Below are 72,089 nucleotides of genomic sequence, written 5' to 3' on the forward strand. Positions count from 1 at the left end.
TAGGTGATGCGCGCCGACTACGTTGGGGTGGTAAGAACAGGTGATTATGAATATGGGCTATGAATGACACTTTGGCAAAGAAGTGATAGCCCTGGGTGCCCCATTACACAGGAATACCAACAAATGGTACCTGCCAACCGGGGAGATAACCCGAGTTAAGTCCCAGGGTGCAGCCTGCCGATTATCGTTTCATGAAATCAATGCAGGCCTGGGAGACTTCACAATGGGGCTGCAACTCAGATTTTAGACGTATAATTGGTTTGTGGCATGGTTATGACAATGGCTGAACTGGCAGTGACCTGGAGTCAGATATGGCAGTACTACCTGTTAAGATGCCTGGACCTGGAGTCAGATACCTGAGGTGGCCCGTTCTCTCGAACAGAAACGGGTGACCCGCACAGGGGCTATGGGAAAGTGACCGACTTGTCAGTTGGGTACCAAAGGCAGCCCATTCTCACTGGAGCAGAAGATTAAGTGATAGGTGTCCGGTCAAAGGTTCGAATCCAAAAGGATCGAATGCCATAGGGTCGAGTCAATAGGACCTAAAACAAAAGGGTCACATTTTTTTTTACAATATATATATTTTTTTGGGTTTCCGTATAGGATAAAAAAAGTGGTTTTTACCACAAAAAAGGGGATTTGGGGGTGGATCCCCCAAAAAAACAAAAACAAAAAAAAAATCAAAACAAAAATCGACCCTTTTGTTTTCGGTCCTTTTGATTCGACCCTATTGTATTTCGATCCTTTTGATTCGATCCTTTGACCTATAACCTAAGTGATCCATATGAAGGTTAGGGGAGCGACTGTTCTGGCAGACAGATGCCAGGGGCTCTCATGGCAGGGAGTTATGTGAACATACCAAAGTTTTTTCCCTGTGAGGGGGTTCACAGCCATAGATGGTGCAGGAGGTGTGTAAACAGACATAGGTATGAGATGTGCATGCAGATAAGGAGCTAAGCTATGGGGGGTATTGGGGCATTGGGTGAGCCACCCCCAAAGTGAGGCAGAGTTGGGGTGCAGTCCTAGCTGGAGAGGAGAACGTTGATGCTGTGGTTGCGGCCACAAGCGGTTCCAGAATGGCCTCACTCGAGCCAAAGCTGGTCGACGGGCACTGACTCCCCTTAGGGACAGCTGAGATATCACCTGAAGTCAGTGATCCTGAGAAAGACTGACTGGCAGTTCTGAAAACCAGAAGCGGATGGCGGCTCTTTAGACTGACTGGCAGTCATGGAAACCAGAAGTGGATGACCACTCTTTAGACTGACTGACAGTCATGGAAACCAGAAGCGGATGCTCATTCTTTGCAAATGGCAAACGGGGAGTGGCACGGGTCACCCCCTGGGTTATAATCTTTACTGATGAGGCTGGGACCACCCCAATTTCTGTGCTCCAATAAACTGCGATCTTGTGTTTCCAAACTTTGGAGCTGTTTCTGTGTGGATTATTATGTGCTGATTAGACCCTGGTCTCAAGGCTTTTAGTATTATGTGCAGGTGGGGGCATAGTAGGGGATCGCCCCGCTATGTACCTGCTTGGTGTAAGAGGGAAGCTTTCTGCTGCTTATGCAGAGCCAGTTGCGTGCATGATGGAAGCTTCCACAGATGATAGTCATAATGAGCCGGGATACGTGCTGTACCATTTTGTCCGCAGAAGGACATTTTGAACTGCTCTCACTAGAGCTGTGCACATCGTGCGCGCGTGTAGGTCCGCGCGTGCACGCCCACACAGACACACACTGCTGGCCCCTTCACTGTATCTTATGAGGGAAGCTAGGCATGCTTTGTTAGTTAGTGTTGTACCTGTCCAGTGTGAGGAAGGAAAGCGGGCACTACTGCTGCCTCTCCAATATATATTCAGTGTATGAGAGATGTTTTCTGATCGGCTGCCTGTGCTGAACCAGTTGTGTGCACCGCAGTGCACATGGACCTCGAACTGCTGCTGGTCATGATGTACATCATCGGTGCGTGAGGGAAGCATGTACTGCTGCGCTGTGTAGCTGTTCTGTGTGGAATTAAATTTCCATTGCTGCACACCTCATGGCTATCTTGCACTGCTGCTGGCCATGTTGTACCTGTGGCTGTCTGAAGCAATCTAGTACCGCTGCGGTCCATCTGTACTATCTTGGCCCTGGCGGAGTAGACGACGGACCGGGGGGCAGAGCTAAATAGGTCAGGGGGTGGGCACAGGAAGGTGCCAGTGGATGCAGGAAGGGGTTCACCCAAAATGCTGCCATGAAGGTCGAGGTCCAAGGCGGACATGGGAGACAGGTAGGGTAACTTCGACGCCTGTTAGGCGCTTGCAGTGAGGGCTGGACAAAATGGGTGTTGGCACCTTTTCACCAGCACAGGGGACACCGGCTCTGCATCCTGCATCGACCCTGGGATGCCGCCAGGACATGCTAATGGCGGATGTCCTCTCAAGACGTTATACGGGTGGGTGGGTAGTGCAGCAACCCTTAGTGATGGGAGATACTCTTTCAAGTGAGGCCGCACTGATAAAAATGTATCAAGGCATTTAACATCCTTCTTGTACAGATAAGGCGGACAACAAGGTTGCAAAATAAATCCGTCTGGCCTTTGGTAGAGCCAAAATCTGCCACCAGAATGGATGTTCTTCAGTTCAGTTTTCAAGCCCCTTTACTTCCACATCAGCCAGTTTCTGCATTTGCCTCCGGCATTTCCCTGTGGAGTTTTTTTTTGCTACATATTGCAAATGAAACATGATAACCCGCTCAGTTACAAGTGTTCTGCAGACCTAGAAAAATCTTTTAGTGGTCCAAAGCGTCCACTTTAAAGCATGAGTGCGCCGAAGTATTTGTTTGATGAAAGTTACGATTTGTTATTCAGGCTACAATACTGCTGCACAATTATATAATTTGCAAGCCATTAGTGATCTAAATGACATATTCCGGGTAATGGATTCTGCTCTCCTATCAATTGTAACCCCAGGGTAATTTGGAGGTGTATGCCGTGACAGTATTTGCCCTGAAGCCATGCCGTGCACTGATAAAAATATACCGAAGTACCAAATAATTAAATAATAACAATAAATGAATACTTATTGTAGCATACCTAAATTCTGTTACCGCGCAGCAGGGCACTTACCGCGCAGTAGGTAAATGACAAGAAGTTGTGGCACCAGGTTTGTACTCAACAACCTGGTCCTTTTTTTTGCAGTCAGGACTAAAATTGACCACTGGCGAAAGCTGGGTGGCAGTGGAAAGCTGAGCGGTTTAGCATTGAATTCGATTCTGCTTCCATCTGTACCTTTCACACCCTAATGCCACTGCTTCCTCATTTTTCCGGGAGAAACCCTCAGCCAAAAACACTTTCTTTTCTCAGGCCTGGCAGAAAGGCCATTCTAAATAAAAGGAGATGGAGGAAAGTGGAAACAAGCACAGAGACTGGGCATTGGGGTAATGGTGATGCTGACATTGTGAAGTTTCCAGGCCAAAAAAAATCCCTCATTTTAAAATACCTTAAACGCACCTTTAGCATTGAGGACAGCACGTTGACTTATTTGGCTTGTGGCCTAGTCAACCAGAGCCGAAAATGTTAAGCTATATGACATTTCATTTTCAACTGCACGACAACTGCTTCTCGGTGGCTTCTCACTGCTAGTATTCAGTTCAATGACATGAGACTAATATTGGGTGGATACATTCTAAGTTGAAAACAGGTGTGTTTTTAATAGTATTTTTCAAAAACAAGATAGTGAGTTATTTTCAAATGTAGCGGAAGATTGTTTCACAGTTGTGTGACGTGTGTGATGAAACTCCTACCGACCTTCCTATATTTATTAAGTCCGAATGAGTATGTATGGCTCATGTTTACAAGCATTTTAATGTTAGGGTGAGTGCTGTGAACCGTGATGTGAGCACCAAGCTATGTGCCTATTATGAATTTAGAGATTCACACATAGAATTCTTTTATCACAGACTTGTTTATCAAATATAGAGATCTCTGATCACTGTTATATTCCTGAAATGCTCTGTGATTTAATGCAAAGCATACAGGAACCCTCATTGGTGCTATTTGTCCCCTTTCCCACTCTCATAAAGGTATTTTGAAAGAGTACAATAAAAGTGAACCAGAATTTCCATCTTGGAATGATAACCTTCTATCAGAAAATAATTCATATGGTTAGTCTAGTATTGACGCTTTCGAAATACAAGTAAGGTGGTACAAACAGAATGCCTGTAACACCCGGCCAGTGGTCAGTGGGCCCTCAAGCCCCAGCAGGTTGGTCACACCGCAGTGTGCCAGTACGGACAGTTTGAAACTGCATTCAGGCAAGGCCTTTCATAAGAGCAGGTGACAGAGAAAATATTTACTTGGTGTCGTTTAGGAGTGACATGTGCTCATCGCGGGCGGGGGAAGCGCATTCTATTGTTTCGCCCTGGGCACAAGTTGGCTAGAAACTGCCCTGGGCACCAAGTTGGCTAGAAACTGCCCTGGCCGTGCTGCTTTGGTTCTGCAAGTCATGGAAGTGTGTGTACCTCAGTTGTGTACCTGTTCAGTGGCTGTGTCTGTGCTGAAGCACTCCAATTTATTTGGGATCGATTGATCTGACGTCCGCGTTTGAATTAGTGAATAGAACCACACTTTGGGGCAAATTGTATGCAATGGGTATGCCTGCGCCGTTGCTATCTATTCTTTACCATCTTCACGAAGAAACTAAAATAAAGGTGCGTTTCAGCAACGATGGATCCTTGTCTGCTGAGGAAATTAAGGCCGGTAATGGCCTGAGACAGGGCTGCATCTTTGCCCCCACTGTTTTTAATCTGTATATTTCAGACGTGGGTCCCTATTTGGAAGGATCTTCCTTCGTAGCACCAAAAGTAGAGGGCATTAAGGTGGTCTGGTCAGCGTATGCAGATGATGTCATTTTGTATGACCACACCCCCCTTGGCTTACAACGTTTATTGTCCTCTTTTAAAAAATATACTCAGTCTAATTCATTAGTAATCACTCGCACTAAAACTGTTATATTACGTTTAAGCTATCGAAAAAGCCCTATTAGGATTTCATGGTTCCTTGATCATGTGAAACTAACAGTGTGTCACGCCTTTAGATATCTGGGTTATCCTATCTTCAAGAACACAAAAAGGGTTAATTTCCGTGATTATTTGGATAAGAAAATCTGCCCTTTGATCTTGCAGCTGCGCCAAATAGATAATACGTATGGGAAATGTTCCCTTTTATCTTGCCTGCAAATGTATAGAAATAAAACTGTTGTTCAGTTTAGCTATGGGCTTGAACTTGCTCCGACTTGGTGCCGGAAGGAAATAGTTAAATGTGAGGCCCGATTCTTAAAATCTATGGTTTGGTGTCTTCCAAAATGTGTACCAGCTCCCGCTATCTGATATGAATTGGGGTTATTTTCCATATCATGTATAATCGAGTGGCGTCGAGCCTCAATATATAGGAAACTGCTAGTGGGCAGTGATACCAATTTGTATGGAATTATGGGTAGGGGTCTTGTTAAAGGTAACGCCACATCAAATGTCTTGCTGGATCTGGAAAAGGAGGTACTGGAATCCCTTGGAAAAGTAGGGGTATCCCGGAAATTATTGATTCTGAATCCAATGAAGGTCAAGAACCTACTGCAGCATTGTGACTGGAACATCACGATCACCGAAGTCTTGAATAAGAAACTTTATTGTCAATTGGTATCCAAAAATAAATACTTGGGCACCGCTGAACCTTATTTACTGAAATTCCCGGGGAAAGCATGGAGGCAGGATTTTTTGAGATTCCGGTTTAATGGATTAGAGACAGGAATGATATTGAATATTAAGTCTGGTGTGTCCGTTACAATTCATCAATGCAGATTTTGTGAAAATACTGGCCAAGTTTAAACATTGGAACATATTTTGACTGAATGTGCGGGTTTAAGGCAAGTTTGTATTAAATGCTTTTCTGAATTTGTACCAAATACTGAATATATTGATCTTAAAGCTCTGGTTGGAAATGCTATATGGGAATCGTGTCAGGCTACAATTAGCAGTTCTTTGATTTCTAAAGATAAATTGTGGTCTGTAATGGTGACATCGATTAGAATCCGACTGGGCAATGAATGAACTGTTTCAATGTTTGGACCTGAATCATGAATTCTATTTTTATATGTATGGTTTTATGCTTTTTCTTTTAAATATGTAGGATTTGTATCCTCCTTGTTCTTAGTTGTATGTGTAAATTTGATGTGTACATACATGCACATGTATTTTCTCGTTTGTGTAATTACTTGCTATTTTTGTTAAGGTTACTGTATAATCAAAACAAAAAAAAGAAAGTAAATCAATATGAGAATTAGTACATCAAATTAAACAGAATTTTCTTTGTTATAATTTCTTATTGCCCAACATACCTGTACCGAAGAAGGGCTTTCCGCCCGAAACGCGTATTAGAAGATAGGTGGACCCTTTTGGTTCCTTTGTAAATAAGACATTTCCTATCAGGATATCTGGAAATTGCCATTTTGAGAATTCTATGTTATTTTTCGAAATTGGACAAAACATGAATGAGTTTGTTTTACACTCTGTTTTCTAATCCATTAAGTCAATACCATATGATGTTTTTCAATCAATGTTAATGAATTATCATAAGTACTAATTACAACTGTATGTTGTGATTAATTTGTAATTGGATGAAGAAGTGCACATAACCTTTTGTTTACTAAACCAATTTTTACAAATTCATTTAAGTGTTTTTTTAATATTCAAGAGTTTTCTGTACAAATGTTTTGTTGTTTATGTGTGCCCTTGTTTGTACCTCGTGCTAATCGAGGTACCAATTTCTTCAGACGGCAAACAAGGACACAGACGTCCCCTAAGGAGGTAGGACATCTCAGCAGGAATGTTCCTTCAGGAACTACACTCCCCAGGAGCCCACGTGAGGTCAACGAGCATTGAGAGACTCCCGGGCCACGTCAATGCGCATGCGCACGCAACAAGAGGCGTCCGTGCTCAAGCTTCCAGAGAGAGCAGACATGTTCTGAGAGCTCCATTCTGGGCAAAACTTCCAGTGGGGTCGCATCCTGCGTGATCCACACTGCTCAGGCCCCGCTCATTAAGAGATAAGTAAAATCGCTTCATCCGCTGAATTTATCCGCTTGATGTGTAAAGTAAACTAATCGCATGGGGACATTAACCCGCTGAGCGCATGGGAAAAACCACAAACTAGCGTGAATGTTTACTGACTCTGAATGCTCTCGCGTAGCAGAGCGTCTTGACTCTGAATGCTCTCACGTATAGGAGAGTGACATAGCACACGTGAGAGCAAGATATGTTACAAGATATGCCTCCTCCACTTCTGCCATGTATATTGTAATATAACACAAATGTAATATAACTATATTGTAACCTGTATATATACTGCGAATGACTATGTAACTATATTGCAACCTGTATATATATTGCTAATGACCATGTAACTAAGTACCTAAGCTTTGTACTGTAACAAGTGCCACGATGTCCTCGGGCTGTTGTGCGCTATATAACTATGAATAAAACAAACGAAAACAAAACAAACTCTTAAGAGCGTTCACACCGCCTAATGTTATTCCTTTCTGCAGTTCTTTACACATCGGTTCGGTGCAAGCAGACCGTACCAGTCCACGCCTTGATCTGGACACGCCCAAGGACACAGACAGCAGACGAAGCTAAGTGTACATTCTAAGCTGTTTTTTAAAGCAAGTGTAATGCAATGCAATGTTGGTGCGCTTAACATCTTATGGTTAGTTTTGTACTATGTTCATGCAAAACCCAGTGAGGCAACTGGGAGTAGAAAGGTTCAGTGAGGAAATTGGGCTCATGTGATGCCTGGTAAGCTACTGGGCTGCAATATGGTGTGAGGGGTGTGCACTACTGGAGCATAGAATGTATGAATGCATGATAGGATATGTATGAGGAACCTCAGGCCACAGCACATGCCATACAATGGAACCAGGTGGAGTAGAGAACCGCTTCCCTATCCATAACCTTTACCTTATCCTCTACATAGTTACCCTGCAACCCCCTACCCATCCAATCCACGCACCTTAACCATTTCCCCATGGGGGTTGCCGCAACTCTGTGTAGCCACTAGCTCAGGTGCCATGAGACTCCTGGGGGGATGTAGGAGTACGTGGTACCTCTGCATGCGACTGGGACCTGACACCCCCGTCATGAGAATCCAGCTGAAGCCTACCTCCAAGTGCAACTCTTGGTGTGACTCCGACCTCACCATCCTTAAAAGCAAGTACAGGGTGGCTGAGAGGAAGTGGAGGGCTTCGGGGCATCCTCAGACAAACTGGCCTGCCACCTGGTACAAAGGCAATACAGGCTCTCTGTCCTGTCCAGGAAGAGAGCACTCATTCAAGCGCATTTCTCTTCGGCTTCTAACAACATGGCTGAACTCTTTAAAATCTGTAAGGAACTGGCCAATCCTGCTGCAGTCTCTACCTCTCCTGTTCCCTCCCAGGCCCTCTGTATGGCTCTGGCCTCTCACTTCACCCCTAAAACTCAGGGCATCCTGTCCTCTTTCTACTCTTCCTCTCTCTCTCCTCCTCTCTTCTCCTCTTTCACTCTGAAAACAACTGACGTGGCTTCTAGACAAGTCTGATCTATGAAAGTGCTGTTCAAACAGGTGCTTCCCTGCTCCTCCAGAATCATGAAGGAAAATATTGACACCCTCACTCCAGCCTTCGCCGATTTCTATAATCACTCTTTTGCCACGGGAACTCTTCCCTTTCTCCTCAAGCACTCCCTTTGTGTACCCCCTCCTCAAAAAGCCATCTGCCGATCCTACCTGTCCGGGAAACTACTGCCCGATTTCTATCACCCCTTTCTTGGCCAAACCCCTGGAAAAGCTGGCCATCTCACAGCTTACTCACCACACTGAATCTGTTAGTTGTCTCCATGACCATCAGTCTGGCTTCAGAGCTGCCAGAGGCACAGAAACTGCTCTCCTGAACACCCGTGGAGATCTGCTCTCTAACCTTGATTTCAGCATTCCTTCTGTCCTCATCCTCCTTGATCTTTCCTCTGCCTTTTTCACGGTCAACCATGCAATCCTGATCAATCGACTACGTGAGAACCTGGTCCCTGGAGTGGTTGACCTCCTTCCTCTTGGACCACCCTTCCCTTGTCCAACTTGGTTCCTTTCTCTCTGCCACCTCTCTCTCCAACTGTGGTATTCCCTAGGGCTTTATGTTATCACCCTGGTTTTTCAACCTCTACGTTGCCCTCTTGGCCCACATGGTCTCTAGCTACTCCTCTAACTTTCAGTGTTATGCGGATGACACTCAGCTCTCCTTCAGGCTCCCCTCAGCCTCCTCCTCTCTCTCGCTCATTCCTGACTGTCTATCCACAATTCAGGATTGGTGCACCTCCAACGATCTCTGCCTTAATGTCAGTAACACAGCAATCCTTCTCATTGGGACTCCTGCTCCTGCTTTCCCTCTCTCACTCTGGCCACCATCCTTGGGCCCTCTTCCTTCGCAGTCCTGTGAGGCAAAAAACATTGGTGTCATCTTTGACTACACTCTCTCTTTCCATAGATAGGAGATGTGCTGAATAGTTTTTTATAATTGCCAATTAGGAGCCCAGTGTTTAATGGTGTATGAAGCAGGACCCCACGTGGAAGAAGGACAGGCGAAGCTGGGACCAATGGCCTGACATCCCCTATGGAGCAGGCCGCCAATGTATAGGGCCGCACAAACCAGCTACGCGGAATTGTAACCTACGTGATGTTTGTCAGTTGTGTCGCTTTATACCTTTATAACCTGATGCTTGTGCTAACTTTGCCAGAGTGCTCGGTGGCAGCAGAGTTCTTTGATATCGTGTACTTGTTTTTTATGAGAATAAACCTGGTTCTGCTGGCAATAGGTGTGTTGGGCTTTTTTCCCTAGTCGGTTGTATTTTTTCTGATGTAAGCATCGACGGGCTTCTCTACAAAGCATACAATGGATTCTGGAAGGGGATTCTGTAAGGGGAAGAGTGTGGAACAACAAACCCGCTGAAAGACTTGCGTCCACAGGACTCCACGAACCACATGTTAACCATAACAAGGCTTATCTATCAGGGAGACACAAGCCTGCCAGCACCATTCATGGGTACTACCACAAGCCCCACTTGCCTCAGATGTGGGACCATAGAAAGAATTAAGCCACAAAACCTAGCAGTCTCGCCGAGTTAACTGGATGGCAGGAGATTCAGGTTTATGCAGGTGTGTTGCTAGGGGAGGGGAGCTCTGGAGGGGCTACAGCCCCGGGTCTTTTGGTTGTAGCCCCAGATAGAAGCTCAGGGGCTACAACCAAAAGGCTAGCTAGCCCCACGTCCCAACAGTCCCCACATTAGTGTAGCCCCAGATCCTTTCCAGACCTCGCAACACCCCTGGGTTTACAAATTGCAAAATGGCAGATGGCTGCTCTCTAACGTCAGCGTGCAGAGTCGAGGGGCAGTCCCAGGCTCAAGTGCCAGCCTGTGGAAATTGAAGTCTCCCGGACTTAACACATTCACAAAACCTGCTTTTGATTTGCACACAGCTGATACAGGTCTCACACCTTCGGGGCCTGGCCCTATCCCCACTAGCACAAGTAACTGGAGCAAAGAAGGAGGGGGCTGGGAGTTAAGAGTTGGACAGTGAGGTAGAGGGTGCAGAGTAGAGTATTGCAGAGTGGTAAGAAGGTTGAGAGGAGAAGGGGGGAGTGGAGAAGGAGAAGACGAGAGGGAGACAGAGTGAGGAGGAGGTGAAGACGAGAAGGAGAAAAAGTAGAGAGGACTGGAGAAGTGGGGTGTGGAGAGGAGGAATACATGAGAAGGAGAGAAAGTAAAGAGAAGGCAAGGATAAAAAGAGAGGTGGAAGAGGATAAACTTGTAAAGTGACAGGAGAGATGTGGTGGAGAAACATCAGAAGAGAGAGGAAGGGGAGGAGGGGGAAAGCCACCATCAGAAAGGAAAGAAAGTCTGTCACCTTAACAGAATCCAAATCTTCTTTATGACATTGGTCCTCAGTCCTGCCCTCTGCCCTTGTGAGTCAAGCCGCCCCGCAACTACTCACAGTTTCTGGGGCATTTAAAATGTTCCCAATGACTTTTTTCTTGGCTCTGTGACTTTCTTGGCTGGCACAGGTCATCAGGTTCTTGTGTTCGTCCTCTGGGACTCAGCTAACAGGTGCTTCCACGGGGCACCGAAGGTCATCAGAGAGGGATTCAGGCATCAGATGCAGCATACAAGAGTATTTCACCTCTTTCACTTCTACGTGGTCTCACAGAACCCACCCATATTAAGATGCTCTAGATGTTTCTAGTCTTAAGCTTGGGTCTAGGGTTTAACTTTGCGCATTGCTGTAGTCCCTCTCCACCAACTTAGGACTTGCTCACTGTTCTTTGAGAGGCTCAGCTTCACCTCACTGATGAGTCCAGACTGTTACGTAGTCATGTATGGGGTGCACATGCGCGAGCCTTGTTCTGGCTCACGCATGCGCACAGTTAATAAACGGAGGACCGAGATTGGCAGTTACTGCCGGGACCCTGTTGCCAGTAGACGTGTGTCAGTGAGTTCCTCCTCTGGTGTTCGTGCGTGCTGTTTGGGGCGGCCTGGGGTACAACACGGCCACAACATTGGCGACGAGGGAGCAAGTGCTGCGCAGGTGTTGCGGATCCGTTCCATGTGTAACTCGGTGGAAGCGGCATCTCCTGACACTGCGTAGCTCCGGCCCCGACGCAACAGTTGGCTGCCATTTTGAATTTCAAGCGTGACAGTTGCGGCCCAAAAGGGTGCTCGTGCGCTGTCCGCGGGATTCCTAAGAATCCATTTTTGGAACGTTCATGGTTTCCTGCAGTGGGAAGCCGTGATCACACGACAGTGAAGGTGTGTGCCCATTGTCAGGAACAGATTAAGCCAGGAGGCTGCAGGAAGTCTACTAAAGCAAGCTCTGTCATCATTTAGAGCTTCATCAATGAGGTCAGTGTACTTCCAGGGCAGCTGTGGTAATAGAGAGGCTAATAAGGGGCAAAGAAAAGCGCTCTAGCGCCACCATAGTCTACATATCCCAGGTTTGCGGCCTCATACCATAAAGTGGGGTGCTTGTGCGACCTGTAGAGATGAGTGACCAGGATGGAGCGCCCATCACCCCAGCACAGACACCACGCCGACAGCAAGGCACGCTGGCGCCAATGCCAGAATTTGACACATCTGGACCTCCGTCCAAGCTTGGGCCTAAATGGTTACAGTGGGTCAAGAAACTTGAAATGTTTTTTAGAGTTACTGGGGAAAATGACGATGATGCAAAAGTAGCAACCCTGTTATATTCTGCTGGGACTGAAGTGCACAGCATTTTTGAGTCATTAAACCTCCAAGTTACTACCTATACAGCAGTTAAATCGGCTCTACAAAATCACTTCCTCCCCATGGCAAACATGGACTACGACAGATTCATAATGTGTGTTGAAAGGCACAAAAGCGAACGGACAGCCCCCCTGTCCATGGCACTCCGCCTTCATGCCAATACTGCGGGTATGATCTGCCACATGTGGGAGAATGCCCCACGAAGACAAGAGTGTACGGGAGGTGCAGCACACCAGGACATTATGCCAGGATGTGCAGGGCAGCAGCGCCGGTAGAACTGCGAGAGTGGGCGGAGGTAACTTCAGGAGGCCTATGAATGTAGTAGCCGTGGAACAAGGCATACAAGAGCTGCACATAGCGGAGGAGGAAGAAGATGCTGAGGAGGTCTTCTTTATCTCCAACATAGCCACAGGAGCCAAGAAGAGGAGACAACCTACGCGCATAGTAGATATTGGTGGCATCCCAACGCCAGTGTTGATCAATACTGGAGCATCAGTATGCGTCTTAGCAACAGAACATTACGAAGCCCTCCCTGATCCGCCTGCGTTTGAAACATCCAGAGCGAAAATCTGCATGTTTGGAGGCAGCACACCGTTACCGATACAAGGAGACTTTGTGGCACCAGTCACCCATGGACATAATGCAATCAAGGCCAGATTCTTTGTGACCGACGTAAGTCCCCACTCTCTGCTCAGTTGCGCGGCGTCAGAAGCCCTAAACATTGTACATTTCACCATGTCGGTGTACCAATCTGATGTTGTACGGCTCCTGGAAAGATACGAGAAACTGTTCCATGGCGTGGGTAAACTGAAGGCAGAACCAATACGTCTTCACATCGATGAAACGGTGAGACCCACTGCTCTAAAACATCGCAGAATACCATTTCACTTAAGAGCCCAAGTGGAAAAGGAACTCCAAACATTGATAGACATGGACATCATCGAGAGGGTGGAAGGCCCTACCCCTTGGGTGTCCTCGATCGTGGTTGCTCCAAAACCTAAGCAGCCTGGAGCAGTGCGCATTTGCGTCAACATGCGCCTACCCAATGCCGCCATAAAAAGGGATCGACACCTCACACCGACACTAGATGATATCATCAGTGAATTGCAGGGTGACAAGGTATTCTCGAAATTAGATTTACGGTGTGGATACCACCAATTAGAACTGCATCCATGGTCTCGAAATATTACGACCTTCACCACCCATGAGTGGTTGTACCAGTTCAAGAGATTGAGCTTTGGAGTATCATCAGCAGCACAGGCGTTCAAAAACACCATGAGAGGAGCTCTCGCTGGATTGAAAGGAGTCACCAACATTAGCGACGACATCCTGGTCTTCGCAGCGTCCGAGGCTGACCACATGAAACGACTGGAGCAAACGCTGGAGAGGTTGAACACCCTAGGTCTCACACTTCATAAAACCAAGTGTGAATTCTTCAAAGACTGCATCGAATTATTTGGCTTTGTCTTCCACGCTGGGGGAATTTCTTCGGATCCCGAAAAAGTCTGTGACATTTGTGAGGCAGCCGCTCCAGAATCGCCAGCAGAGGTTCGAAGCTTCCTAGGTATGGCAAATTACTGCAGCAGATTCATCAGGGGCCTGGCATCGCTGTTGGAGACTTTAAGGGCGCTAACAAAAAATGATGTGGCATGGACATGGACTGAAAAGGAGCAAAAGGCATTCCAAGACATCAAGTCGGCACTATCGGACCAGGAAACCATGGCGTACTTCAACCCAGGGAAGCAGTCCGAAATTGTGGTTGATGCTAGCCCTGTGGGTTTGGGTACAGTTCTATTACAAGCCAATGCACAAGGAAACATGTGGCCCATTGCTTACGCCAGCAAGGCCGTCTCAGAAACTGAAAGATTGAGAGGGAGGGCCTGGCGATATTGTGGGGTTGCTGCCACTTCCGATTGTACATTCTAGGAAAACCAGTGGTGGTCATCACTGACCACAACCCCTCATACCCATCATGGCTGGCACCTCGTCAAAACCACCCACGCGCATAGAAAGATGTATGTTGTCACTGATAGAGTACGGTGTCAAGCTGCAGTACAGACCTGGCTCTCATAATCCCGCAGACCAAGTAGAGGTTGTGGAGACCCTGGAAATGATATGCAACATAGTGGAAGCTGCCATGCCAGTAGCACTAACACATCAGGACATCATTGTGGCGTCGGACAGCGACGAAATGTTCCGGATCATAAGAGCGGCCATTGGAAGTGGGGAATGGAAAGAAGTGCTCGCCCACAATTCCAGGCAGGATACTGGGACTCAAAGAGACATGCAGGCACTATGGAAAGTAAGGCATGAGCTGTCCATGTCTGAGGATGGCCTCATCCTATGGGGCCGACAAAAAGTAATCCCGAGGTCACTGGTGTTCAAAGTGCTGGAGCTAGCACACACAGGACATCAAGGGGCGGCAAAAACAAAAGCTCGCTTAATGCCCAAAGTATGGTTTCCTGACCTGGAGAACAGAGTGGATGGGTTCGTGCATGGGTGTGTCCCATGTCAGGCGACGAGCCCGGCAGAGCGAGCGCCCCCGATCAGGTCAATGGAAAGGAGCGAACAACCCTGGGGTACTGTTCATGCGGACTTTGGGTGCAGAGGAAGAGGCATGTACTTCCTAGAGGTTGTAGATCAATGGTCAAGATATCCAGCGGTAGAACTGGTGGAATTGACGGCCTGCGACCACACCATCTTGGCGCTGGAAAAGATATTTGCCAACCATGGGTTCCCACTAATACTTTGTTCGGACAATGGCCCACCATTTCAAGGTAACCAATTTGCGAAGTACCTGGAAGAAAGAGGAATCAAGCACAGGAAAGTGACACCACTCTGGCCTAGGGCTAACGGAGAAGCAGAGCGGTTCATGCAAACTCTGAACAAGACTTTTCGCATCTCCATTAATGGGGAGGGAAGTTACGACGGAACCTATTTGAGTTTCTGCGGGAATACCAGACAACTCCTCACCAGTCCACAGGCGTCCCACCGGCAGAATCCCTGTTCAAACGCTGTCCTAGAGGGCTGATTCCTGAAGTTGATGGAAGAACATTGGCAGTGATTGATGATGAACGTGTCAGGCAGGAGCGGAAGGACAGAAATGAGAGAGAGAGCGAGCAGAGAAACCTCCAAGAGAAAGACCTTGTGGTGGAAGACACTGTGCTAGTAAGGAACCGACATCCCGAAGGAAAGATGTCTCTCACCTGTGAACCACAACCCTTTGGGGTAACCCATGTGAGGGGATGAATGGTGACAGCCGCCAATGGGCGAGGGACGGTAACCAGAAACAAGTCATTCTTCAAGAAAATTGAAGTGAGCCCGGCAGCTGACCCACCGGAGTTGGCTGAGGAGTCTAATCCAGAGGAAGACCGACAGCCAGGAAGCCCACACGGCAGAGAAGGCCCGCCAATTTAAATACCACTGCCGACCACAGGGAGTAGCAGCAGGTATCCGAGCAGAGTGGGACGACAACCCCCTGTTCGATTCCAAGACTATGTCATGGACTCCGACGGCTAGAGCGGAGGCGAAACAATGTTGGTTAACTCATGTTGAGTTGTTGTTATGTTATATATGCCATGTTTTTCTTGTTTAAAGAAAAGGAGAGATGTTACATAGTAATGTATGGTGTGTGCATGCGCGAGCCTCATTCTGTCTCACGCATGTGCACAGTTCATAAACAGAGGACCGAGACGGCAGTTGCCGCCAGGACCCCATTGCCAGCAGACGTGTGACCGTGAGTTCTTCCTCTGGTGTGCGTGCGTGCTGTGTGGGGCGACCTTGGATACAAAACGGCCACAACACCGACTAGGCCGAAACACGTGTCTGGGGTTGCCATTGGTACTCTTATTCAGAGGAAAATTGCCTAGCATTTCGGTGCTGGACTGTCCACGTGGCTGGGACCAGACTGATATGCAAATTAATAGTTATCTGAGAAAAGTACAGTGAGCTGAAACGTGGTAGTAGACGCTCCCGGGTGGGAACCTACTAAGAACAGGTTATTTGGCCGTGTTTGTTCTCAGTAGTGGGGCTCCCAGACTGTTTGTATATATGTTTAGGTATTTGGGGTTTGTGTTACCACAGACTTTACACAGGAACACATTGGGGCTCATTACAAGTATGTAGGTCCGGAAACAACGGTGCCGGTAAGCTTACCTACACCGTTGTTTCTGGACTGGCATTCTACAGGTCTGGCTGCCAGAGCTTCCGTGCCCGACAGGTCTGATCCTGCCGGGCACAGCAGCCATGGTAGGTAGACCGTCACGGAAGCACCGGCACTGTTAGTAACGGTGCCCGTGCTTCCGTGGTCCCCACTTCCATAGAGTCCTCTAGGACTCTATGGGAATGGGGAACAACATTTTACCGGCGCCCGACTTTCCAGCCCACCAGGGTTGTAATCCCCCAGTGGCACCTGGAAGTCAGGCGACGGTAAATATTCACGAGTCTGGTAGCAACCCGCCGGTAGCACCGGCCCAGTTACCACCGGATCTGTAATGAGCCCCATTGTCTAGCATGACAGAGTACAAAAAACCATTGCTTCGCGTAGACATTTGTGGATAAGTCTAGGGCCTGCATGCAGGTCGAATGAACATATTTTTGAGAGATGTGGGAGATGGGGATGAAAGCAATTGTTCCGCTCATGTCATCTTCATCGTATTTGCAGCTCCCACACGAATGGACTGGATGGCTGCATTGCATGCAGTGCTGGAAATGGGAAACATGTACTGGGAGATCCCTCTTATCCTTGAAGGGGCGGGACTGTGAGGAGGAGAGGCCGGGCCCAATATTCGTGGTCCCAGGCCACCAATACAGACCCAATCTTGGCGATTTGCATGAAAGCAAAGAGCATTATGGGAACATAAGTATATTCAGAAATTTACAATTGAAACATGTCTTATTGTGCTTCAGTAAGAAAACCTTTTGAGCGAATAATGGAAGTTGGGCTCTGCCTGCAGTTTCAATTGGTCATAACACCCCTGCTAAGAAAAACATTTCTCTACATTGCAGGATGTAAATACCAGTCTGGACAGCCACAGCAAGTATGTGAGGCTGTTTCTTTATCCATGTGAGTCTACTGAAAGTGTATGTTAAAAGGTGGGTCGCACGTGCATGTTGATAACTGCTTCACAACAGATCTCGCTGAATGTGTGGGCAAGCCCCTGGGTCTGGGGACAGGGTGGCATGTCTTCGACATGAATATTATATTTCATTTAGTGAGTCTAAATGCACGTTGACGGGCTTGATTTGTCCTGTATTTTCCTTACGTGTAAAGTGACTTTACTTTACTTTAATGCATGTACAAAGCGCACCAAATGACCATGAAGCTTACAGGCGCAAACAAACAACATACAACAAAGACACGAAGAGAAGGGCCAAGGGTACATGGGAAAATACACTCACAGGTAAATTGAGCACTAGCAACTGGGTTCAACCGACAAATGTATCTAAACAGAAAGGCCTGGAGCTTTTTAGAAACATGCCAATGGATAGAATGTCCCTAAGGCCTGGGAGCAACCAGAGAAAAATAATATTTCTTAACTAAAGTCAGTTTACAGGTAGGAGTTTTGAGCTGATTCGTGTTGTTAGATCTCAAACACCTAGTACTGGGTTTGTTAACCAGTACTTCACTGAAATATGAAGGACCTAGTCCCATCAGACACTTGTGAGTGATGAGTAAGAGGCCGAATTCGATTCTTGCCTCTACTGGCAGCCAATGTAAATTGCGTCTTGCCTCAGGCACATGATCTCTCCTCTTGAGACCTAGGATTACTCTAATCACACTATTTTGTTAGGTCTGTAATATGGTGCATTCTGATTTAGATATGCCCCCTAGCAGGCTACTACAGTAGTCCATTCTTGACCCTTTTATAGCTCTTGCTACGGTTTCGCAATTGGCTTGCGATAGATATATAGTGGTGGAGCTGCACCATCAATTTAATATAATGGCCAGTGGAGGAGACTAAACCACTCACACGTGCCTTCATATTCAAACGTTGGTCCAAATAGACCCCTAGGGTTTCAAGCTTTTCTTTAGTCTTGATGTCACAACCTGCTACACAAAAATGAGAGTTGTACGTTCCCAGTTTACGTATTCTGCCTTCAGCACCAATCACCATCAACTCAGTCTTTTCCTTGTTCAACGGCCAGGCCATTACTTACATTCAGTTTTGTATGAGTTCAAAGATCTTGTGGGCTGTTTTTTCATCATGCTGATGATTGCCAGACAAAGGGATGACACATTGTGTGCTATCCGCCTAATTCCTAATTCGTAAGACTGTGACTCTAAGATAACTTAATGAGACAGAGTGGCACCTCGAATGCTGATTAGCCTGTGTAAGAATGCATCTGTTTCTATAGGTAAGATTAGTACACAATACATCTTCATACTAAAGCACAAACATTGGCATGACACGCAACATGAGCTCAGCGAGGCAAACATATATTTACCCATGTTCCATTTGAACCAGCGATAGCTTCACCCTCAAGAAGTACCTCAAGATATTGTATCTCAGCACCACCACTAGGCTAGAGGAAGCATAGCAGGTAAGAGGAAGCATAGCAGGTAAGAGGGGATTATAAAGACAGACATGGAATGGTATGGTATTGTTTATTTGTAAAGTGCCTATAAACAAAGCAAGTGCTTCAAAGTGCTCAAGGAGGGAGGGAACAAGGGGAAAAAGCAACAGTCATTCAGATCCCTTGAATTTCTGAACAATACAAGTCTGCTCAGGCAGATGTGGGTGCATGGAACAAGTGCATATAATACAGTTAACGGTGTAGATAACAGCAAATAGATCTGACAACGATTCTGCAGTTTTTCCAAGTGCATTGAGGCGGCACCATGCAAGGAGGGGAGACGGAAAAACAAATAGATGATCTTCATTGCATGGTGCATTCAGATCATACAAGTGTGCAGACAGGTGCGAGAGAGGGGTGGGGTGGACAAGTGCAGGTGGAGGGTGGTGGGGACCAAGTGCACCTAGTCAGTCAGAAGCTGGGGTAAGTGCTGAGAGATGAACTCTCATGCGTTATTGACCAAGTGTAGTAATGATGAGGCAAGTGCAGTCCCGGAGGCAAGTGTGAGAGGACTGGCGAAAGTACTGGGTCCTTTGAGACTCTGAGGTACACCAGGCAACCAGTCAGCAGGCTGCGCGGAAAAGGAGGGAGAGAGGGATGAGCAGAGAGAAAGGTTAGCAGGCTAGAGGGAGAGAGAAGGAAGAGGAAAGGAGAAATGTCTTAAGGAGTTTCCGAATTTAAGGAGATCAGGCTCAAGACAGAGTGCGGCAGGGAGGCTATACCATAGTGAGGCCCCTGCAGAGGATAAAGTTCTTCCTCCAAATCTCTGCTTGGAGAACCGCCTCACTCGCAGAAGGTTAGAGGTAGATAGCAGAGGGCTCAAGAAGGACAGCATTTAGGTAGGCAAAGCTGCAGATAGGTAGGATCCAGGCCCCAGAAAGCCTTGTGGACAATGCAGAGGGTCTTGAACTTGATCCTTGCAGCCACAGGGAGCCAGTGGAGGGATTTCAGTGCTGGAGAGATGCAGTCCCTGGGATTGAGGCCAAGGATAAGTCTTGCGGTTCTGTTCTGGATGAGTTGCAGAGGGCGCAGAGCGGAGGCTGGGAGGTTGAGAAAGAGGATGTTGCAGTAGTCCAGCCTTGAGAGAACCAGGGCTCTGGAGACAGTGAGCCACTGAGGGAAGGTGAGAAAAGGAGGAATACCTCTGAGGGGGTGTAGCTGGTAGTTGGACTTTTTAGAGATGTCCGAAATGTGAGTGGAGAAGGAGAGAGTGGTGTCGAAGATGACCCCAAGGTTTTTTTGCCTTGTGGGTGGGTCTGGGTGCAGAGTCAAGGGAGCCTGGCCAGAGTGAGAGTGGGAAAGCGGGAGCAGGAGTCCCAATTCGAACGATCTCAGTCTTACTGGCGTTGAGGCAGAGGTCATTTTCAACACACTATGACTGAATTGCAGACAGACAGTCAGATATGAATGAGGTAGAGGAGGTGGCTGAGGGTAGCCTGAAGGAGAGTTGCGTGTCATTCGCATTGCATTGGAAGTTAGAGATGAAAGTGGCAAGGTTATGGTATGTTATGTTAATAGCATTTGTAAAGCGCACGCATGCCGAAGCATCTTGCCGCTGAGGGTAGTCCAGGAATTAGGGCTAGTTGACATCATTTTTAGAAGAAATATATTTTCTACAGGAGACGGAAAGCAAGAAGATCACTAGTTGCACGAAGTGACAAGGGCAAGGAGTTGCACAACTTAGTGGGCACTCCTGAAAAGGAGCAGCCACCAACCCGCTCATATTGATAACGGGGGATCTAAAGAAGACAAGCGTCCTTAGAGCGCAATGCCCGAGAAGGCACATAAGGTTGAAACTTGTCCTGCAGATATCCCGCTCCTAAGCCATGCAATCACATGTGCAAGGGCAGCCATGTAGACATTGAAGAACCAGGGGGATAGGTTAGAACCCTGGGGAACGCCACATGTTGAAAGAGTGATAGTAGAGAGAAAGGACCCAAGTTCCACCTGGGATGGGCGGTCGGAAAGGAAGGAGATTAACCATGCCAGAGCCTGATCTGTGATTCCCATGGTGTCATATAGTAATGCGATCAGAATTTTGAAGAAAAGAGCCCTTTAATAGCAAATTATTTCACATGTGCTCTCTTCCTACTGCAGATGGCGAAGGTAGGATTGGCCTATGGTGTGGGAATGTTAGTTGGCACAAATCAACAATGTTGATATTAGTAGAATGTTTTATGGTAATATATGACTACACTGATTGTCAAACACCTGGAAGCCTGAGTTAATTGCCCCAAGTCAACTGCACGCTAGAGGTTGATTAGCACCGGCAGCAAGGCCGGTGCCAGCACTAGGCAAACTAGGCTACTGTTTGGTGTGCTGGCCAGCAGGGGGTGTCAAATTGTTTTCTTTTTGCTCTGCTTTCATACATTACAAAATAGAATATGTAACTTAATCCGAGTTTAGGTGCTGCTAGTAGACCTCCAGAAGTTCACAGGTACAGGTGCTTATCAACTCCACTGAGCAGAGTAGTGAAAGCAAGCCTACTTCGGTTGTTGTTTCGGGTTGCAGCGTTATACGGTGTAACTGGAAGGCCAATACAGCGCATATGGCCTGGCAGGAAGAAGCTTTGGAATAATACAGTATGGAGTTTGAGCTTCTGGAGCCAGGGCATGGAGCGGTGGAAGCGGTGGAAGCAGTGGAATAACTTTGCTGAAAATGTGGGGGGGGCATGCCATCTAAGGGAAAGGGGGCTCTGGTTAATGATGGGGACAAAATGGTGTGCCACGACAGTTGAGACTGGACAACCTCCCTTGTCTCCCCTTAAAATAACTCCCATGCATAGGTAGGAGAAGGAGGGGGATGGAGAGAGGGGCGAACCTGGTGGATCTGGAGAGTGGGGGAGAAGAGTGGTCTCAGGCAGGTGTAGCAAAAGGCAGACCACAATGACCCTTGACATGCACATGAGCTTAAGCAATGCTGGCAAGGCCTGCCCCTAAAGTACCCATGCCATGATTGGCTTTGTGCAGTATGTGCTCTCAAGATGAAAAACACATACTAAGGCACTTTTAAAACTACTGCATGTTTATAAGAACTTTATTTTGGAAGCTCACACTACCACAGTGGTATTCAAAATGTGTTATGCTGTTCCTCCCCCTTGAGTACAAATATTGCTGTCAAGTCCCCCCCACCCCCTGCGAGTAAAAATAGTTTTTTGAGGCCCCCAGATGCCATATCTGGTTATATTTCCTTTTGAAAGCAGTCATTGTACTCCCTCGTGCCCCCCATGGCTATTGTTTAGGCCATTGCTGAGGGTGGGGGTAAGTCCCACAGTTCCAAGACAACCGCGGACGAGCACGGTGCATAATAAGTGCATGAATTCACAGGTGCATGGCCTCTTGGGCCGAGCATTTCTTGGAACATTAGTAATCAAAAGCTGCCCAATTAAATAGAGTGCCTACATGCGAAGTAACTGGGCGGCTTTCTGTGCAGACCTTTCAAGGAATGCTGAACAGCACTGCTCAGAGGTTTGGGAAGGCCATTTGGGAGATAAGTAATCATTGAATCACTACAAAAAGAGGGTCATGCCCTCCAAATTAGGGGCACCTAAGAGCAGGACCAGGTAAGCGCTGTCAGTCTCATTTTAAAAAAGAAATGCACTTTGCATGTAGGCGACCACTAACGCTCACATTTACGTGCTGTTGGGCCTCCTCATGCCATTATCAACATTCACTAAAAAAAAGAGAGAACAACGTGCTTTTACTCTTCCATTTTTCAATTCAATTTTCAATAAATGCCGCCTACAGACACACTTTGCAGCCAGGAGGAGTTTATCAATGGATTCCTATGGAATCTGCATGGTTTTACATAGGTGCAAAACCAAGACATATTGCAAAGGAGTCCATTAATTTCTCTCCTGCATTAACAAGTCATGCAGGTGAGAAATGAAATGCCGTGAGGAGTCGGTGGAGGAATGCAGGGTGGAGATCTTATCTCCGCTTCTTGCCCCTCCCCTGTCTCGTCACTGCAGGAAAATGGGGCAGAGCGGTACATCAAGGCATGAACGTATTATGCCTTACATCAAGGCATGAACGCATTATGCCTTGCTTGTACTCCCTGATTTACCACTCCGCTCCATCGGAAACTAGACTAGAGGTGATATGGGGGAGACTGAATATGGGGGACACTGGCATGAAGTCTGCTGGTGGCCCCAGGCACTAGTGGTGCTGCTGCTGAGCCTCTTCCCCTTGCAATCTCTAGGCCTCCTCCCTGGACAGCCACCACAAACCAGAGAAGGTCTATGGGCTAGCAGGCAGACTAGAGGACTGAGATTTGCTGCATTGGTAAGTAGCCACGATCTGCAGCACATGGTATCATGCACCAGAGCACCATCTACCCAAACTATGCGATGCATGTACCCAAATGTAAGAGAAATCTGCACCGGCCTTGCCCATGCTGCCCACATATCCATTTGTGAGTAACGAGCGCCTTGGCTCGACAATGCTATACTTATATCCGTGGATGTAAAAAGCTTGTGCTGGGCTTTTCATAATGCGCCTGCCTCAAATGGTTCCATGTGATAATGTCCCTGCAAAAATGTCGCCATTTTTTTGCAGCAACATTATCATATGGAAACTGCGGGGGACACCCCGCAACCGCCACATTTTTTTAAATAGAGCGGGGGACACTCGTGCAACCCCCGCTCCCTTTTACCCCATATATTGTCCCCATAAATAATGTCGCCTGTGTCGTTTCCCGGCGACTATATGTATGGCGACATTATTTATGGGGACAATATTACCTGATACCAGCTAAATATGCTGCATATGTACCCATATGTGAGAAAAGCTTTCACTGGCCTTCCCCGTGTCATTCTGTGTCGTCACCCTCCACCGCCCAATCGCCTTCAGCCTCTGCCCACTCCCAGTACTTGCCTTGGGGCACACCCACTGGCCTGTGCTATTTCGCAGGCCTACATTTACTACTGACAGTTGGCCACTATTCCCAGCGATCTCTGTCAGGCACTTAACAGCTGCTTGCAACTTACCTCCTAGCACTTCCTTCTGTGATACTCCTAGCGCTTAACCCCCACACCCACCCCCCTCATCCCTTATCTCTCTCTCTCTCTCTCTCGCTCTCTCTCTCTGCACTTGCGCGTTCTGAATGCTCACAAGACCTAGTAGGACCGCTTCTATCCTTTATCATTATTTTATTAATTGAATTCCCATGTTCCCTCCCCGTTGCCCTGTGGGCGCTTTGAAACACAATTTACTTGATATATAAGCGCCATAAAAAAAGACTGTTTTTAATTGCCAGTTCGGTACCTGCACCTATTTGTGAGTGAACAGTGCACTGGTTAAGCCCTTTCTATACCATTCTAATGAGAGAAACTTGAACCAGCCCTGCCTGTACTGTGCCTGCACCTATTTGTGAGTGAACGGTGCACTGGTTAAGCCCTTTCTATACCATTCTAATGAGAGAAACTTGAACCAGCCCTGCCTGTACTGTGCCTGCACCTATTTGTGAGTGAACGGTGCACTGGTTAAGCCCTTTCTATACCATTCTAATGAGAGAAACTTGAACCAGCCCTGCCTGTACTGTACCTGCATCTGTTTGTGAGGAAACCCTGCTCTACTCCTCTGTTCATAATGTAGCTGGACCGGTTTGTGAAGAGAGTGTACACTCACCCTGCCCATCATGCACCTCCACCTGTTCGGTAGGGAAGCTTGCAGCCATTATTTCTATATGTGCTGAATTGTAAAAAAGAATTTCACTAGCCCTGCCCATACCTTCCCTGCTTGCGAAGAAAGCTTGAAATGGGGCGGCTAAATTATCTAGGTCAGCAAACATCCTTGTACCAGTCTAGCCTGGCACACCACTGGGCTGATTTATTTTGAGCATCAAAAACTACATTGCAAATTGCATAGAATGTGAGCATGCTTCTAACAGTGAAAATACTTCTCCAAAATGGCTGCCGGGAAAAAGGCAATAGAGTTCCTTTGAAGGAACTCAGAGGAACATCATAGGAACACAAAAGAACGGGGAAATACATTATGGGGTGAAACACTGATGGAGGGGTATACCATGCCACAGCAGAGAATATCTTAGGCCTGATGTTGCCACTAACGTTAGGGTACCTATATGAGATAAATTGCAATCCAGCAAGGGTGTAGAAGCCCTGGCCTTTTTAATTTTATCAATTGTTAAAGGGTGTGAGTAATTCCATCTCAGAAAGGGTGACCTGCTAATTAGAACCCTTTTTAGAACTCTCCATGTCAAAATCATAACATACACCATGCCCTGCCGCATCAGTCTCCTGATCTGCAGTTCCTTCCCTCCAGTGGCACAGAACAGGTTCAGAGACTACAGGTGCCCTCTTTGACAGCTACTGTGACAGCAAAGTCACTGCAGTGCTGAGGTTGCATTTAAATGTACCCCTCTGTTCTGTTCCAAATTCCACTGATTATGATAAACTACCCACAAGGTGGTTGGGTAATTTGAAAATATAAGCTATACCCATGTGGTTTGGTGATGAAGGGTTTACATAATTATTAAATGACACATCTGATTGAATCATACACATGTCAGCACTGTGATCCCAGACCAGCTATGAAAGGGTTTTATGCAGTCTAGTCAAACAACTTGTCCCTCACAGCCAGCAGGACACAAGACTCAAAGAATGTACCGTCCTTTGGTCATTTGTGATGTCGGTAACACTTCTCTCGAGCCCACAAAGCCCTCAGCAGGAGCTGTTCTGTGAAACAAAAATCAAATAGCACACCCTATACAAAAGGATTAGCCTCACACCAGGGTTCTGCATACCAAAGGGCCTTGGATGTTATGGTCACTTCCTTTAACACAAATCACTTTGGGTATGATGCAAGAAGGCGAAGGCCACTTGTCACAAGAACAGTGGTTGGACCACCTGAAGCAGGCATCCTTTTGCCCAATCACCTGTTGACATTTGCTTATAAAAGGGTATCTCTCCCGCTCCTTCTTTGATTCATCTTTGGATTTCAAGAAACCAAGACAAATTCATTTGGACTCTACTAAGAGAGCAGTCATTTCCAAAGCGCTCCAGTTGTGAGGTGTAGGCAGGTGTTCGAAGGTAGAGGCAATCACCCCTCCCTAACCATCCATGTGGCACATTGGGGGTGACCTGCTGCTGTAGCAAGACCTGCTTCCCTGCCATCTACACTGGAACCCAGCACCTCACTCGAGGTGAAGGATCCCTGAAGGTGTTTGCCAGCCTTCTCCGTGTTTGGGAGACTAAGGATTTACCTTGTCCCTGATCTGCTGGATTGCAACTCACAGGATCCTGAGAGCCAGAACAACCGGCACAGGTTCGGACTGGGGCATACAATTGTCTGGGGCACCAATGTAAAAGTGGCCCACAGTTGCGTATAGCAATTCATTCCTTTTGTGACAGACTGTTTCAGTAGTATCCAAGGTGGAGGATGGCAATAAAATGTGATGCAAATAGTGCATTTTAAAGAATATTTATTCAGTAACAATAGTTAAAGCTACTAACCGCATGGTAAAGTAACTTATCAAACTGGCCCACATGGGCCAAAATAGTGGCCCACTTTGACCCAAAAAATGGGCCCACACTAGCATTTTGTGTTATCGTTTTGGGCATTGCCTTATTGCCCTATGGGCCGGTCTGAGCCTGAGCCGGGATCCCTGTGTTTTGCCGTCGAACCACTTCAGGTTATCTTGAAATACCATTAAACCCCATTTGAACCAACAGGACCTACCAGTGCTGCTCTTGGCACTCTCTTCTTCCTCGAAATGCTGTGCTGCCCATCGAACCAGCTTGCTGCCGCATCGCGCCAACTGGACAGAAGTTCATTTCTGCAACCGCAAAATTCAAACACTTTTCGAATCATCAGCACCTTAGTCGCCAATCCAAAGTGATGGTTGAACCGCCCTGATGGCTTCATCGAACCACGACCTTCGAATGGCACACCGACCTCTGCATTATCAAACTGCGCACTCAGTCACCAGCATCTTCGCGGTTGAACACTCTGTTGCCTGCAAACTGACCCTGGTGGCCCTCATGAAGTTAATTCTTCAAAAGCCCCATCAAACCATCTAATCGTGAACTGCACATCCAATCACCAGTATCTTTACCATCAAACCACCCACGACTGCCGAACCAACCCTGGAGACCCTCATGATCTGCATTCTTCGACCATTGATCCAAACCGTAATGAATTTCAGCTCGACACAAGCTCCCCTTTTGGAACACTGTGACCACTGCAGCTGAACAGGGTTTGAACGACTCAAATAGCACCAAGAAGCCTGGTTTGATGCTGTTTCTTTGCCCCCCTCTGTTCTCTCACCCTGTTGCGCCTTGAACACATTGTGGATAGGCACATTATAAATACCAAATAATTAGCGGTCTACTGCTACAATAAGTCCACACAGAACAGCACCGATAATTCAAGTTAGATGGGCAAGTACAAAAATATACAATGATTTTTTTAGGCCTTTATATTACACACTAAGCAAGTAAAAACCTAGTCAAATAGTCACACCAACAATGTAAACCGAAGATATATACATTTACCATTAAGATATTTAGGTAAGCATAGGATTCCATTACAAGCACAACACAGTTAAGTGTTCAGATGCATTAGACAGAAAAAAACACTTTAGAAGAACCATAGAACAGTTTCCCTAGCTTTTATAAAGTTTATCCGTCCAATGGTTTGGAGCCTTTTGTTAGAATACATTTCTAAACTCTGGCCTGGTGGATAGATGTTTAGGAGGCCACCCTTATTATTGTGAACAGGGAGCAACTCCTGGGAGTTCACTCATAACAATCAAGGTAGCCTAGGGAGGCCAAGGCTAAATCTCAGGAGAGGCGAGTTGAGGCAGGGGTCCACAATGAGTCCACACAGTAAAACACCAAGGATTACACTTAGCCAGTTAGATATAAAAGTAAGACATTAATTATAGGCCATGAAACCTCATGAAAAATGACTACAAGTAATGTTATCACACAAAACTAACATACTATACAACATATAAATAGTCACTGCGGTTGGTGCAGCACAATTCCAGCAGTCCATCAGTTCCAAGATCGGGACACCTCTGGCCCCTCTTTCCTCCTAATGCTCTCTATCAGTGGTCCAATCAAGTTGGGCCCATCTCTCTCTCTCTCCCCTTTTTTCTGTTTGATCCTTTATAGGGGAGGGTACACCTAGGTCTCCCTCCCTTTCGGACGGCTCTCTTCTTGCAGAAAATTGCTACCTGGCACAGTTAGGCCAAAAGCAGGAAACTGCTACCTGGCACAGTTAGGCTAATTGATACCTGGGTGGAGAAGGGGTGGGGGCACACCTACATTGGAGACACAACAATAAATACGAAACACCTAGATTTGAGATACCTGGGAAGAGGGGGAAAACGCCTACATTTGAGATACAGCAGTAAAATGAAAAAGAACTCGAAATGGGTACACAACAGTGTGTTGAAGACTAATTACTAGCTGGCTAACCTTGGTGTGCTATGTTATGTAGGTAAGAAGATTGGTAGGGCTTTTCTGGAATACAGTAATCTCTGTACTCCCCACCCACACCACACTTGCCTTATCAGTGGTGGTTTACATTGTGATTCACTGCCCATCAGCTATTGTGCTCTAATATCACACCCCCTCCCCATTCCCTGTAACCTGAGCCCCTGAGCACTACTACTAGACTCTCTAGGATTATTCTCTGACTCCAGAGGGGTGAGAGCTGGTGATTTCAGGAGTGGTCGCCTCCCTTTTTAAACCAGTGCATTTTTCTAATTGCAGCAGAAACCATCGACTGAGTGCTGTGGGGACACTTTGGGGCTAATTACGAGTTTGGAGGCAGCCATGGTGCTATTAGCACCATGGCTGCCTCCAAACCCGGGTCCGGTGTCTCTGAATGGGAATTTACCGGGTCATTCCAACCTTGGAGGACCCGGTAAGTCCCCATTCAGAAAACCATTCCCCATTCCCATTTGAGCCCCCATAGGGCTCAATGGGAATGGGGAAGGAGCTAATAACGGCCCTGCAAATTGCTGGCCCGTTATTAGCTCCATGGTCCCTTAACGAGTCCCCCTAAGAACGGCTGGTCAGACCAGCCGTTCCTGGTGGGACCCGCTAAGGGACCTCGGAATATGGCGGTAGGGGGTTAACTGCACCGGCATCCTTACCGGTGCCGTTAACTCCCTACCGCCATACTCGGAATGAGGCCCTTTGTATCCCCTTAACATTGTTCTAAATAGCTTTGCTACTTCCCAGCATCCTCTGAACATGATGGGGGAAGTCATTATAATGCCCAAAAGGGGACTGTTAGGGAGATGTATCATGTGCATGCTTCATCCCCTCTCCTACTGAGACCCCAGCACTTTTTGCTGGACTGGTGGACCTTTTTCTGAAATCCTGAATGAGTGGAGTCTTTTTTCACTCATTCATTCTTATGGGTTCTGTCTTTCGGAACTCTGTTCTGTGTTTTACCTGTCCTATGGATTCTAGTTTCCTCCATACCTCTTTAAGACATCTATATTTTACTATTTCAGCACACAGCTACTTATGGGCAGTGTGGCTGGGGACCCTTTGGATCCTCCTTAGTGATTATTTTCTTTATCCTAGAGTAACTGAGAGATTGGTACACACCACCTTATGTGGAGTGCCAAGGGAATTACATAATATCCCACTTCTCTCTGCTTCTGTGACTTTTTTGTCTCGCAGACAACCTCCTAGTTATGGCTGGTGGCAGTGGATGTGTTCTACCAACTATTGTGTGATTTCTCTACCACAGGCTATGTCCATAGCCCCGGTAGTGCATATCGCAGCACCCAAGTACTAATTTAGGGGGGAGGGGCTTCCTCTTTTTTCACAATTTGTAGCATGGTTTTTCTTTGTTAGCCCTTCTACCATTCTGGGAGGGCGAAGTCTGTCTGTGTCTTTGTCTTGCCTTTGGCAAGAACCCTTGGGTGTTCCCGCCTAGGCTCCATAGTGTCTGGGCAGACAGGAAGTGGGAGACCGCCACCCCCATCTCCTTTACTGCCAGAGTGCCTGAATGGGACCAGCTCCCACTGGTGGCCTGGCTGTCCTGATTGGACAGCCATACACCCCTTTCTGTAAACTGCTGAGAGATATTGCATAGGAGTGTGTACTGGAACTGTATAAAATGTGAGGCTCCTGTAGTGAAAAGCAAGTCAACCACTGGAAGCTGAAGTAACCGAAGATGACCAGAGACGCCTGCAGACCTTTTGCAACACCGTGAAGTGACCACTGCTGTCCTGACCCTGTTTTCTATGCGACAGAGGAACTCCAAAGAGGACGCATCTTCCCTTTGACTAGTGGGAACAATCAGTCCCAAGACAAACTTTAATTTGAGCCACCTCCCAAGGGCCTGTGACCAGAGCTGCAGAACCCCAATACCAGAAGCCCTGCTACTGATTTTGAGTGCATTGTTGTAGAAAGGCCGAATTCATCCAAGTCTTTGTTTGGCCTTCAAGGACACTGCAGAGTGTAAGAGGATTCAATTCAACACTACGGCTAAGTCAATGCCTAGTCTGGGATACTGAATGGAAACCCTTATTGATATATCTTTATGTCCAGTTCATGAGTTCTGGCTGACTACCTGTCATGCCCGCGCCGCTGGCACACACATTGGCAACCATCATGGACTATCTGGTACTCATTTATGCTCCTAATACTCCTTGAACAACTCCTTTTCACGCCTTGGTCTTTTATTTCCATTTGCTCAACTTTGGTTCTTTCTTATTTTATTCAATTAACTTCATTTACCATAATGCACCTGGCTACAGTCCTCAATTCCTGGCTATTCTCATTCATCGTTATTGGGACCACAATCCCCAGAAGCCCTAGCGGCCAGTGCTGCTTCCACCTGCTCAGGACCAGAGAGGGAGGAGGCAGATTGTCATCAGGTGTGCTGCCCCAGGTGCTGTCAATTAGCCTGCCTCAGAACAGGGCAGGGCTGTATATAAGCAGCTGCCTGCAGGAGCACAGTGTCTTGCATCTTGAGATCTCCCCGCTCCTGTTTGCCTTGACCCGCTACTTTGTAAGCTGTTCCTGTTGCTGCATTATCCTGGTTTGATCCAGTGCCCTTTCCGGGCTCCCTGCCTTGCAGCCTACTACAGTCCTCTGCAGCCCTCTATAGCCAGCGGCCCTGCTCCTCTGGGCTCATTCCTTGCTGCCCTGCTCTTCTGGGCTCCTTGCCTTGCAGCCTGCCTCATTCCGGCTGCCTACAGTCCTTGTCCTCTGGGCTTCCTGCCCTACAGCCTGCCTCACTCCGGCTGCCTACAGTCCTTGTTCTCTGGGCTCCCTGCCCTACAGCCTGCAACCCTCTGCTGTCTCCAAGCCCTTGTCTTCTGGGCTCCCTACCTTGCAGCCTGCACCTCTTCGCTGCCTACAGCCCTTGTCTTCTGGGCTCCTTCCTTGCCGTCTGCTCCCTCTGCTGCCTACAGCCCGTGTCCTCTGGGCTCCCTGCCTTGCGGCTTGCTACACTCCTCTGCAGTACAGCCTGTTTTACACTTAGCTGCCTACAGCCCTGCACCTCTGGGCTCCCTACCTCGCGGCCCTATTCTTTTGGGCTCTCTGTCTGTCGCCTCCTACTAATCTCTCTCTGTCCTATTCTTCTGGACTCCCTGCCTTGCAGCCTACTACAGTCCTCCGCAGTCCACTACAGTTTGCCTGCACCTAGTCCCACTCTTGACTGCAGACCTGCTTCCTACTTTGCAGCCCTTCTGTTTTCCTGACTGTTGCTCCCTTGTTCTCTTCCTTGAGTCCTCTGTACTCCACCTTAGGTTATCTATTTCAGTCTAACTGCCTTTCCTTCATTTCCTTCTGCTAGATTGCTCATTGACTTCCTTTTCGCTGGATATATCTGTTCTTGTCTTCTCATGTGTCTTATGTAATCCCTTTGTACAGAGCTTGCCTGTTGGTTTCCGGCAGGCAACCTCTGCCCCTTCCCTTGTCGTGTTTTCATTGTTACATACACCCACTGCTGTTGTTCCCAGCCATGGGCATACAGTATGGGCCTCTGTTATAGCAATCTGTGCAGAAGGCTGGAGTTTCCTAAGGTTCGTGGAACACTCTTTCCCATTTCAGCATACACCCCAAGAGGGAATCCAGTTTGTTTGTACCTTTGTATCTTTTTCCCCTTTTGGCTCATAGCTACAGTTTCCTACTCTTCTTTCTTGTTTAACTCCCTGCTGTGTGTGCTTATCTGCTACCTTACTTCGGCACAGCCACCCAAAACCTACATGGGTACCCTGTGCCACTCTTGACAGAGTGCCATTCCTGACAGAATGCAAGACCAAAAAGATTCTTATTCCATAGGCATGAAAGGCACACACAGACCAAAGATGCCTTCTTTTCGGTTCAAGAAACCTCTACAAAAATCTAAAGTTTTCCCAAGGACAGCAAACAAAAACCCTAGTTTAAAGGACAGACTCGCCCTAGTAAACAAAGGTTTACAAGCACAGTACTACACTCACTGGCTCACTGACCCTTCTATGTATATCTACTATGACATTTGCAACTATGATCCACAGTCTCTATCTGTAGAAGAACTACAGCAAGATAATGAATTCTTGCAGATTTTGTTAGCCCAACCAGTGGATAACACTCATGCGCTTTCTGACATTACTTTTGACACTGCTTCAACCAAAGATGTTGGACTCATTGTGGCAAACTCTCAACCAGAGTACGTTATTGCCAAAGTGACATCCTCAAGATCAGCTTGGCAAGCTACACAACCTCCCCAGACTACCGATACCACTCATTTAATAGGACAAGACATTCAATATCCTGAAGTTAGAGCAGCTGGTCCTGGGTACAAAGGACCAATACTGACCCTCGGTTGTCTTAATGCTTCCCCAGTTACTACTAACCATGATAACTCTAAGGTCAGTCTGCCTATTGCAACACCCAAATTTTATTAATTAATGAAAATACAGGACTCTGCGCCAACAACTCAAGTTGAGTTAAATCTTAGATTATGCTTTATTGATCATCCATGACCATTGAGCCCATAATTGATAACATGTTTCGGCTCCACTGAGCCTTTTTCAAATCCGGGCTACCCATAATTGTAATATAGGACATACAATATATCATAGTCAAAAAACAATTTGTATGAACGACATCATAAAGTATAACATAATACCAGTTTTCAAATATCGTGACCACAAAATATGCATAATAACATGAAAGAAATTAGACAGAAAAACAAGGATGGGCAAAAGGGAAGGGTTCATGGGTGTAGAAAAATAGGCAAACATATCATAATACATTGTTATGTTTGAGTAAACAGAAAAAGAGCACAAAAAACAGAAACAAAAACACAAACAAAAAGAAAAAAGAACCCATTAGTAATCATTATTCTTCAATTCATTGAATAATATAACCAAATTCTGCAATGGTCCCTTGAGACAAACTGACAACTTGGTGGATGTCCTTACCCGAAATTTGATGTAACCAGTTCTTATGACTATTTGTCCATGTAGTAGTAACGGGGTACAATCCCCAATATCAATCTAAACAAAAAATGTAAGTAGCGAAGGTAAATAAAACTGATTGTCCAATTTAGAATATACATTAATTGTGTATATCAAGGTTGCCTGTGGCAACTAGGCATTTTCATGAGAATAAATCCCGCCCTTCACCAAACGGGCAAAACAACTCTTCTTAATGGTCACAGGCCATTTCTGCCTTATTCAAAACAATTCATTATAAGTTCCGTAGTGAAGACAATTGTAATTAACCATCATTACGTGAAATGATGACGCATTTCCAATTATAGAACACGTATATCAAGTACGGAAAGCACAACATATAGCTTATTTTGTTGCTACTCGTCAAGTACCATTAAAGCTAAATCTCATTGAAAAGTAAACCATGAGATAAGCGGTCCTCTCTTACCAGTTCCTGGAACACAAACAGTCACACGCGTCGGCAGGTAAGCCGAACGCTTACCAGGTATGCCTTCTTATACTAGGCGTCATCACTGTGCGCGGTTACCATGGCGACGCAAGGACAAGCGTCGTCATTGAAAACCGCATTCTATCCCCCAGCATTCTACAAATTACATATGCTATATAATTCAAAATATTTGAATAAAGCCTGAGAAACTAACAAAGCATGTATACGCTTCTCCTGACCCAATTTATATTTGTTGAATACTTAAATGGTTACTATCACAGTAATGTATAATCACGGGCACTAATGCACCTAACTACAAAAGGTTGGTGAGCATTACACGCAACATTCAAATAACATACTGAGCTACCAATTATGATGGGGTATCCCTTTAACAACACCCTGAAATACATGTAACCTCCTAATAAACAATGAGCCGTGTTCTAAATCAAGTATAACAATGAAAATTATTCGAGCTTGAGAAGCCAGATTGCAATGTACTACATCTCACAAGAATGAAACCATTTCATTATCTGTATTAAGTCCTGTATTTGTCGAATTGAAGTAACAAATTGCTCTTGCTTCCGCTTGTCGTAACGCCTTCACTCTGTCACCACCTCTTTTGTTCAAGGATACTTGTTTAAGACCAATGAATCTAATTTCCGATTTGAGATGTAGTTGATGTGTTTTTTGCCAATGTTCAGCTAACGGAAGTGATGGGTCTTGACTGCCAATTTTGGCTAAATGTTCACGGATACGGATTCTCAACTGTCTCTTGGTGCTACCAATATATAGTTTGTGGCAGACACAGATGATGCCATATACTACAAAAGTTGTTTTGCAATTAATTCCTTGTTTAATGATCCAACATTTTCCATTTTTATCTTCGAATTCCGTTGTTCTTTGGTATGCATATTTACATTGTGGACAGACTCCACATTTCCTGAAACCAGAATCTTTCTTGTGTAACCATGTACCTTGAGTAGTGCTCTCAATGTCCGGTAATAACGATGGACTAAGGATAGATTTAAGTGTATTTGCTCTTCTGAAGGTAATGCGTGGATGATCACTCACAAACTCACCAATATGACTGTCCAATTTAAGTAGGTACCAATGTTTGTTCAAAATTTTTCGTAATCTCTGGTGGTCTGAACAATATTGGGTGATAAAGCTAATCGGCATGTTAGCTTCCAAATTATTCCCTTGTCTCTGTCTCAAAGTATCCTGCTGCTGCATCAATTTGGTTCTCTTATATGCTTTACTTATGTCTTTTTGGGCATATCCCCTCCTTCTAAAACGTCGTTGTAATAGATTACATTCCTCTTCAAATTTTAAGTTACTATTACAATTTCGTCTCGCTCTGATATATTCACCCAATGGTATATTGGTGATAGTTGGTCGAAAATGACAACTTTTAGCATGTAATATTGAGTTAACTTCAGTTGGTTTTCTGAATGTAGTTGTTTGTAGTACTTGATCTTCCAAATATATTGTCAAGTCCAGAAAATGTATCCGCTGTTTGTTGCATTCTCCAGTAAATTGAATATCAAAACAATTAAGATTTAACTTGTCCACAAATGCGTGAAATTCCTCTATGCTACTATCGACGATGCAAAAAACATCGTCGATGTACCTTGTCCAAAATTGGATTTTCTCAATGAAAAATGATTCAGTGTATATTGCTTTGTCTTCCAACATCCCCATGAAGATATTCGCCAATGCTGGGGCATATTTAGTACCCATAGCTACCCCCTTGGTCTGTTGGTATACCTTGTTGTCAAAGGTAAAGACATTGAGATCAAACGTGAGATGTAACATTTCTTTAATCATGTTCAAATGGTTGTAATACGAGGCTGACTCATGCCTGAAAGTATAGTCAACTGCAATCATGGCCCATTTATGCTGAATAGACGTGTACAGTGCCTTCACATCTAGAGTCGCTAGAAGGAAGGTACTCTGCCAAGTAAAGTTTTTTAGTTTCCGTATAAGGCTGGTGGAATCTTGCAAATATGAATGAAGTGACATAGCCCTTGGTTTGAGTAATAGATCCAGATATTCCGAGATATTCTCTGTGACCCACCCAATCCCACTCATGATCGGGCGGCCCTCTGGTATCCTTTCATAGGGTTTATGTATTTTCGGTAAGAAGTACATTGTTGGAGTTACCGGTTCTTTTATCCATAAATAAGTGCGTTCATCATCCGTTATCAATCCTTTTCTATGCCAATTGAGTATGTGCGCTTCAACTTGCTCCAATGCTGATTTTCGAAAATCATCCGTTCTTAATTCATAGCACCCAGGGGTATTTAAATGTCTGGATGCCATTTCCAAATAATCCTCCCGATCCATTAGCACAATATTGCCTCCCTTGTCAGCCTCTTTAATTACTGTCCGTGAATCCAATTTAAGCGAAACAAGTGCTTTCCTTTCCGATTTAGTTAAATTGTTCTGAGTAATCCAATTCTTATGTTTTTTACAATTAAGATTATATAGATCTCGTGAAACTGCTTGTTGAAAAGTGTCAATGACGTTGTCAGATGCCAACTGTGGCATGAATTTTGAACGTACTTTAAGTTCCTTTGTGGTAAGGGTATCAGATTTTATCTTGAGTTCATCTAATAAGTGAAATACATGATATTGATCACCTTCGGTCAATGAACGCAATGTATATGTATCTTCAATATCCTGGATCGACTTATCACTGATAAGTATGCTAGCCTCTTCAGGTTGAAAATCACCCGGTGCTTTGGTTGCAAAATATTTTTTTAACTTCAATTTTCTGGTAAATTTAAATAAATCGATTTGTACGTCCAATGGACTGAAGTTACATGTGGGTGCAAAGGATAAACCCTTGTTAAGAAGAAGTCTTTCCTCTTGAGATATAGTTTTTTTAGACAAATTGAGAACAAGATCATCTGTTATTTGTTGGTGCTCATCTCCTTGGAGCTGGCCCTGGTTTGTCTCTTGTTTGCTTGTAAGCTTCCTATGTTGCCGTCGTTTTCTACACCCCCTCCTTCCTCTTCTCCTAGCACAGGTGTCAAAATACCCATAGTTGGTGGTAGCTGAAAACGGACTGTTTTCTGAGTAGAATTACGATTCCCTTTCTTGTATCTTTTGATCTGATTCAAGTATCCTCTTTGTTCAATTGATTTGGAACTAGCATTAGCTTGGTTGTCTTGGTCTGAGTCTGCATCAGAACTGGCCGATGATGTATTGGGGGTTGAGTTTCTGGACATTGGTTTTGAACTTGAGTCATATTTGGTTTGGAATGTATATACACGATCTTCCCTGTAATCACGTTCATCTCTATAGCTTTTCCGTAATTTCCTTATTTTTACTTCATCTTGATATATTTGCAACAGTTCATACATCTTCTCATAGTTTTTGGCTTTAGTATCCTCATTAGATTTCATCTCAGCAATTTCTTTGCGTATGCCTTCTATACCATCTAATGCCCTTTTATGCTCCCTAGTGGCATGTTCAATCAATAGGTCAATCATCTTCATGGAGCTGTTGCTCAAATTAGCTTCCCAGCCTTCTGCTAAATCTTTATCCAATTCATTGTTGAAATTTGGAAATATAAGAATCCTCAAACCCCTAGGTACTCTTTCATTAGCGACATAATTCTCAAGTGATACTTTTTCCCAGTACTTGTCAATTTCCTTTTTCGATATTCTTTCCAGTTTTATAAATTTCGAACGTAAATCTTCTCGTTTCGTAGCCATACTTGAAAATGCATGTGACATATCCCCTCGGGGGGTAAACAGGTTTTTAGTTTCTTCTTCACGGTTCTTCATATATGCTGCCATCATAGAAGAATGTTAATAAAGGTAACGGGTCAGCCCAATTTGCAAGTTAAGTAAAGTTTTGAAAAACTGTGGCTTTGAAAAACCTTGCTCCACCAGGGCGACTCCTTACAATCCCGATAGTTATGCGTGCAAGATTAAAAGTTTCAAAATCCGGTCAATGAAGTCGCAGGTCAACTGTATAAGGACGGTAAAAAGCCTAACCGTCCCATACGTTGAAGAAATTAATTAATGAAAATACAGGACTCTGCGCCAACAACTCAAGTTGAGTTAAATCTTAGATTATGCTTTATTGATCATCCATGACCATTGAGCCCATAATTGATAACATGTTTCGGCTCCACTGAGCCTTTTTCAAATCCGGGCTACCCATAATTGTAATATAGGACATACAATATATCATAGTCAAAAAACAATTTGTATGAACGACATCATAAAGTATAACATAATACCAGTTTTCAAATATCGTGACCACAAAATATGCATAATAACATGAAAGAAATTAGACAGAAAAACAAGGATGGGCAAAAGGGAAGGGTTCATGGGTGTAGAAAAATAGGCAAACATATCATAATACATTGTTATGTTTGAGTAAACAGAAAAAGAGCACAAAAAACAGAAACAAAAACACAAACAAAAAGAAAAAAGAACCCATTAGTAATCATTATTCTTCAATTCATTGAATAATATAACCAAATTCTGCAATGGTCCCTTGAGACAAACTGACAACTTGGTGGATGTCCTTACCCGAAATTTGATGTAACCAGTTCTTATGACTATTTGTCCATGTAGTAGTAACGGGGTACAATCCCCAATATCAATCTAAACAAAAAATGTAAGTAGCGAAGGTAAATAAAACTGATTGTCCAATTTAGAATATACATTAATTGTGTATATCAAGGTTGCCTGTGGCAACTAGGCATTTTCATGAGAATAAATCCCGCCCTTCACCAAACGGGCAAAACAACTCTTCTTAATGGTCACAGGCCATTTCTGCCTTATTCAAAACAATTCATTATAAGTTCCGTAGTGAAGACAATTGTAATTAACCATCATTACGTGAAATGATGACGCATTTCCAATTATAGAACACGTATATCAAGTACGGAAAGCACAACATATAGCTTATTTTGTTGCTACTCGTCAAGTACCATTAAAGCTAAATCTCATTGAAAAGTAAACCATGAGATAAGCGGTCCTCTCTTACCAGTTCCTGGAACACAAACAGTCACACGCGTCGGCAGGTAAGCCGAACGCTTACCAGGTATGCCTTCTTATACTAGGCGTCATCACTGTGCGCGGTTACCATGGCGACGCAAGGACAAGCGTCGTCATTGAAAACCGCATTCTATCCCCCAGCATTCTACAAATTACATATGCTATATAATTCAAAATATTTGAATAAAGCCTGAGAAACTAACAAAGCATGTATACGCTTCTCCTGACCCAATTTATATTTGTTGAATACTTAAATGGTTACTATCACAGTAATGTATAATCACGGGCACTAATGCACCTAACTACAAAAGGTTGGTGAGCATTACACGCAACATTCAAATAACATACTGAGCTACCAATTATGATGGGGTATCCCTTTAACAACACCCTGAAATACATGTAACCTCCTAATAAACAATGAGCCGTGTTCTAAATCAAGTATAACAATGAAAATTATTCGAGCTTGAGAAGCCAGATTGCAATGTACTACATCTCACAAGAATGAAACCATTTCATTATCTGTATTAAGTCCTGTATTTGTCGAATTGAAGTAACAAATTGCTCTTGCTTCCGCTTGTCGTAACGCCTTCACTCTGTCACCACCTCTTTTGTTCAAGGATACTTGTTTAAGACCAATGAATCTAATTTCCGATTTGAGATGTAGCTGATGTGTTTTTTGCCAATGTTCAGCTAACGGAAGTGATGGGTCTTGACTGCCAATTTTGGCTAAATGTTCACGGATACGGATTCTCAACTGTCTCTTGGTGCTACCAATATATAGTTTGTGGCAGACACAGATGATGCCATATACTACAAAAGTTGTTTTGCAATTAATTCCTTGTTTAATGATCCAACATTTTCCATTTTTATCTTCGAATTCCGTTGTTCTTTGGTATGCATATTTACATTGTGGACAGACTCCACATTTCCTGAAACCAGAATCTTTCTTGTGTAACCATGTACCTTGAGTAGTGCTCTCAATGTCCGGTAATAACGATGGACTAAGGATAGATTTAAGTGTATTTGCTCTTCTGAAGGTAATGCGTGGATGATCACTCACAAACTCACCAATATGACTGTCCAATTTAAGTAGGTACCAATGTTTGTTCAAAATTTTTCGTAATCTCTGGTGGTCTGAACAATATTGAGTGATAAAGCTAATCGGCATGTTAGCTTCCAAATTATTCCCTTGTCTCTGTCTCAAAGTATCCTGCTGCTGCATCAATTTGGTTCTCTTATATGCTTTACTTATGTCTTTTTGGGCATATCCCCTCCTTCTAAAACGTCGTTGTAATAGATTACATTCCTCTTCAAATTTTAAGTTACTATTACAATTTCGTCTCGCTCTGATATATTCACCCAATGGTATATTGGTGATAGTTGGTCGAAAATGACAACTTTTAGCATGTAATATTGAGTTAACTTCAGTTGGTTTTCTGAATGTAGTTGTTTGTAGTACTTGATCTTCCAAATATATTGTCAAGTCCAGAAAATGTATCCGCTGTTTGTTGCATTCTCCAGTAAATTGAATATCAAAACAATTAAGATTTAACTTGTCCACAAATGCGTGAAATTCCTCTATGCTACTATCGACGATGCAAAAAACATCGTCGATGTACCTTGTCCAAAATTGGATTTTCTCAATGAAAAATGATTCAGTGTATATTGCTTTGTCTTCCAACATCCCCATGAAGATATTCGCCAATGCTGGGGCATATTTAGTACCCATAGCTACCCCCTTGGTCTGTTGGTATACCTTGTTGTCAGGGATTTATTCTCATGAAAATGCCTAGTTGCCACAGGCAACCTTGATATACACAATTAATGTATATTCTAAATTGGACAATCAGTTTTATTTACCTTCGCTACTTACATTTTTTGTTTAGATTGATATTGGGGATTGTACCCCGTTACTACTACATGGACAAATAGTCATAAGAACTGGTTACATCAAATTTCGGGTAAGGACATCCACCAAGTTGTCAGTTTGTCTCAAGGGACCATTGCAGAATTTGGTTATATTATTCAATGAATTGAAGAATAATGATTACTAATGGGTTCTTTTTTCTTTTTGTTTGTGTTTTTGTTTCTGTTTTTTGTGCTCTTTTTCTGTTTACTCAAACATAACAATGTATTATGATATGTTTGCCTATTTTTCTACACCCATGAACCGTTCCCTTTTGCCCATCCTTGTTTTTCTGTCTAATTTCTTTCATGTTATTATGCATATTTTGTGGTCACGATATTTGAAAACTGGTATTATGTTATACTTTATGATGTCGTTCATACAAATTGTTTTTTGACTATGATATATTGTATGTCCTATATTACAATTATGGGTAGCCCGGATTTGAAAAAGGCTCAGTGGAGCCGAAACATGTTATCAATTATGGGCTCAATGGTCATGGATGATCAATAAAGCATAATCTAAGATTTAACTCAACTTGAGTTGTTGGCGCAGAGTCCTGTATTTTCATTAATTAATTTCTTCAACGTATGGGACGGTTAGGCTTTTTACCGTCCTTATACAGTTGACCTGCGACTTCATTGACCGGATTTTGAAACTTTTAATCTTGCACGTATAACTATCGGGATTGTAAGGAGTCGCCCTGGTGGAGCAAGGTTTTTCAAAGCCACAGTTTTTCAAAACTTTACTTAACTTGCAAATTGGGCTGACCCGTTACCTTTATTAACATTCTTCTATGATGGCAGCATATATGAAGAACCGTGAAGAAGAAACTAAAAACCTGTTTACCCCCCGAGGGGATATGTCACATGCATTTTCAAGTATGGCTACGAAACGAGAAGATTTACGTTCGAAATTTATAAAACTGGAAAGAATATCGAAAAAGGAAATTGACAAGTACTGGGAAAAAGTATCACTTGAGAATTATGTCGCTAATGAAAGAGTACCTAGGGGTTTGAGGATTCTTATATTTCCAAATTTCAACAATGAATTGGATAAAGATTTAGCAGAAGGCTGGGAAGCTAATTTGAGCAACAGCTCCATGAAGATGATTGACCTATTGATTGAACATGCCACTAGGGAGCATAAAAGGGCATTAGATGGTATAGAAGGCATACGCAAAGAAATTGCTGAGATGAAATCTAATGAGGATACTAAAGCCAAAAACTATGAGAAGATGTATGAACTGTTGCAAATATATCAAGATGAAGTAAAAATAAGGAAATTACGGAAAAGCTATAGAGATGAACGTGATTACAGGGAAGATCGTGTATATACATTCCAAACCAAATATGACTCAAGTTCAAAACCAATGTCCAGAAACTCAACCCCCAATACATCATCGGCCAGTTCTGATGCAGACTCAGACCAAGACAACCAAGCTAATGCTAGTTCCAAATCAATTGAACAAAGAGGATACTTGAATCAGATCAAAAGATACAAGAAAGGGAATCGTAATTCTACTCAGAAAACAGTCCGTTTTCAGCTACCACCAACTATGGGTATTTTGACACCTGTGCTAGGAGAAGAGGAAGGAGGGGGTGTAGAAAACGACGGCAACATAGGAAGCTTACAAGCAAACAAGAGACAAACCAGGGCCAGCTCCAAGGAGATGAGCACCAACAAATAACAGATGATCTTGTTCTCAATTTGTCTAAAAAAACTATATCTCAAGAGGAAAGACTTCTTCTTAACAAGGGTTTATCCTTTGCACCCACATGTAACTTCAGTCCATTGGACGTACAAATCGATTTATTTAAATTTACCAGAAAATTGAAGTTAAAAAAATATTTTGCAACCAAAGCACCGGGTGATTTTCAACCTGAAGAGGCTAGCATACTTATCAGTGATAAGTCGATCCAGGATATTGAAGATACATATACATTGCGTTCATTGACCGAAGGTGATCAATATCATGTATTTCACTTATTAGATGAACTCAAGATAAAATCTGATACCCTTACCACAAAGGAACTTAAAGTACGTTCAAAATTCATGCCACAGTTGGCATCTGACAACGTCATTGACACTTTTCAACAAGCAGTTTCACGAGATCTATATAATCTTAATTGTAAAAAACATAAGAATTGGATTACTCAGAACAATTTAACTAAATCGGAAAGGAAAGCACTTGTTTCGCTTAAATTGGATTCACGGACAGTAATTAAAGAGGCTGACAAGGGAGGCAATATTGTGCTAATGGATCGGGAGGATTATTTGGAAATGGCATCCAGACATTTAAATACCCCTGGGTGCTATGAATTAAGAACGGATGATTTTCGAAAATCAGCATTGGAGCAAGTTGAAGCGCACATACTCAATTGGCATAGAAAAGGATTGATAACGGATGATGAACGCACTTATTTATGGATAAAAGAACCGGTAACTCCAACAATGTACTTCTTACCGAAAATACATAAACCCTATGAAAGGATACCAGAGGGCCGCCCGATCATGAGTGGGATTGGGTGGGTCACAGAGAATATCTCGGAATATCTGGATCTATTACTCAAACCAAGGGCTATGTCACTTCATTCATATTTGCAAGATTCCACCAGCCTTATACGGAAACTAAAAAACTTTACTTGGCAGAGTACCTTCCTTCTAGCGACTCTAGATGTGAAGGCACTGTACACGTCTATTCAGCATAAATGGGCCATGATTGCAGTTGACTATACTTTCAGGCATGAGTCAGCCTCGTATTACAACCATTTGAACATGATTAAAGAAATGTTACATCTCACGTTTGATCTCAATGTCTTTACCTTTGACAACAAGGTATACCAACAGACCAAGGGGGTAGCTATGGGTACTAAATATGCCCCAGCATTGGCGAATATCTTCATGGGGATGTTGGAAGACAAAGCAATATACACTGAATCATTTTTCATTGAGAAAATCCAATTTTGGACAAGGTACATCGACGATGTTTTTTGCATCGTCGATAGTAGCATAGAGGAATTTCACGCATTTGTGGACAAGTTAAATCTTAATTGTTTTGATATTCAATTTACTGGAGAATGCAACAAACAGCGGATACATTTTCTGGACTTGACAATATATTTGGAAGATCAAGTACTACAAACAACTACATTCAGAAAACCAACTGAAGTTAACTCAATATTACATGCTAAAAGTTGTCATTTTCGACCAACTATCACCAATATACCATTGGGTGAATATATCAGAGCGAGACGAAATTGTAATAGTAACTTAAAATTTGAAGAGGAATGTAATCTATTACAACGACGTTTTAGAAGGAGGGGATATGCCCAAAAAGACATAAGTAAAGCATATAAGAGAACCAAATTGATGCAGCAGCAGGATACTTTGAGACAGAGACAAGGGAATAATTTGGAAGCTAACATGCCGATTAGCTTTATCACTCAATATTGTTCAGACCACCAGAGATTACGAAAAATTTTGAACAAACATTGGTACCTACTTAAATTGGACAGTCATATTGGTGAGTTTGTGAGTGATCATCCACGCATTACCTTCAGAAGAGCAAATACACTTAAATCTATCCTTAGTCCATCGTTATTACCGGACATTGAGAGCACTACTCAAGGTACATGGTTACACAAGAAAGATTCTGGTTTCAGGAAATGTGGAGTCTGTCCACAATGTAAATATGCATACCAAAGAACAACGGAATTCGAAGATAAAAATGGAAAATGTTGGATCATTAAACAAGGAATTAATTGCAAAACAACTTTTGTAGTATATGGCATCATCTGTGTCTGCCACAAACTATATATTGGTAGCACCAAGAGACAGTTGAGAATCCGTATCCGTGAACATTTAGCCAAAATTGGCAGTCAAGACCCATCACTTCCGTTAGCTGAACATTGGCAAAAAACACATCAGCTACATCTCAAATCGGAAATTAGATTCATTGGTCTTAAACAAGTATCCTTGAACAAAAGAGGTGGTGACAGAGTGAAGGCGTTACGACAAGCGGAAGCAAGAGCAATTTGTTACTTCAATTCGACAAATACAGGACTTAATACAGATAATGAAATGGTTTCATTCTTGTGAGATGTAGTACATTGCAATCTGGCTTCTCAAGCTCGAATAATTTTCATTGTTATACTTGATTTAGAACACGGCTCATTGTTTATTAGGAGGTTACATGTATTTCAGGGTGTTGTTAAAGGGATACCCCATCATAATTGGTAGCTCAGTATGTTATTTGAATGTTGCGTGTAATGCTCACCAACCTTTTGTAGTTAGGTGCATTAGTGCCCGTGATTATACATTACTGTGATAGTAACCATTTAAGTATTCAACAAATATAAATTGGGTCAGGAGAAGCGTATACATGCTTTGTTAGTTTCTCAGGCTTTATTCAAATATTTTGAATTATATAGCATATGTAATTTGTAGAATGCTGGGGGATAGAATGCGGTTTTCAATGACGACGCTTGTCCTTGCGTCGCCATGGTAACCGCGCACAGTGATGACGCCTAGTATAAGAAGGCATACCTGGTAAGCGTTCGGCTTACCTGCCGACGCGTGTGACTGTTTGTGTTCCAGGAACTGGTAAGAGAGGACCGCTTATCTCATGGTTTACTTTTCAATGAGATTTAGCTTTAATGGTACTTGACGAGTAGCAACAAAATAAGCTATATGTTGTGCTTTCCGTACTTGATATACGTGTTCTATAATTGGAAATGCGTCATCATTTCACGTAATGATGGTTAATTACAATTGTCTTCACTACGGAACTTATAATGAATTGTTTTGAATAAGGCAGAAATGGCCTGTGACCATTAAGAAGAGTTGTTTTGCCCGTTTGGTGAAGGGCGGGATTTATTCTCATGAAAATGCCTAGTTGCCACAGGCAACCTTGATATACACAATTAATGTATATTCTAAATTGGACAATCAGTTTTATTTACCTTCGCTACTTACATTTTTTGTTTAGATTGATATTGGGGATTGTACCCCGTTACTACTACATGGACAAATAGTCATAAGAACTGGTTACATCAAATTTCGGGTAAGGACATCCACCAAGTTGTCAGTTTGTCTCAAGGGACCATTGCAGAATTTGGTTATATTATTCAATGAATTGAAGAATAATGATTACTAATGGGTTCTTTTTTCTTTTTGTTTGTGTTTTTGTTTCTGTTTTTTGTGCTCTTTTTCTGTTTACTCAAACATAACAATGTATTATGATATGTTTGCCTATTTTTCTACACCCATGAACCCTTCCCTTTTGCCCATCCTTGTTTTTCTGTCTAATTTCTTTCATGTTATTATGCATATTTTGTGGTCACGATATTTGAAAACTGGTATTATGTTATACTTTATGATGTCGTTCATACAAATTGTTTTTTGACTATGATATATTGTATGTCCTATATTACAATTATGGGTAGCCCGGATTTGAAAAAGGCTCAGTGGAGCCGAAACATGTTATCAATTATGGGCTCAATGGTCATGGATGATCAATAAAGCATAATCTAAGATTTAACTCAACTTGAGTTGTTGGCGCAGAGTCCTGTATTTTCATTAATTAATTTCTTCAACGTATGGGACGGTTAGGCTTTTTACCGTCCTTATACAGTTGACCTGCGACTTCATTGACCGGATTTTGAAACTTTTAATCTTGCACGTATAACTATCGGGATTGTAAGGAGTCGCCCTGGTGGAGCAAGGTTTTTCAAAGCCACAGTTTTTCAAAACCCAAATTTTATGCTACACCAGGTTCTGAAGCTGTAGGACAGGCTAATGGAACATACCTGTTACAAGAACAACTCTTAAGCCTTAAAAGACAGACCGAAGACCTCTATGATGAATTTGTCTATCTGTATTATAAGAATCTAGCTTAGGGACACAATCTACCAGACCATCTGACACTATGTCCAACACCCGACATTCTGTCTTTAGAGTTTAACCGATTAAGGCCTGTACTGGTAACACAGAAGAGGATACAGACTTATACAGAGCAGTTGGAAGACCTGAACTTTGCATATACATACCAGTTAAAGCTTGACACTGCTCATTCACTTACTAGCCACAGTAGCACAGGCTGTCGTTCAGATAGTGAAGAATGGACTCCTCCAGTGGGCCAGATCGCTCACACGGCCATTACCCCAAAGATCAAGTGTAATCATCTGACTGGACATTCCACTGAGTCAAAGGATTGTTCCATTCTTGCCCTTGATGTCAGTCCTTTACTCCCACTTACAGCCTCTACTGAAGTGACCAGATCTGAGATGTACTCTACTTCTATGAACATTGGCACTCCTGACCATGAGTCAGATCCTGAAACATACCCAGTACCTGTCTGGAATCCAACTTTGCCTACTGTCAATACCCCAGATCCATGTATCAACTTGGGCACACAAGACTTTGCAGGCCAGCCTTCGGAAGGCTTACCCTTTCCTGGTCCTACATCCACCATGCTACTTGTTACAAGATCTGCCAGCCCAATCTCTGCTGCTCCCCCTGCTAGTACTCCTGAATCTGCTACTGATGCCTCATCTCAGATCACTCCTACTGCAGTCGAAGCACCCCCCTCCTCTCTGCCTGCAAGGGCAGTACCTGTTGCAAAGCCAGTTAAAAGTTCTCCTATTAAGGCAACAGCTCCGGTAGATCCTGTTGGTGCCTCTGCAGCACCTAAACTACCAGTCACAACGCCATCAGTCTCAGTTGCATCCCTGTTGGCTGGTGCTCCTGTGACACCTATACTTCCAGCTGTTACAGCATCTGAACTTCCTACTGCCATTCCTGATCTTCCTGCAACTCATGGTGTTCCTGCAACTTTTGTTACTCCTGAAGTCTCTGTCGCTAATCCTCATGTTGCCATTGCTGCTTCTGACAATTTGGACGACCGTCCTAGAGCAACCAATTCAGCTGAATCTCTGGTTCCACCTTTCAGCACGGTATTGTTGCCAGTCCTAAGGAAGACCACTTCTTTCTTCTTTCAAAGCAATGTATGCCATGGAGCCTGCAGCACATCTCCACAGTTCCTCAGTTCATGAACGCACTGTTGGATTTTGGGTCCCTAAGAAGACGTCTTTTCTGAATTCCACCTCAAAGGTTCGAAACATTGGTAATGTCTCCTCCCTTCAAGACTCTCACCTTGCAGCATTAAACAGTTTTTGGTGCTTCGTGATGTGCCTTTTCGGTAAAAGACTCTCTCGTGGTGTGACAGGCCTTGGACGTGCTCTTCTTGTTGGTCAGTCTTCAGGGGGCCTGGAGAGGGGCATGGAGAGGGGCATACTGTCATGCCCGCTCCGCTGGCACATGCATTGGCAACCATCATGGACTACCTGGTACTCATTTATGCTCCTAATACTCCTTGAACAACTCCTTTTCACGCCTTGGTCTTTTATTTCCATTTGCTCAACTTTGGTTCTTTCTTATTTTATTCAATTAACTACATTTACCATAATGCACCTGGCTACAGTCCTCAATTCCTGGCTATTCTCATTCATCGTTATTGGGAACACAATCCCCAGAAGCCCTAGCGGCCAGTGCTGCTTCCACCTGCTCAGGACCAGAGAGGGAGGAGGCAGATTGTCATCAGGTGTACTGCCCCAGGTGCTGTCAATTAGCCTGCCTCAGAACAGGGCAGGGCTGTATATAAGCAGCTGCCTGCAGGAGCACAGTGTCTTGCATCTTGAGATCTCCCCGCTCCTGTTTGCCTTGACCAGCTACTTTGTAAGCTGTTCCTGTTGCTGCATTATCCTGTTTTGATCCAGTGCCCTTTCCGGGCTCCCTGCCTTGCAGCCTACTACAGTCCTCTGCAGCCTTCTACAGCCAGCGGCTCTGCTCCTCTGGGCACATTCCTTGCTGCCCTGCTCTTCTGGGCTCCTTGCCTTGCAGCCTGCCTCATTCCGGCTGCCTACAGTCCTTGTCCTCTGGGCTTCCTGCCCTGCAGCCTGCCTCACTCCGGCTGCCTACAGTCCTTGTTCTCTGGGCTCCCTGCCCTACAGCCTGCAACCCTCTGCTGTCTCCAAGCCCTTGTCTTCTGGGCTCCCTACCTTGCAGCCTGCACCTCTTCGCTGCCTACAGCCCTTGTCCTCTGGGCTCCTTCCTTGCCGCCTGCTCCCTCTGCTGCCTACAGCCCGTGTCCTCTGGGCTCCCTGCCTTGCGGCTTGCTACACTCCTCTGCAGTACAGCCTGTTTTACACTTAGCTGCCTACAGCCCTGCTCCTCTGGGCTCCCTACCTCACGGCCCTATTTTTTTGGGCTCTCTGTCTGTCGCCTCCTACTAATCTCTCTCTGTCCTATTCTTCTGGACTCCTTGCAGCCTACTACAGTCCTCCGCAGTCCACTACAGTTTGCCTGCACCTAGTCCCACTCTTGACTGCAGACCTGCTTCCTACTTTGCAGCCCTTCTGTTTTCCTGACTGTTGCTCCCTTGTTCTCTTCCTTGAGTCCTCTGTACTCCACCTTAGGTTATCTACTTCAGTCTAACTGCCTTTCCTTCATTTCCTTCTGCTAGATTACTCATTGACTTCCTTTTCGCTGGATATATCTGTTCCTGTCTTCTCATGTGTTTTATGTAATCCCTTTGTACAGAGCTTGCCTGTTGGTTTCCGGCAGGCAACCTCTGCCCCTTCCCTTGTCGTGTTTTCAGTGTTACAGACACCCACTGCTGTTGTTCCCAGCCATGAGCATACAGTGTGGGCCTCTGTTATAGCAATCTGTGCAGAAGGCTGGAGTTTCCTAAGGTTCGTGGAACACTCTTTCCCATTTCAGCATACACCCCAAGAGGGAATCCAGTTTGTTTGTACCTTTGTATCTTTTTCCCCTTTTTGGCTCACAGCTACAGTTTCCTACTCTTCTTTCTTGTTTAACTCCCTGCTGTGTGTGCTTATCTGCTACCTTACTTCGGCACAGCCACCCAAAACCTACCTGGGTACCCTGTGCCACTCTTGACAGAGTGCCATTCCTGACACTACCCCTAAATAACACCCCTCTCTTAGAATCCCCCTGACCCCACTGAGCCAAGAAGTAGTTCTGTTTTGCAAGTTTAAAAGGTTTATTTGAGAATTTAAACAATATATATATATATATATATATATATATCACACTTTATAATAAATTAATATCTGATAGTACACTTAGACATATAATGTTGATCAACAATGGGTAATCTGGCACTAGCACACTTCTTTACAATCAATGAGGAGTTAGTATAGGATGGATAAAGTAGCAAAACTACTTTTATGATTTCAAATGGATGCAATGTTGAATGAAAATGCAGTGCAGAAACTAACTAATATGGTTTCACAAGATATCATATGTTCACTTTTCCCCTGATGGCAATTCACCCCCGCACCTCCCGCCCCTATATGCAATGCAAGGAGATGGAAGTAACACACACAGTTCTCAGGAATGCAATCAAATACAATACGAAATTCAATTCCCACCCCAGCAAGCTTAGAGAAAACCGGTATGAGTTTTAAAACACAGGCCCAAGTGCTTTGAATGTGGTGGCAATGAAGTGAGAAATATGCTGAAAATGCTTTTAATTCCCTTTAGGAGGTTCAGAGTGAGTGAGAGATACTTGGGATGAGTTCAGGCTCACTTTAGCAATGACTCAGAGATGGTGATTAAGAGGCAAACAAATTTTTAGCAAGGAAAGAAATGACTGCTGATGGTTACACGTGGCTGGATTTTTAACCAAATCGCAAATTGCGGTAAAATTCGCAAGTGCGTGAATCGTGATTGCGGAAAAAGTATAAGGATATAAAAGTATATAAAGTATATAAAAGTTGGTTCTAGGCTTGTTGGAAAGCTTAGATTCTAAGCTTTCAGAGGAAAGTTAAACCAAGTTCGTTGCCCAAAAGGTTCCAGAGATATGAACGATTTTGTAAAGGTCGTTTTTCGGATTTAAAGTAAACTCAAAATGACAGGTGACAGCTTTGCAGCTGCAGAATTGACAAATGACAGTGGTGCAGCTTTACAAAATGACAAGTGACAGTTAGGAGGCAGTTCTACTTAGGTTAAATGTATTGAATTATATTACTTTAAACTAAGAGATTTGGTTTTTCCCCGTCCTAGCTGTACTCACAATATATTTGGAAGGTCTGGGTCGCGCCACGGATCTGTCAGGTTTTGGACTTCGGTTCCGGTCTCGCCACGGACGGTCTCTGCACACAGCGTCTGGTCTCTGCTCTGCTGGTCTGGCACTGGTCTGGTCTGTCCGGATACAGCGGTCTCTGCACGGCTCCTGGATCTCTGCACTGGTCCTAGAAAAAGTTCTTGGCAAGGGATTCAAGCAGCTCACCCGGCTGTGAGTAGCTTGCAATGATTTGAGGCCTGCTGCAGAGAACTCAGCTTGTGGTTTTAGGCCTCTGATTTAGGTTCTAAAGTATAAGTTCTAGGTTCTGGAGTATGTAGCTGGAGTCAGTCTGGAACTGGTATCTTCTGGATGTTGTGTGGTCTGGCAAAACGCTCCACAGCAACTGGATTTGACTGTCTCTACCTGTCCCAGCAGTCTCTTTTTATGTGTTTTGAAAATGGGTGTGTGCATGGGCCTAGCTAAGCCTGCCCCTCTCTACTTGTCATTGGCCCAATTCTCCCCTCTCCCATGATTGGGGGAAGGAAATGTGAGTCAGAGTGATGCTGTAGGTTTTATGGGTCAGAGGATCCTCCCCTGGTCAGTTTCCACACAAATCTATATTTGACCCAAATACATATTGCACAGATACGCAGTTGTTTAAAATTACATGCACCCATCACATATCACATGAGGTATACTCTGTTCAAACGCTGCTCTTCCTGGGGGCTTGCATTCAGAAATGGCAACATTTTGCGCTTTTTAACTGGTTATGCAACATTGGTTTTTCATTAAAAATTATACACATATACACGGCCTGTCCATACAGAATCCAGTAAATTCCCATGTCTCTAGCTTAAACACAGAGTCTGTAATATCAGTAAATAGTGGGGTTTTGCCCCAGAACATCACACAAATTGGAGTTTGGGCTTAAATTGTAGGCAAAGTTTCCATTTTAAGGAACTCAAAGTTGTGCATTCCTGTCATTTAGTCCCAATAAGTTATCAGTGTTTCTGTAAAATATATATTTTGCTTTGAATTCAGTCCTCAGCGTTAGAGTCCGCCCCTAAAACCTGGGCGGGTCAGTGATCACATGTCTCTTCTGCTGGGAGCTCTTTGTGTACAGTCAACAGTCAACATCAGCATATTCTATTCAAGTGCAAGAGCCTATTGTGTGGTCTCTGGGAGGCTGAGGTCAGCAGACCAGGGAGCCACTTTGCATTTGGTTAGTATGACCATGTGATTTCCTGGGCTTCCTGAGGTGAGAAGGGTTCCCAGCCTTTTGGCCTGTTAATTAAATCAGATTGTCTTCTGGGAACAGCATGTGGTTAAGATTTTAATTAACTCCCAGCCTTTGATGTAAAGGCCTCTCCTGCAACTCCTGACATGCAGTTTCCCTGTCAGAGGTTAGACCGCTAGCGCCGCCTTGAGGTATTTATCGGTACTGCGTCCATTTTTTGGATCAGTCTTGAATGAATGCATTCCAAACAAGAGATTTTACATGGAAGTATATTATCCAGGTTCAGCACATGGCATTGGTGTGGTTCTGCAGTAAAATAATTTTGTGCCCATTGAAGAAATTAATTCCCAATAGTTGTGGGTTGCTTTTGGCAATCAGCATTGCCCCTTTTGCAATGGTTTCAGGCTACTGTGTGTAGCCCAATGGTGGTTTTAGGCAGTGCCCTTCTGTGCCCATAACATCGGCAAAAATGGGTGGCAGCCTATTCTCCATGCATTTCCCTGTGCATTTTCTGGGAAGCTCTGGCCATCATGACGTTTTCAATGCCAGTAATGCACAGTTTTTCTGGTAGGGCTCGGATGCATGGGTAAAAACATCCCACAAGCCCCCCTCTTGCGATGGCCATTCTGTTTCACTGATGGAACTCGCAAGATCTGGGATGTTCTCCTCATCTTCTTCCGGTAGATGGCACAGTTCAGAATTTTTTTCTCCATCCGGTCGGATCGATCGGTTCTCCTCGCCGGTCCTGATGGGAAGATTGGGCGGTACCCCGGGCCCCTCGGGTCTCTGCTCCCGGTCTCCGGATCGTCCTCCTTGGCCAGTCTCCAGGTTTTCTTTCTCCTAGGACGACAAAGGAAGAGCGGCAATACCTATTCATGGACATTTCTCCCCCACCATTGATATAGTGGCGTGGCATATATATTTTAGAACTCAACAGATATGAACATGCACATTTTTTTAAATTAAGAGACAGGAACACATAAACTTGAGAAACACAGAATTTGATAGGCTATATGTAGGATCTTTTAGGGTTGGAATTGAATTACTCTGGAGCGGTACCCTCTGGGATTGCAGAGGACTCCTCCAGTTGCTGCAAAGTGTGCCTGGGATGGCAACACTTCAACTGGTTTATGTGGACCCACTTGTCTTCCCCCTCTGCCAAACCGCCTTTGGGGATGCGGATCTTGTAGGCCACAGGGGAGATCTTGTCTATAATTTCAAAGGGTCCCTTCCATGTAGGCAAGAATTTTCGCTGTTTGGCCTGGTTCCTTTGGAAATTGTATAGATAGGCCCGATCACCCACCTTATATTCCTTTCGGGTAGTTTTTAAATTATAGTGGGTCTTCATGCTCTCGGCTGATCTTTCTAGATTCCGCTGAGCATAGGCAAAAGCATGCTGAAGGTGTTTCCTTAAATTCTTCACATACTCATGAGTTGTGGAGGCATTTATCAACTTTTGCTCTTGGGTTCTGTAGAGCAAATGCTTGGGAAGCACCATCTTGCGTCCAGTCATCAACTCAAATGGTGACATTTTGGTTGCAGACGAAGGGGTAGATCTGATGGCCATTAGGACCAGAGGTAATCGGATATCCCAACTTGGCCCAGAATCTGCCACAAACTTCTTTAATATGCTCACAATGGTTCGGTTGTATCTCTCCACTGCTCCAGAAGAAGCTGGCATGTAAGCAATGTGTAGCTTCCTTTTAACCCCAAGTATCTCCCACATCTTTGTCATTACTTCACTGGTGAAGTGGCTACCTCTGTCTGACTCAATCCTTTGAGGTAGACCAAAACGGGAAAAGATGTGGTTAATCATCAGGGCAGCTGCTGTTTCTGCCTTGCAGTTTAGGGCTGGGAGACATTCCACCCACTTGGTAAACAAGCATGTAACAGTCAACATGTACTTGTTTCCTCTAGACGAGCGAATCACAGGGCCTACAAAGTCGATTTGCAAATCTGACCATGGCAGTGTCATCCCCCTCTTTTGGAGAGGCGCACGGTGTGTGAGGGATGATGGCTGAAATTGTGCACACACAAGACACCCCTTCAAGTATTGGTCGAGGTCCTGCCCCATGTGTGGCCAGTATGCAACCTCTCTTAAGATTTCCAGTGTTGTGTGAAACCCCTTATGACCGGCGGTGGCCGCATCATGGGCGTGACTTAACATCAGGCTTCGGAATGAGGTAGGAACCACCCACTGATCGTGGCCAGCTTTGGATTTCCTTACCAGCAAACCGTCTTGGATTCGGAACATTTTTGGACATTTCATCAACACTCTTAGGTCCTCTTTCCCAATGTAATCGGTATCCGTCAGGGAAAGTTCTCAGGGTCCTCAAGGTGTTGGTAAAAATTACCAATAATTGGATCCCCCTTCTGAGCTGTAATCAAATCAGCATCAGGGGTCTCCTTGCTCCATTGGGCAGTTGAAAGATCATTGTGAGCATTTGTCTGGGACCTAGTGATAGCGGTGACCTTGATTTCCCCCAACAGAGACTCTATTTCGATTAGATCCCCTTGGATGGCCCCGGTTTTGGCCAGCTGATCAGCTAAGTCATTTCCAGTTTTGTCTGGTCCCTCTACTTTGCAATGACCCTTGATCTTCTTCCAGTAGATGGTCATCCCATTCGAGGTGACCAGATCATCAATGTTTTGGATTAACTTCCCATGTTTCAGGGGTTTGTTATTAGCGCATAACATGCCTCTGGTTTTCCAGTTGACCAGGTGCTCCACGAACCCGTTCCGTACATAATCCGAATCTGTGATTATGACCAGTTCGTGGAGTTGATGCTGGACAGCAGTGAGGATGGCCTGATGCACAGCCATCAATTCTGCCACCTGACTACTTCGGTTACCAATTTTGTATCCAGCGGAAGGTTCCGGAAACTCCTTCACCCAGGCATTCCCTACGCCGGCCACCAGTTCTTTCTCCCCATTGTTGTCAACATGGTACGAGCATCCATCCACATAGGCAGTGGGCATTCCCTCACACTTTTCCTCTTCAAAGACTTTGTGTGGGGAATTAAGGTATGCCTCCGTGTTGTCCTTGATTTTTAGACTTTCGTCCTCGAGACAGTTTTCTCTGGCACAATCATGCAAGTCAGCCAGACCTTGCGCGAGGGGACTCTTCTTGTTTTGGCCATATCTGACCTCCACAGGAAAGCCATGCATTGACAGAATCCAGGAAGTAATTCGGGAATTACTCACATTTCCGGACCGGATTCTGTCACTTTGGAGATATTGCAGAGGCTGGTGTGGAGTCTCCACTATGATGTGTTCCCCATGGATAAACGGGCAGTAATTCTTCAATGCCCACACCGTTGCCAGGAGTGCCTTCTCACAATCGTTGAATTTTTCCTCCACAGAGGATAAAGTTTTGCTCGCATAGGAGATTACTTTATTGACCTTGTCATGCTTTTGGTATAATACTGCCGTCAAGCACGTATTAGAGAACCCCGTCTCCAGGAAGAACTCCTTGTTTCTGACAGGGTAAGCTAGGCAAGGCGCTTGTGAGAGGCTTCTTTTGAGTTGTCTTACCGCCTCGGCTTGTGGTTCTGGACCCCATTCCCACTTGAACCCCCCCCTTAACGAGATGAATCAGGGGTCTGGTGATCTCTGCGTAGCCCTCAATGAACTTTCTGCTGTAATTAGTCAGTCCAAGGAGGCTCCTTAGTTCCCGCAGAGTTGTGGGGTCTTTCAGTTTCTGAAGTGCTTCCACTTTCTTTTCCTGGGGACAGAGACCCTGAGGAGTAATCTCATGCCCCAAGAAATTAACACGGGTTCTACACCACTGTGCTTTCTGAAAGGAAAGTTTTGCTCCGGCGGCCCTCAACTGGGTCAGAACATAACGGATCTCCACTATGTGTTCCTCCACAGATGAACCTTTGATGAGGACATCATCTACATAAGCCAGGTTACCCCTTGCACCCAGGTCGGGCATGGCCTTGTGTAGGAAAATGTTGAATTCATTGCCGGAGTTGAGGTATCCAAAGGGAGTCTGGGTCCATGTGTACTGCTGGCCCCCAAAGGTAAAAGCCAGCTTGTATTGGTCCTCCCTACTGACAGGCACAGTCCAGTATCCATTGGTCAGGTCTATTGCAGTGAATACCTGTGACCCCTGGATCTGGCCCAGCCCTTGGTCAATGTAGGGCAGAGGCCATCGGGAAGTATGGACCCGTTTGTTGAGCTCCCTGAGGTCGGCGCAGAGTCTCCACTGGCCGTTTGGCTTCAATATTCCCAGCACCGGATTATTGAAGGTGCTGTGTATTGGACAAATTATTCCCCGGGACTCAAGGTTCTTAATTATTTCAGTAAGGGACTCCAGTAAGCAAACGATATTGCTTCACAAACACTGGAGTCATTCCAGGGTCCGTGGGAATTGTTGTGGTGTGGATGTCGGTCCGACCACAGTCATATGAGTCTACCGCAGAGATCTTGGAAATCCAAGAAAACTTGTTTCAACTTTTGCTTTTGTTCCAGAGTCACACAGGCATCAGCTAGGTTGACTCTCTCTTCCACCATCTGCCTGAAGCCTGAAAGACTTCTGGTTTGGCTATCTCAGCGGCCTCCTCCAGCTGGGTGGAGAAGTCCCTGGTCAGAGTGCTGATTTAGACTGTAGGCCTCAGGTGGGAAAGGCAACCCTCATGGACCTGGAAAATCACCTCATCCCTCCTGAAGTCACAAGTCACATCTTCCTTACCATAGCGGCAAGAAGTGTACACCAGGAAGTTCCCCCCCATGCCGGGTGAAAATCCTGTCTGGTGTTGTGTTGTCATCACTGTCACCATCAAAACAGTCCTTGGGGATTGGTCCTAATAGTTCATTTCCTAGATCAATGGAAAAATGACGGTCATCAACCGCCATTCCAATAATGGTGCCTGCGGCTAGAGTAATACTCTTTAAGTCGCTGTTATCCACCTCTATTGGAATGGTGTCATGTTCTATGTTGACTAATAGTGTTGGGTTTACCCCTAACCCTTGCTGTTGGAGAGAAGCATTTAGATGAATATAAGCATCAGGGTTTTGCAATTTTTGTCCTCTTTTAACTTTCACTTCCAGGGAGAATTGTCGAGTCCTTTCTGGGATGGTGACTTCCTCTTTGATCTGAATTTCAACTGCATAAGGTAGCAATTGAGCTGACCTAAATGCTTTTTCTGGATCATAAAAGCCCATGAGATTATCCGCTAATCGGGACCAAGCTTTGAAGTTTATTAGGTCCAAACTAATGGCAAAGCGATTGAGAATGTCACTGCCTAAGTAAAAGGCGGCAGTGACGTCTCGCACGACCCAACAATTATGGACTATGCTCATGTTGCCAATGGAGATTTTGAGCATACACCTGCTTGGCAGGAGATGTTTGGAATTGGGTGCTTCCAGGTCCATTTCCCATTTGTCTATCAGTTTGAATGTGGGAATGGCTGGATCTTTTGGGAGTTGGCGGAACATGGCTTCGCTGATGAAGCTCTTACCGTTGTTCACACACACTCGAGCGAGAACAGAGTCCTTCCCATCATTTTACTGAACAGGGATGAACAACTGCTCTCCAATTTGCTGAATATCAGCCAGGCTCTGAGCTGATTTCATATCTTTCTGGACTATAGGAGTGGGAGTTTCTGACTGTGGATTAGTAAAGAATTTCAGGGTGTTTCCTTCCAGTGTGGAATACCACCTTAAACTGGAAGGAAGGTTGATTTTCAGAAATAGAGAGGACCCCCCATCACCAGTCTGTTGTCCTACTGCTATTACTGTCACGTCTGGAGTTTGGTTGTTCCGGAAGTGAAATTCTACTTGGTCAGATTTTTGTTCAACCATGTGGCAGGTGCCGTTTAAACTAACATGGTTGACACTCTGTTTTAATTTTGTTGGTCGGCTAGTCTGGGTCCAGAGGACCTTGTTTACACAATCTATTAGGGGTGACAACCTTCTCAGGAGGTCATTCCCTAGTAAACAAGGGGTGCCCTCTGGAGTCACTACTATGACCGGGTGTTTCACCTTGTGTCGCCCAATTTTAATGTCCAAGTCTGCAGTCCCCTCAACGGGAATTTCCTTCCCGTCAAAGTTCTGCAGTTGTCCAGGAAGAGAGGTGAGAGGAATTCGGTAATTCTCCCCACTTCCTGCATTTAGTTCCTCAAAGGCCCTTTTGGACAGAAGGGTAGCTTGGGATCCAGTGTCCACCAGTGCCAAAATTGTACCCTGCCCCTGTACTTGTACCGGGGCATAGTATCTTCCCTCCTTCTCCTCAAGGGGGCACAGATAATGCACATTTTTGGACAACTGTTGGGCTAACTTTCTGGTTTTGGACATTGGTAGCGAAGAGATTTGGGCAGAATTCTGTGGAGAGCCTTGGGAATCTGAAAGAAAAAGTTGGCAACTGGAGATCAGAGCCATTGTGGGTTCCCCTGGTTCCGGTTCTGGGCCGCCCCCCCTTTTTGGAGGCAGTCACCAGGATGGGTTTGAACCAGGGGATTTCGGTGTTGTGGGTTCTGGGATGAGATGATGGGCGGCGGTAGCTCAGTCTCCATATCTCCCCAGTCTGGATTGGAATCCCTTGGGACCCATTTTTCTTTGGGAGGAGTTCCCCCATCTCTGAAGGAGAAGATCCTTTTCCCCGGATTTTCTGAGGATCCCTCTCCCTCAAATTGGAAGACCTGAACCTCCTCCACAAAGTGGGTCTGTTTGGGTCCTTTGTTTCTTCTACCTCCTCTCCGCTCCTTGGGTGGCAGACTTTCAGGGGTAGGAGATTTTGTTTCCGGTTCCTGGATTTCCAGGGGCTGTTTACAAGTGGGGAAGGAAGCTTCCTCCCAGGCTTTGCACCCCCCTTCCCCTTGTTCCTCCTCCCTGGGAACCGGTAGGTTATCGGGGTGCTGCCCCCGTCATTGTTCTGGAGCACCAGGTCCAGAGTTTGGGGCATTCTGCGGTGGCATGCTCATCTGAGGGTTCTGTTGAGCCTTCAGTATGTGACCCAGATCCCGTGCCATATTTCGGACCTGGCGCTCTAACTGGGAAACCCGCTCAGGCTGATACGGGGCTCTATTTTCTCCCCTGGGCTGATCCCGGGAAGGGTAGCTATCCCTTCTCTGGTAGTACCCCTGGTTGGGAAGATTTTGGTACCCCTCCACCCTTGGCCTCCCCTCTCCCGGATTAGGTTGTCTGGGATCAGGGAATTGGGGAAAGAAGGATGTATGATTTTGGGGCTGGAAATTGGGTGGATACCTGGGGAAAAAGTTCTGCCCAGGATTTGGAGAATTTCTGCCCTCCTGTGGGAAGTTGGGAGGGAAGTTCCCTGGGTTAGGTGCTTGGCTGGATCCCCCCCCTTGGGCTGGAGGAGTCCACACATAACCCAGGATTGGTCGGTTTCCCTTGTAGGAGGGACTTACATAGTCAGGGGAGCGCTTTAATTCTTGCACAAACTCTTGTGGGGCCTGATCCTCTCATGGGCTGTGAATTATTTGGTGCAGGCAGGTTTTTAGGCCCCCCCATCTCCAAATCTAAAACGGGGGGAGCCTTTACCTCGGCCACCTTGGCAGTAGCAGGGGTGCTGTTGGTTTTGGGGTTTTTCGGCGCGTTATTTTTATTTTCGATAGGCTTCTGCACCTCCTAGATCCGGGTAGCCTGTACAATGACCCAGTCTAAAGATCTTTTCTCATGAAAATCTCTCACGAGCTGGGTCATTATTTATTTAGGGAGAGCATGGAAAAATGTATTGACAAACTCTTTGCTGTCTGTGCGCACCCTTCTGGTGGTCTGCGCAAAAGCACGCTTTAATTCTTGCACAAACTCTTGTGAGGCCTGATCCTCCCCACATTGCAAATTGTAGGCTGCCTTGCGAGCCTCTTGAGGATTTCTGTGAACAGAAAAATGTTTCAAGATGGCCGCCTTATAGGTGGACCATCTTAAATGATTTTGGTCCTCCAGCCCCGCAAAGAAACTGGAGTATTCTGGGGAGAATGTCCATTTGACGTACTGGATGCAGCTACTGCTGTCCTTCAAATGGAAAGTCTCCATCATTTGCTCATAGAGCTCCAAGTGTTCCCAAACGGAATACTTGGCGTTCTTATGATAAGGCGTGATGACACTCCTTATTGCCTTTATTTGCTTCAATGGGTCCTTAAGCAAGGCCCTTTTTGCCCTATTGGCCTTTTTGGTTCGGGTAACCCTGGTCCATTCATCCTCTGACACAGAGGCACTGCTCCCAGAGGTTCCTGTCTGATCTTCCAGGTTTTCCCGGATTCTGCGAGCCTGGGAATGGCTGGCAGAATGTGGGGACCTGGTCTCCTGTGTCCTGCGCCGTTCAGAGGAGTCTTCAGATTCCTCCTTGCTGCCAGGATTTGATGGGTACCCCCCCCCACTGACCTAACTGGCAGAAGTTTACAGGATGCCCTTAATGGGCCTACTCTCCTGGGGTTCCCCACTAAATTGCACTGTGCTTGGGTACCCATACCCGGATGCCCGCCCCTCCATTCCTGGGAGGTACTGGCCTATGAGCCCCATACTTCTGGTTGGATAGTAATCTGCCATCCCTGTGGCCCGGTGCTCATGTGCGCGAGGGGACATGGGGGTGGCAGAGTCCAGGGACTGAGAGATATGAAGGCCTCTGGTACTAGGGCTGCTCCTGAGGTTATGCTCAGGAGTCTCCCTCTCCCAGCGAACCTTGTCTCTATCCGCCCCTGCTCCCTGTTGCAATGCAAGAGCCTGCGCTTTCAGTTCCTCAGTTAAGGCCTTACTAGACTCTATCAGGCTCTCCTGTATCGCTACCTGTTTTTGGAGCCTATCATTGTGCTGACAGAGAGCCTCATTTTCTCTCTGTGCCTCCTGATTGGTCCTGGAGTACTGGGCCAGTCTTTGCTGCAGGAGGGTTACCTCCTGAGTCCCTTCCCTACTGGCCTGCTCCTTTCTTGCCAGAGCCTCCTCCACCCTCCTGGTGTGCTCTAACAAATTCTGGTGTTCTTTTTGGAGGTCACCCAGTCCCTGGAGGGCCAGGTGATTTTCTTCCATTTTCCTTTTTAAATGGCAGACTTCCTGGCCTAATGTGTCCCTTTCCTGACTAAGAGTCTGCATCTGTGCCGCCAGGTCGTCCCTTTGCCTTTGGAAGGCACCAGCTCTCTGGCGCTCCTGATCAAACTCTGCCTGGGTATCCAGATCTTTCAGAATCAATTTATTGCTTTCTGCCTTTTCCCTATCTAGGTGGCTTTGCAGGGTGACTACCTGCTCAGCACATACCCTATTGAAATGTAATTGTTGCTCCAGCTTTTTCTGGCTCTGTAGTAGGGAGTCCAAACCTTCTTGGTACTCCTTTTGCAAGGCCAGACATCTGGTATCCTGGTCAGCCTTTTCCTGTTGCAGGATGTCCATATCCTCTTTTATTTTAATGATATACTGCCTACTATCATTTTCTAACTCCTGGCTCCTCTGCAGCCTCTGCTCAGAAGAGACCAGGTCAGATTGGACCTTATCTAACGCCATCTGTCGCCTATTTGCCAGATCTTGGCTTTCAGTACATTTATCCTGCATGTCTCCCATATATAGGTACAGGTATGCCGCTATCCTGGCAATCTTATTGTGTTCATCTTTGGCTTTAGGAGCCATATATAGTTCACTCAGGGCCACATGTAATGGACCCTGATCTCTCCATATGTCTGACCCTGTTTCAGTGACCTGTTGTGCGATGGCCTGCAACCAGACCGTTTGGTCCTGGTGAGTCCACTCACCTCTCACAAATAGCTTATGTAAGAGGTGCTCCCTCGCTATTTTCATGTCTACCAAGGTCGCCATTCTAGAGATTGATCTCTGTCCTGACTTACAGAAATTAGTATTTTATTTTTGCAAAACAGACCTTTTCCTTAGAGTGTCCCTTTGAAAAGTGCTTTACAGCATAAAACAGCGTGGTGATCCGACCGGATGTATGTATCCCGTCAGTTACCACACTGTATTAAGCTGCACAAGTGATAGATCTAACCCAGACATCCTGGACGAGCCCCCAATTTGTAAGAGGATTCAATTCAACACTACAGCTAAGTCAATGCCTAGTCTGGGATACTGAATGGAAAACCTTATTGATATATTTTTTATGTCCAGTTCATGAGTTCTGGATGACTACTCCAATATATAACACCCCTCTCTTAGAATCCCCCTGACCCCACTGAGCCAAGAAGTAGTTCTGTTTTGCAAGTTTAAAAGGTTTATTTGAGAATTTAAACAATATATATATATCACACTTTATAATAAATTAATATCTGATAGTACACTTAGACATATGATGTTTATCAACAATGGGTAATCTGGCACTAGCACACTTCTTTACAATCAATGAGGAGTTAGTATAGGATGGATAAAGTAGCAAAACTACTTTTATGATTTCAAATGGATGCAATGTTGAATGAAAATGCAGTACAGAAACTAATATGGTTTCACAAGATATCATATGTTCACTTTTCCCCTGGTGGCAATTCACCGCCCCCCCCCCTCCCTATATGCAATGCAAGGAGATGGAAGTAACACACACAGTTCTCAGGAATGCAATCAAATACAATACGAAATTCAATTCCCACCCCAGCAAGCTTAGAGAAAACCGGTATGAGTTTTAAAACACAGGCCCAAGTGCTTTGAATGTGGTGGCAATGAAGTGAGAAATATGCTGAAAATGCTTTTAATTCCCTTTAGGAGGTTCAGAGTGAGTGAGAGATACTTGGGATGAGTTCAGGCTCACTTTAGCAATGACTCAGAGATGGTGATTAAGAGGCAAACAAATTTTTAGCAAGGAAAGAAATGACTGCTGATGGTTACACGTGGCTGGATTTTTAACCAAATCGCAAATCGCGGTAAAATTCGCTAGTGCGTGAATCGTGATTACGGAAAAAGTATAAGGAGTAGGAAGTCGGTCCTAGGCTTGTTGGAAAGCTTAGATTCTAGCTTTCAGAGGAAAGTTAAACCAAGTTTGTAGCCCAAACGGTTCCAGAGATGTGAACGATTTTGTAAAGGTCAATTTTCGGATTCAAAGTAAACTCAAAATGACAGGTGAAAGCTTTGCAGCTGCAGAATTGACAAATGACAGTGGTGCAGCTTTACAAAATGACAAGTGACAGTTAGAAGGCAGTTCTGCTTAGGTTAAATGGATTGAATTATATTACTTTAAACTAAGAGATTTGTAGGGTCATTCATAGAATTTCGCATAAAAGTGTCGCAAGCGGCTGGCGCAGAGTGTCCGCGTGCGATTGTCTGCGCCAGGCGCGTGCGCCAAAACCGATTTCCGCGCACAGCGTATTCATGGATTTCAGGCTCCCAAACCAGCCGTGGCGCAGAGTATCGCAGCGACCCTGCAGCAGCGCCAGTAACGCCCCCAAGAACGCCCTCGCGCAAGGAAAAGCCATCAAAATCGCTAAATCATTGCAAAGGACTGCGCTAACCCTGGACCAGTTTACAGGGCTGCCAAACAAGGAACGCAAAGCGGGTAACGTTCATATCAGGGGTACGCGGGAAGTTTTACATGCGATTAGCCAGGGTACGTGTATTACAGGGGTGCGCGGGAATAATCACACGCGATTTGGCTGGGTACGTGTATTACAGGGGTGCGCGGGAATTATCACACGCGATTTGGCTGGGTACGTGTATTACAGGGGTGCGTGGGAATAATCACACGGGATTAGGCTGGGTGGGTCCTCACAGGTGTTCCCTGTACACCCTCCACGGCCCCTGCAGGCAGCCCACAAAACAGGGGACTACCCTGCACACCTGTCCATGTCCCCGCCCACCCCCCCCAGCAGTGTGGGACACCCTCCACAAGGCCCCCACCCATGTCTCCTACCACCCCCACCCCCCAGCCACCATGGGCAGCCCCCACCAGGCCCCCACTCATGTCTCCCACCCACCCCCACCCCCCAGCCACCATGGGCAGCCCCCACCAGGCCCCCACTCATGTCGTCCCACCCACCCCCCAGCCACCATGGGCAGCCCCACCAGGCCCCCACTCATGTCTCCCACCCACCCCCACCCCCCCAGCAGTGTGGGGCACCCTCCACCAGGCCCCCACCCATGTCTCCCACCACCCCCACCCCCCAGCCACCATGGGCATCCCCCACCAGGCCCCCACTCATGTCCCCTATCACCCCCACCCCCCAGCAGTGCAGGGGCAGCCTCCACCAGGCCCCCACTCATGCCTCCCACCACCCCCACCCCCAGCCACCATGGGCAGCCTCCACCAGGCCCCCACTCATGTCCCCTATCACCCCCACCCCCATCCACCATGGGCAGCCCCCACCAGGCCCCCACTCATGTCTCCCACCCACCCCCACCCCCCAGCCACCATGGGCAGCCTCCACCAGGCCCCCACTCATGTCTCCCACCACCCCCACCCCCCCAGCAGTGTGGGGCACCCTCCACCAGGCCCCCACCCATGTCTCCCACCACCCCCACCCCCCAGCCACCATGGGCAGCCTCCACCAGGCCCCCACTCATGTCCCCTATAACCCCCACCCCCCAGCCACCATGGGCAGCCTCCACCAGGCCCCCACTCATGTCCCCTATCACCCCCACCCCCCAGCCACCATGGGCACCCTCCACCAGGCCCCCACTCATGTCTCCCACCATCCCCACCCCCCAGCCACCATGGGCAGCCTCCACCAGGCCCCCACTCATGTCCCCTATCACCCCCACCCCCCATCCACCATGGGCAGCCCCCACCAGGCCCCCACCCATGTCTCCCACCCACCCCCACCCCCCAGCCACCATGGGCAGCCTCCACCAGGCCCCACTCATGTCTCCCACCACCCCAACCCCCCAGCAGTGTGGGTCACCCTCCACCAGGCCCCCACCCATGTCTCCCACCACCCCCAACCCCCAGCCACCATGAGCAGCCTCCACCAGGCCCCCACTCATGTCCCCTATCACCCCCCACCCCCCAGCCACCATGGGCAGCCCCCACCAGGCCCCCACTCATGTCTCCCACCACCCCCACCCCCCCAAGCAGTGTGGGGCAGCCTCCACCAGGCCCCCACTCATGCCTCCCACCACCCCCACCCCCCAGCCACCATGAGCAGCCTCCACCAGGCCCCCACTCATGTCTCCCACCCACCCCCACCCCCCAGCCACCATGGGCAGCCTCCACCAGGCCCCCACTCATGTCTCCCACAACCCCCACTCCCCCCAGCAGTGTGGGGCAGCCTCCACCAGGCCCCCACTCATGTCCCCTATCACCCCCAGCCACCATGGGCAGCCCCCACCAGGCTCCCACCCACGTCTACCACCCCCCCGACCCCCCAGCCACCATGGGCAGCCCCCACCAGGCTCCCACCCAGGTCTACCACCCCCCCACCCCCCAGCCACCATGGGCAGCCCCCACCAGGCCCCCACTCATGTCTAACACCACCCCCACCCACCAGCCACCATGGGCAGCCCCCACCAGGCCCCCACTCATGTCCCCTATCACCCCCACCCCCCAGCCACCATGGGCAGCCTCCACCAGGCCCTCACTCATGTCCCCTATCACCCCCACCCCCCATCCACCATAGGCAGCCCCCACCAGGCCCCCACTCATGTCTCCCACCCACCCCCACCCCCCAGCCACCATGGGCAGCCTCCACCAGGCCCCCACTCATGTCTCCCACCGCCCCCACCCACCCAGCAGTGTAGGGCACCCTCCACCAGGCCCCCACCCATGTCTCCCACTACCCCCACCCCCCAGTCACCATGGGCAGCCTCCACCAGGCCCCCACTCATGTCTCCCACCACCCCCACCCCCCAGCCACCATGGGCAGCCTCCACCAGGCCCCCATTCATGTCCCCTATCACCCCGACCCCCCATCCACCATGGGCAGCCCCCACCAGGCCCCCACTCATGTCTCCCACCCACCCCCACCCCCCAGCCACCATGGGCAGCCTCCACCAGGCCCCCACTCATGTCTCCCACCACCCCCACCCCCCCAGCAGTGTGGGGCACCCTCCACCAGGCCCCCACCTATATCTCCCACCACCCCCACCCCCCAGCCACCATGGGCAGCCTCCACCAGGCCCCCACTCATGTCTCCCACCACCCCCACCCACCAGCCACCATGGGCAGCCCCCACCAGGCCCCCACTCATGTCACCTATCACCCCCACCCCCGATCCACCATGGGCAGCCCCCACCAGGCCCCCACTCATGTCACCTATCACCCCCACCCCCGATCCACCATGGGCAGCCCCCACCAGGCCCCCACTCATGTCTCCCACCCACCCCCACCCCCCAGCCACCATGGGCAGCCTCCACCAGGCCCCCACTCATGTCTCCAACCACCCCCACCCCCCAGCAGTGTGGGGCACCCTCCACCAGGCCCCCACCCATGGGCAGCCTCCTCCAGGCCCCCACTCATGTCCCCTATCACCCCCAGCCACCATGGGCAGCCCCCACCAGGCCCCCACTCATGTCTCCCACCCCCCCACCCCCCCAGCAGTGTGGGGCAGCCTCCACCAGGCCCCCACTCATGTCTCCCACCACCCCCACCCCCCAGCCACCATGGGCAGCCTCCACCAGGCCCCCACTCATGTCCCCCTGCCCACAGGCCCTGACAATCCTCAAGCATGGGCCTCATGGCCAGCCACCACAGCCCAAACACACAACCAAGTATTACATGCGCCCATGATACTACTCCAATGGAAACAATGTAAATCAACACATGTGTCTCACACACACACAATGGTTGGAAGTGAACCTGAAAACCCATATCATGACATGCATGAAAACAATGAGATGAAACCACACATTGAAGAATGAAAAAATCCAAATAATGTATTAATAACAACACTAATGGCAAACAAAATTAAACAAAATACACAAGTAAAAAAAAAAACAAAATTAAGCTGGCTGTCCCTTTTCAAATTAAAATCAATAAATGATAATCCAAAAAAATTTCTTCCAAAGTTCAACTCCATAAAAAGGAAATGAAGGGAAAAAAGAAATAGAAAACCATTGCTCCATGGGAAAAAATATTCATAGTAAAAAAAATTTCCAAATCCAAAGTCCAACTATGTACAAAGTATTCAGGGTCCATCATCCCAACAGAAGAAATGAAACCTACCAAAAAACCTATCTAAAATGGGACTATATACAAAAGGTGGATCAGTGTCCGTTGACTCCAAATAAAAATAAACTATAAAGGAAATCTATCACTAAATAACTATATACAATGGCGGCGGGCCAGTCCAGCGGCTCATTTAGTGGTGTTCTGGGCCAGGGCATCATCGAACTCCTCGTCTATGTCCCGGAGGCAGTCCTGTTCCATGGCCCCGAGGGTCCGCAGGGACGCCGACATGTTCACCTCCAACTCCCTGCGGATTGCCTCGAGGCACTCGGCCCGCCTCAGAGCCCTCCGAATGGAGTTCTCTGCCCTGACCATCGTGAGCTGCGCTTCTTCCGCCCGCCGCCGCTCCGCATCTATGGCGTGGCCCAATCGCTGCCACACGGAAGACACTTCCCGTCCAGGGTCCTCCTGCCCTCCGGCCGATGCCTGTCCCTCTGATGTTGAAGGCCCCGAGCTATCGTGGCTCCCACCTACAGCCTCCTGCTGCTGCAGCTGCTGCTGTCCATGTGCCCTGTCCGATGGTGCCTGCACATCCTCCTCCAGCTGGGGTGCAGTCGTTGATGTGGCCACTCCTGCTGGACGTCCGACTCCCGACTGTGGCAGGGATCTGTTGTCCACCAGCCTGGCCGCACGGTCGGAGGCAGCTCCACAGGGCACCCAGGTGACACATGGGTGGGAAGATGGCATGGAGGACGACTGGGGCATAGGGGGTTCCGTGGAGGAGGGGGTCGGAACAAGGTCCAGGAAACGGAGGAATCCAACCCTGGTGAGCTGTCCCAGTGGGTCAACGCAGTCAACGAGCCATGCGAGAAGACGTGCAGACTCATCATGAAAAGACTGCAGGTCAGCTCGCATGGCCCGTTGACGCAACGCCACCCCACCCTGGACAGGCTCAACCTGGTGCAGGATAGCCACATCCGCAGGGAGAGGAAGGCCAGGTGTTGTAAGCCAATCCCCTCCCTGAGAATGGGTCTGGAGGTAGGCATCCCCGCTGGTGCAAGATGATGCAGTGACAGGAGCAGGGACAGGATTGCACACAGGCACCTCCGCGGCGGCCTGTGCTGCCTCCTGTCCCAGATCCTGCACTGCACCACTAGCACCAGTGGAATCCCCACCTCCAGACCCCGCCTCTGTCTCTTGCACGGCCTCCTCCTGCTGCAAACCCCCCACCAACCTGGATGACTCCGTGCCATCTTCCTCCGTTGGGCCCTGTGGGGTCCCAGCTGCCCCTTCTGCTGCCGAGGAGTCCAACTCCAACCTCCGCCTCTTGGACCGGCCCTCGCAGCTGCGGCCTGGGACACGGCACCGGACTCCTCACTCCCCGACGAGATCAGAACCTGGGAGGGGATCCAGGCCTTGCGTCTCCGGCTGGTGGTGCGACCCCTGCCGCTGTGCTCCACAGCACCTTCTCCGCCCTCTTCATCAGTTGACGCTGCAGACAGGGAGAAAGAGAACAAAGGCATCAGGGCACTGTCCAATGGACTCATACACACATGACAGTCATACATGAGTGGCATTGGTAAACCTCAGACATGGCATCACAATCCCCAACACACATGTCATTTCAACTTGCACACATGAGCCATACCACAGCCATATTGCAACAGCCAGCACCATCCATTCACATACAACCGCATGAGCAGCCAAAGGTCATCCACACATCACATGCAACATAGGGAGTACACTACACATGCACACACACCACCAAACTTGCATGCATGTGTACACCTCTGCCAACTGTCGCAGTGTTCCGATCGACATCCATGTCACACCTGACAATCATTCCTCCACATCCTGTGCCATGCAAGCCCACACACACAAGCACCATCCATGTGTCACACATGAGACCCCTCGCATGTGTTACCCTCACGGCCCTGTACACCCCCCCCTACTTGCCCACATAAAAATACATGTTCAACCTGCACACTCCTGGCACACCACACGCACAGCTTACAATCAGTATGCATGTACACTTACCGCTCGACTCCAGACGGGTCTGCCTCTCAAGGACCTGGACGTGGAGCGCTGGGGATATGCGTTCCAGGACCCTCATCTGATCTTCCAACAAGTGGCCCCGGCGCCCCTTAGCATCCGCTGCCTTCAGGAGGCGCCGGGCCTTGTTGAGGGTCCTGGATCTGAAGTCCTCCCAGCGCTTCCTGACACGTTCGTAGTTGCGGACTGCCACCTCCTCCGCGTTGATGGCAGTCACGATGTCCATCCAGATCCGAGTCCGTCCTTCCTTGTTGGCGCGCAATCTTCCGAAGAGGGCATCATACTGCCCCAGGACATGCTCCACCAGGACACCAACTTCGGTGGCAGTGAAGCTGGTGCCCATCTGCCTTCTTGGCCGGGGGTTGCCACTGGTGCCAGATGTTGCAGTGCCCGACATGGCAACCCCAGAGGCAGGAGTGGGTGGGCAACTGGGTCCTGGGGCTGGGCTGTGGGGCGATGGAAAATCAGTCGGGAGTCTTCAGTTCCAGCAGGGGTGGTCACAGCAACAGCACCCCTGGCTGATGTTCAGGCAGCAAATGGCAGGGCACGTGGGCAGCAGGCAGTCAGGCAGCAGCAGATGGCAGGTGGAGCGTGCTCAGGGCTCTGGGGGGCAGTAATTCGGCCTTCTGGGCAGGAGCGTGGTCTTCCGTGTGTGAACGCGTGGCCAGCTTGATACGGAGTGATTTTGCACGTGAAAATCCAGCACATCTGCGTGTAATTCGAGGAAAGGCCCTTAGCACGTAAGCGCGTCAGCACACGTCTGTACATTCATTGGCCCAAAGGCCACCAGCGTATGCGCGTCTATGAAGTCATGTGCACGTTGAATATGGCACACGTTTGAAATGTTGCGTGTTAAAAAAAAGAAAGACACGTCCGACTGTCAAAGCGTGTAATTGGTGGAAATGGCCTTAGCGCGTACATGCGGAAGTGACAAAGCGTGTAATTGGTGGAAATGGCCTTAGCGCGTACATGCGGAAGTGACAAAGCGTGTAATTGGTGGAAATGGCCTTAGCGCGTACACGCAGAAGTGACAAAGCGTGTAATTGGTGGAAATGGCCCTAGCGCATACACGCGGAAGTGACAAAGCGTGTAATTGGTGGAAATGGCCCTAGCGCGTACACACAGAAGTGACGCTGGACGTGTGGGCCTGCATAAAAGGTACGTGTAGAACACCATTTCCTTGTACGTGCTTTTCGTGGAGAGCGAGTGGGTGAAATCCGTACTTCTTGTCGTTTCACACGCGATTTACTTCACTGCGTTTCAAGTTCGTACTCCCTGTTACCTCTGACAGCTTTTTCTCTTTTTTCTCTTTTTCTGGTTTTCCTCGGCCTGTTCCCTCAAACAGCGTTCCCTTCTACTGTTGTCCTGTCTCCTCAGAAAGAGTACAATTCATCTTTTGGTGGGGGTGTTACAACGCGCACACGTGCTTCTTTTTCACGCTCTTTTTCCTGGCAGACGGTGAGTCACGCACGTATCTAACATCTGTGCTTGCCCCGTGTGTAGCCTTCCCCTTCAGAGGTCAATCTAGGCTGCGTGTGACACGCATACGTTCATTCTTGTGTTACTGGGTGCCACAGCGTAGTGCAGGTTTTTTTTTCCGCACACGTGGTCTAGGAGGGGTTGCGTGCACGTCATCTCCCTTTTTTGGGCTTCCTGTGCGTTGCGTAACCCGTCATCTTTCCCCAGGGGTCACATTCAGCCTTGCTAGAGCACTAGGGTACAAGTACCATCTGGTACCCAACCCCTTTGACCCCCAATTGCCCAGGACAATAGTTTACAGCCACTCCCATATGCACATTAACATCAGTGCCATGGTTGGGAGGCGAGGAATCTGTAAGGGTGGCAAAGGTGGACGAGCCACAAGTGGTGGCCGTGGTGGATCCGGTAGGGGACGTGGTCGTTACTTGCAGGGTGACCCTGTCCCCCCATGTGTGGAGGACCAGTCAAGGGCACCCATAATCCCTCCCCACCCCCCCCCTGGTTGAGGCTGATGTGGCTGACACCATCCATGCTCAGCCCTTGTTGGACCAGCCCATTGTGGCACCAGACCTGGCTGACTCCATGGCTGACTTCCAGGTCAGCAGGCCTATGACACGTGCGCTGGTGCACATTGATGTCATCAGGCCACGTGGATCAGGGGCAGCAAGGTCATCTGCTGCCCCAAGTAGGCAGGGTGGAGAGGCTGCAGGGGCAGCTGCGGCTCCATCCACCTCAGCTCTCACACACCCAGCCAGGACAGTGTCGGTCCTAGTCCATCCTGCTGACATTCCCCCTGACACCATTACACTTGAGCCAATGCCTGCACCAACTCCCATGCTGAGTGTGCAATCCCACACTCCTGATACAGAGTCCACCAGGGCTCCTGCCCCTAGTGTCCAGAGCGGCGTAGGACACTCAGGATCACCACCACCTTCCAAGTGGAAGAGGAAGAGTGCTCGTCCGGCACAGGCTGATGCCCCAGACACGGCTACACAGTCCCCCCCGTCGAGGAAGCCCAGCTTCACGGATGCCGAACTGAATGCACTTGTCGAGTATGTGTCCGCACATGATAACGAAATGGTCATTGTTGCAGGATCCAAGACCACACCTGCACAACGCCAGGCACACTGGCAGACCGTTGCGGACATCGTAAGTGCCCTTGGAATCGTGAGGCGCACAGCCAATGATTGCTATAAGCGCTGGAATGACCTAAAGCGCAGGGCAAAGAATAAGCTGGCCTCAAGTCATGCCGCAACTCTAGTGACTGGAAGTGGGTCTCCAGTAGGAGACATGGAACTCACTCCACATGAGTCATTCGCTGGGACCTACGTAACGGAGGAACAGATCCAAGGCGTGGGAGATCTGCCTGATTATGAGGCATTGTCCGGTGAGTGCACATGCATGTGTGTGTCATCCATGTACATGGTGTGTGTGTGAGGGCTTCTGTTTGTGTGCCAGGTGAGGGTGTGTGCGCCTGAGTCGTTTGGGTCACCCATGTGCTTCATGCAATACATTCTGCGCAGCAGCATTTGGCCATAGCAGTAT

At 46.8% G+C, this 72,089-nt stretch overlaps 3 long non-coding RNA genes across 3 annotated transcripts; 1 reads left to right on the plus strand and 2 right to left on the minus strand.

The window, feature by feature from the left end:
* Positions 1 to 32,820: 32,820 nt before the first annotated feature.
* Positions 32,821 to 34,412, minus strand: LOC138515592 (uncharacterized). Its single transcript, XR_011282093.1, has 2 exons — positions 33,314 to 34,412; positions 32,821 to 32,931 (listed from the first exon to the last, which is right to left on the minus strand). It is a non-coding gene; the product is annotated as an uncharacterized lncRNA (long non-coding RNA).
* Positions 34,413 to 37,830: 3,418 nt separating this feature from the next.
* LOC138516508 (uncharacterized) lies at positions 37,831 to 39,621 on the minus strand. The gene is made up of 2 exons (XR_011282279.1): positions 38,324 to 39,621; positions 37,831 to 37,941 (listed from the first exon to the last, which is right to left on the minus strand). It is a non-coding gene; the product is annotated as an uncharacterized lncRNA (long non-coding RNA).
* A 4,846-nt stretch (positions 39,622 to 44,467) lies between these two features.
* On the plus strand, positions 44,468 to 46,258 carry LOC138516509 (uncharacterized). Its single transcript, XR_011282280.1, has 2 exons — positions 44,468 to 45,765; positions 46,148 to 46,258. It is a non-coding gene; the product is annotated as an uncharacterized lncRNA (long non-coding RNA).
* Positions 46,259 to 72,089: the final 25,831 nt, after the last annotated feature.

This window comes from Ambystoma mexicanum, chromosome 6q (genome assembly GCF_040938575.1).
Source record: "Ambystoma mexicanum isolate Mex_15411 chromosome 6q, UKY_AmexF1_1, whole genome shotgun sequence".
In the NCBI taxonomy this organism is placed as follows: domain Eukaryota; kingdom Metazoa; phylum Chordata; class Amphibia; order Caudata; family Ambystomatidae; genus Ambystoma; species Ambystoma mexicanum.